The sequence below is a fragment of the Hordeum vulgare genome, chromosome 2H (genome assembly GCF_904849725.1).
Source record: "Hordeum vulgare subsp. vulgare chromosome 2H, MorexV3_pseudomolecules_assembly, whole genome shotgun sequence".
Classification (NCBI taxonomy): Eukaryota; Viridiplantae; Streptophyta; class Magnoliopsida; order Poales; family Poaceae; genus Hordeum; species Hordeum vulgare.
Window position 1 is genome coordinate 388,592,399 of NC_058519.1, and position 72,089 is coordinate 388,664,487.

Sequence of the window (72,089 nt, forward strand, 5' to 3'; positions counted from 1 at the left end):
TTATGTTAGCAGTTTCTGTATTATTTATGAAATATTGCACATAGGATGTCAAAACATTGTTTCCTCGACGGTTTCCTTGAGGAAAGGTTGTATGTGATACAACCAGAAGGTTTTGTCGATCCTAAGGATGCTAACAAGTATGCAAGCTCCAGCGATCCTTCTACAGACTGGTGCAAGCATCTCAGAGTTGGAATATATGCTTTGATGAGATGATCAAAGCTTTTGGGTTTATACAAGGTTTATGAAAAACTTGTATTTCCAAAGAAGTGAGTGGGGGCGCTATAGAATTTATGATAAGTATATGTGGTTGACATATTGTTGATCGAAAGTAATGTAGAATTTCTGGAAAGTATAAAGGGTTGTTTGAAAGGAGTTTTTCAAAGGAAAACCTGGTTAGAGCCACTTGAACATTGAGAATCAAGATCTATAGAGATAGATCAAAACGCTAAATAGAACTTTTAATGAAATGCATGCCTTGACAAGTTTTTGAAGGAGTTCAAAATAGATCAGCAAAGAAGTTCTTGTATGTGTTGTAAGGTGTGAATTTGAGTAAGACTCAAAGCCCGACCACGGCAGAAGAAAGAGAAAGGACGAAGGTCATCCCCTATGCCTTAGCCGTAGGCTCTAAAGTATGCCATGTTGTGTACCGCACCTGATGTGTGCCTTGCCATAAGTCCGTAAAGGGGTACAAAGAGTGATCCAGAATTGAATCACTGAATAACGGTCAAAGTTATCCTTAGTAACTAATGGACTAAGGAATTTTCTCGATTATGGAGGTGATTAAAGAGTTCTTCGTAAAGGGTTACGTCGATGCAAGCTTTGACACTAATCCGAGTAACTCTAAGGAGTAAACGGATTCGTATAGTGGAGCGGTCATTTGGAATAGTTCCAAAATGGCACATTGGTAGCAGCACCTACAGGATGACATAGAGATTTGTAAAGCACACTCAGATCTGAAAGGTTTAGACCCGTTGACTAAAAACCTCTCTCACAAGCAAGATATGATCAAACCCCATAACTGTATGGGTGTTAGGTTCATTACAATCACATAGTGATGTGAACTAGATTACTGACTCTAGTGCAAGTGGAAGACTATTGGAAATATGCCCTAGAGGCAATAATAAATTGGTTATTATTATATTTCCTTGTTCAAAATAATCATTTATTATCCATGCTAGAATTGTATTGATTGGAAACTCAAATACATGTGTGGATACATAGACAACACATTGTCCCTAGTGAGCCTCTAGTTGACCAGTTTGTTGATCAAATATGGTCAAGGTTTCCTGGCCATATGCAAGTGTTGTCACTTGATAACGGTATCACATCATTGGGAGAATGATGTGATGGACAAGACCCAAACTATAAACGTAGCGTATGATCGTGTCAGTTTATTGCTACTGTTTTTCTGCATGTCAATGTATCTGTTCCAATGACCATGAGATCATGCAACTCCCGGAGACTGGAGGAATGCCTTGTGTGTATCAAACATTTCAACGTAACCGGGTGACTATAAAGGTGCTCTACAGGTATCTCCAAAGGTGTCTGTTGGGTTGGCATGGATCAAGACTGGAATTTGTCACTCCGTGTGACGGAGAGGTATCTCGGGGCCCACTCGGTAATACAACATCACAACAAGCCTTGCAAGAAATGTGACTAAGGAGTTAGTCACGGTATCTTGTATTACGAAACAAGTAAAGAGACTTGCCGGTAACGAGATTGAACTAGGTATGGAGATACTGATGGTCGAATCTCGGGCAAGTAACATACTGAAGGACAAAGGGAATAGTATACGGGATTCTATGAATCCTTGACATAGAGGTTTAACCGATAGAGATCTTCGTAGAATATGTAGGAGCCAATATGGGCATCCAGGTCCCGCTGTTGGTTATTGACCCGGGAGTGTCTCAGGTCATGTCTGCATAGTTTTCGAACCCGCAGGGTCTGCACACTTAAGGTTCAGTGACGTTTCAGTATAGTTGAGTTATATGTGTTGGTGACCTAAGGTTGTTTGGAGTCCCGGATGAGATCCCGGACATCATGAGGGTTTCCGTAATGGTCCGGAAATGAAGATTGATATATAGGAAGTCCTGTTTTGGTCACCGGAAAAGTCTTGGGCTCATCAGTAGTGTACCGGGAGTGCCGGGAGGGGTGCCGGGGACCATCGGGAGGGGCGTCACGACCCAAGGGGCCTCATGGGCTGTGGGAAGAGATAAAACAGCCCCTAGTGGGCTGTAATAAGTTCCCACTAAGGCCCATAAGGTTTGAGAAGGAAAAAAACAAGGTGGAAAGAGTTTCCAAGTGGGAAGGTGGAATCCTACTCCAAATAGGATTGGAGTAGGACTCCTCCTCCTCTCCCTTGCGCAAGGGATCAAAGAGGCAGCCCTAGGGAGCAGCCCTCTCCCTCATCTCCTCCTATATATACTAAGGGTTTTGAGGGTTTTAGACACAACAGAAAACTGCCACGTGCTGCCCTCTCTCTCTAGATCTGTGTCACGCCCAAGATGCGACCCTATCCTCAATTTGGCACGAGGACCTCGTCAGGGATAGAAACGCATCTCGTCGTGTCGCAAGAATGGATATCATTACAAGTACATGTACTGAAAAGAAGAGATATATAAAGAGTTGGCTTACACTCGCCACAAGCTACATCAGAGTCACATAAGTACATTACATAATCATCAAGAGTAAGAGAAGGGTCCGACTACGGACGAAAACAAACGAGAAAATAAGAACGACGTCCATCCTTGCTATCCCAGGCTGCCGGCCTGGAACCCATCCTAGATCGATGAACAAGAAGAAGAAGAGGCAACTTCAAAAGAACAATCAACGCGCTCGCGTCAAGTAACCTTTACCTGTACCTGCAACTGGTGTTGTAGTAATCTGTGAGTCACAGGGGACTCAGCAATCTCATTTCCAAAGGTATCAAGACTAGCAAAGCTTATTAGGTGAGGCATGGTTAAGTGGTGAGGTTGCAGCAGCGACTAAGCATATATTTGGTGGCTAACTTACGAGTACCAGAATAAGAGGGGAAGATCTACGCATAGCGGACGTGAACTACAGATGATCAAATGAATGATCCTGAACACCTACCTACGTCAGACATAACCCCACCGTGTCCTCAATCGGAGAAGGAACTCACGAAAGAGACAGTCACGGTTACGCACACAGTTGGTAAGTTTTAATTAAGTTAACTTCAAGTTATCTAGATCCAGTGTTAAACAAAGCTTCCACGTTGCCACATAACAGCGGGCACGGCTTTCCGAAAGATTTAACCCTGCAGGGGTGCTCCAACTAGTCCATCACAAATTACCACAAGCCGCATAGAAATCCTCAATCACAAAGCTCCGATCTCGTCAGATTCCCTAGTGGAAAACCTCAACTCTGAGATTACCCAAAGCATCACCGGAATCCTGTTGCACAAGATATCTCGTCAAAGGTAAAACTAATCCAGCAAGGCCGCCCGACGTGTCGACGATCCCGATAGGAGTCGCGTACCTCGTTCTCAGGACACGACGGATAAGCGAAGCGTACGAGTGCCAAACCTCGAGTTTCCTCGCGGTGGCCCCGCACGGTGCTCTGTTTTGGGCCAACACTCATGAGGAGCACTGGCCCGGGGGTTGATTAAAATAGTCCGCGGGTGCCGGCGGGTCCCTATGCATTATTATTAGGTTATTAGGCAAATGTAGTACCAAAGTTGGGCCTTGCCAGACCAGCTTTAATCTAAAACGAATTATCAAGGGGGTCCCCATAACAACCCCGATCGTGTTAGGAGCGCTCATTTATGGAACATAACACCGGTAGCCCATAACTAAGGGGGCAAAGGTGGAACAAAACACCAGGCTAGAAAGGCCGAGCCTTCCACCTTTTACCAAGTGTATAGGTGCATTAAATTAAATAGCATTTAAATAAGGTGATATAACAAGGAACCCATGTTTTCATATGGAAGCAACTGCACCTGCAACTAGCAACGCTACACAGGGTTAAGCAAGCAGTAACAAGGCCAATCAGTGGTTTGCTAGGTCGAACAGGTTGATGGTAATCATGGCATTGTTGAGAGGCTGATATTTAACAGGTGGTAGGCAACGAGACATAAACGGTAGAAGCGATAAAAACTAGCATGGCAATGATAGTAATGGTATCTGGGGAAATGATCATCTTGCCTGAGATCCCGCTTGGAAGAAGAATGCCTCCGTGAAGCAGACGAACCGACGTAGTCGAACGGGTCCTCACAATCCGGCACGCTGCGGAACTCTATCGAGACGAAGCAAACCGGAAACACAAATCAACACACGAAATTCACCACACGATGCACAACACATATGATGCATGAGCTACTGAATACATGCAAGTCACGGCATGACAAATCACACAATCAAACACTACACATTAAGTGAAGATCAATATGCACGAGTTGCATATTGATGAAACTCCATGTTAATTATTTAGTTCACTTCCGGTTATCTACACGGCAATATTAATGTTTTCAAACATGCAAGAGGTGAAGCGGAAGTTAAACTACCTATCTAGGCATTTTAAGTGAGGTCGGAAATGACATATAGCACCTCCGAAACGACCTCACATGTTAATTTACAATTCTGTCCAGATCTGAATTAACACCTTTAATTAGTTTTTAAACAGCAAAACAAATAGGTTCACGTGATTCTACGCGTCAAGGCAAGCAATCTACACATAAAGAACATCTCCAATGGAGCTACGGTTCAAAAGATACAAGCACCGCAAGATATGATGGCATGAATGCAAAAATGTGTGCAACAGCGGCTACGAGCACTTCAAAACAAACAGCCAGCAAGATAAAATGAAACTACACGAGATTCTAAGCAAGTTTCATGTAGTACACGATCAAATCGGAGCTACGGTTCAAAAACTACGAGCAGAACAAGAAATGACTACAATCTGCCAAAATCAGCCACATAGCATATTCTACGCCCCACAACTACGAGCTACACAACTCCGATATGCTCAAGCAAGGCATGGCACGGAAGAGGGCAAGAAGCACTACTACGAACAGCTAACAACAACTAGCATGGCAGCAAGGAGCACTAGGAAAAGAAGACACAAAATGGCATCCCACACACTATTTCAGACTTTGTGAAAATAACACCTCATGAAAGTGTAGTTTTCAGCCTGAAGGCATATTCACAGCAGAAAAAACCTAAGCTACAGGTCTCCAAATGCCATGAAACTTCACAGCCTGCTAGAGAAACACAAGGGGTACAACTAACTCCATTGGACCAACCTCAAAAGAGCTACAGATCACAAGATGCAAGCAAGACAAGACAGCAACAAATTATAACAGATTCCAGACTTAGAAATATTTCAGCTCGTCTAAAACAACACTATTTCTAGCAACTTGAGAGCAAGCAAACAACACCTAAACATGCATTTCTATTGCAACCAAAAATACCAGGAGCTAGACAAAACATCCAAGAACAACTTCCTAGTTGACAACTCCGTCAAACGACGCCCGGAATAAATCCTACGAATTAAACAAAAGGGCATCACGGTAAAATATCGCGCTAACTAACTTACTCAAAAGCTAAAACTAATTGCACAGAAAAATCCATGGGATTTTTCTACCCCGGAAACATAAAAATATGTGGGGTTTGCAACACAAAATAATGCCGCACATTAATGCGAAATAAACACCTAGATACGGGAAAATAAATTACCGGCAAATCCCTTCACGTAAAAATACCAATGACCGCACTAAAAAGCATGGAAAAAAAGGTACCTAAAACATAGGCATTTCTATCATGGCATTCGATCAATCCGGACTTGCGCGAAAATTAAATACGGACTAAATTCTATTGGGACAGCACGCTAATCTAGGCAACCGGCACGACAAACGACGTCAAACAATTATGCATGTTTCAAATACGTATTCTACGCGCGAAACTACCACAAAACCATATATAATACGCCTCGATCCGATTAACGGTTTAGAAACTACACGCGTTTTAAAATACGGCTATTTACTGGAATTTAAATACAATTCCGAAAATACCTAATAATCTATTGGGCCGAACAGGGGGCGCAGCAAAACTAAGCTACGCCATGGGTGTGGGATAGGGCAGGGCTCACCTTTGGGCCGGATCTGGCCTGGCCGGCCGGAGAAGAGGAGGCCGAGGCACTCGGGCCGACTCTGGTGCGACTGGGCCTCGGGGGTGCGCTGCGGGAGGAGGCCGCTGGGGGATCGTCCACGTGGGCCGCGGGGAGCGAGGTGGGCCTCGGGCGAGGCCCAGTTGGGGCACTCGTCGTGTTCCTCGAGCCCTGCTGGCTCCCGAGCGCCACAGGGGACGCTGGCGGCAGCGAGATCCAACGGGGCCGACGACCTCCAGCGAGGCGAGGGAGGCGAGGGGCGGCGAGGATCCGACCTCGAGCTGCCCGGATCTGGCCGAGGAGCTCCGTCCCCGGCGACGAGGAACTAGGGCCGGCCGACTTCGGAGCTCGGGCTGCAGCAGGAGGTTCGCGGGGTCCTGATGGCGGCTTCGGGGGCGCGGCGAGGGCAAGGCTCCGGTGGCGGCGGGAGGCGGCCGGAGGAGGCGGCGGCGTCCCGGGCAGGCGGCGACCGGCGGTGCTGGCGGCGGGGCACGATGGCTCGGGACGGCGGCGCTCGGCTGCGGCAGGAGGTGCGGGGAGCACGGGAGGTAGCGGTTGGCGGCGGCGCGCCGGATGGGCCTGCCCGGGCCCGATCTGGGCTCGGCGGGCCCGCGGCGGCTGGTGGGTGGGAGGAGAGAGAGAGTGCGGCTAGGGTTTCGGGGGCGCGGATCCCAAGGGAGAGAGAGAGGGTTTGTCTGAATAATGCATGGGGTCGGTTAACCGGAATCGCGCTCCGGATCCAACCGCGGGGTCGGATTCGGACGATTACGAACGCGGGTATGGGTACGCGGCCGTGTAGGGGGGATATCCGAAGACGAGAGGGAGAACGGGCGGCGCGGCACAAATCTTAGAACACCGACAGACGTCCAACGAATAACCGAAGACGGTGCCGCTACGGTCGACCGTTCGGGTACGAGACGGACTCTGATCGCGACGAAATTCGACAGGCGGCCTGGCTATATTAAAATAGGACCGCACGTCAAATCTCAAACTGATCAGAGAAAGTTTTACGCACGCTTTAAAACAGGGTTTTGACAGTGCCGCGGACGCGTGCGTGTGCAGTCAGGCTCGGAACGAACAACGACGAACGCGAAGAGAAGCGGCAACTAATAATGGATGCAAGTTTTGAAAACTGGCGGCAACGGAGACGCCGATGCAATGCAGATGATGCACATGATGCGATGATGATGCGACAAATAAAAATAGACACACGACGAAAACGGAAAGAGAGGGGAATCTTCTGGAACGTCGGCATCGGGCTGTCACAGTCTGTTTCTCCTCTAGTTTGAGCGGTGCTTAGGCGAAGCCCTGCTGGAATAGCACCACCACCACCATCACCACCACACCGTCGTGCTGGAGATCTCATCTACCTCTCCGCCCCCTCTTGTTGGATCAAGAAGGCAAAGGTCGTCATCAAGTTGTACGTGTGCGGAACGCGGAGGTGCCGTCCGTTCGACACTTGATCGGGACGGATCCTGGGATGAATCTTGAGACGGTTCGTGGGACAGATCGTGGGACGGTTCGTGGGACGGATTGTGAAGACATATCACTACATCAACCGCGTTTATTAATGCTTCCGCTTAGCGATCAACAAGGGTATATGGAACCGATCTCCCTCTCGTAGATGATCATCACCGTGATAGGTCTTTGTGTGCGTAGGAATTTTTTTGCTTCCCATGCGACGTTCCCCAACACGCCACCGTTGAAGCAAACGGGCTGCCATCGCAGAGACGGTTCTTCAGCATTGCAGCACTGCTCACGCCCTCACATTACGCATGCAACACTCACACAAGCACTTGCGACATCATCGTCTCGACTTGCAATGCATCTACAATGGTATGCAACAACCACTCATTTTGAGACAGATGGTGTATATATTAAGAATATTTCAAGGGATAAACCAAAGAGGAAAAAGGTAAGAAAACAAAACAAAAAATATGAACAGAAAAATAGTGTAAAGGAGAGCTTTTCAGGCTTATGACGTTTGATCTGTTAGAATATATAATCGTATTGTATTTGTATAGATATGTGTAGTCCTTGTATAGGTGTCCTAATATTGTCCGGAAAAGACTCTGTCTTGTAACCTCTATGTAATGATCAATACAAGGCACCATAATGTGTGGTTTCCCTAATCTTACATGGTATTAAGAGCGAAACCCTAAACCTCCTTTGCCCTCTCTCTTCCGGCGCCGCCGAAGCCACCAATCTCCCGCCGCCGCATCGCCTCCGTTGCTCTCATGGCGTCTCCCGACGTCGACGAGACCGCCAGGGCGATGGCCGCGGATATGGAGCGCCAGGCCGCCAAAGCCAAGCTACCCCATGCACCTTCCGCTGCAGCGTCCGAGTCGGGTGCGGGGTCCTTGTCCCTCGCACCTGCCGCAGCCCTGACAGGTCGGCCACGGGGTCCGTCTCTCTCACCTCGCTGCATGCCCAGGCCGTCGGCCCGCACTCCTTCAAGGGGCATGTCCCCGTTGAGTTTGCCCTCGACACCAGCGTTCATTGGCAGTCGCGCACCTTCTTCCGTGCCCTCCTGGATGACCTCGACGCCGATGCTCCCTGCACCAACACTGGAGTTGTCTCTCCTTGATGCCACCGTTGTATATTGGCTCTATGGATCTGTCTCCTCAACATCCTCGACGCCGTCATAACGCCTGTTGACGACCCTCTTGCTGTCACGCTATGGACTAGCATCAACGACCTCTTCAACGACCACAAGATTAATCGCCAGCTCCACCCGACGGCCAATCTCGGTGATGTGAAGATGGGCGACATGAGCATGCCAGATTATCTTCAGAAGGTCAAGTCCCTCTCTGATGGACTTGCGACCTTGGCTCCCCTGTTGATGATGCCGAGATGGTGATCCACTACCTCAACGGCTTCTTCGAGCAATACGAGTCCGATCTCCCTCATGCCAGGGATCTCCTTCGCGCAGTGTTGCTCCTTGCTCGCGCTCTAAGATATGAAGTGCAAAAATTGTTGTGCTCGTACCACGGATATGGCCCTCTACACCAACGCTGGAACCAACGATGGCAACCCTGGCAAAGGCTATGGCAAAGGCAAGAAGAAGAAGAAGGGCGACGCTACTGAAGCTGCCAAGGAGGTCGCTCCCGAATCGTTGCGTGCGCCCACGACGGCCGCCCCTTCTCCCTGGCCCTCCCCCAGCACCCCTAGAATGGCGTCATCTAGATGTGGCCCTATGGCCAGGGGGGCCTGCTCGTCCGGGCGCCGCCCGCCTACGCTCCGCCTCCCAGCTACGTGTCGTGGCACACTCTATTGCCGCATGCATTCTACACACATGTCCCGTACGGTGTCACACCCGTCCCGTACGGCTATGGCTACGCCCATGCGCACACAAGCTACGAGCTCGGTGCCCCTGCTCCATCATCTCCGGCATCATCAACGGACTCATGGGACCAGGCTGCGCTGATGCACGAGTTCGAGACCATGGGACTGCAAGCACCCAGGGAGTGGGAGATGGACACCGTCACCTCCTCCCACTTTGCGTCCGATCTGGTATGCTCACCTCTGTATCCCCCTCCTCCTCTCGGCGTGCTGTCATTGTTGGTAAAGGTTCCACTCTTCGGATCACCGGTACCGTGCATGCACGTCTTCCTATTTCCACCTCTTCTCGCCCTCTTTACCTTCGTAATGTCTTAGTGGCTCCTAACATAGTTAAAAACCTTTTGTCTGTTCATCAATTCACCATTGATAATCGTGTCTCTGTCGAATTTGACCCTCTTGGTTTTTCTGTGAAGGATTTTCTAACTAGGATCGAGATTCTCAGATGCAATACCTTCAGAGCTCTCTACCCCATCCGCCCTTCATCCACCAGCCAGCCCTGCACCTTCCTCGTCGTTGATCCAACACTCTGGCACCGTCGACTTGGACAACCTGGGCGGCCTGTCATGGAGTCATTAGCTCGTTCCTCCATCATCCCTAGGGAAAATAATACAAGTAGTTTGTGTCATGCTTGTCAGTTAGGTCGTCGTATTCATCTTCCTTTTTTTGTCACCAATCGTGTAACCATTACTCCGTTTCAAATTATTCACTGTGATTTGTGGACATCTCTCATTGAGAGTATTTCTGGCTTTAAGTATTATCTCGTTTGTCTCAATGATTTTACTAAGTATGCATGGGCCTATCCTCTACGGTCTAAGTCAGAAGCTTTCTCACACTTGTCGTCCCTTCATGCTTTAGCACTCACCCAGTTTCTATTCAGTGTGATAATGGTCGCAAGTTTGATAATTCGCTTCTCCATTCGTTTGCCCAACACCATGGAATTGCACTCAGCTTTTCATGTCCATATACTTCGCAACAGAATGGTAAAGCTGAACGTATTATTCGTACTCTTAATGACATTACTCGCACACTTCTTATCCAGGCTAGCATGCCGCCTCGCTTCTGGGTCTAGGCTCTTCACACAGCCATTATGTTGCATAAGCGGCTTCCTTCTAGAGAAATCTAGGATCGTGTTCCCTTTCATGCTCTACTTGGCGTAGATCATGTGTTTGCTGGTCTTAGGGTTTTCGGATGTCTATGCTACCCCAACACCATCGCTGTTGCACCGCATAAGCTTGCACCTCGCTCCGTACCCTGTGTGTTCCTCGGGTATCCATCCCAGCATCATGGATTATCGCTGCCTTGATCGCTCCACCCAAAAGATCATCATCTCCCGCCATGTTGTGTTCGATGAGTCCAGCTTCGCCTTTGCATCCACTTTGTCTTCGTCATTCCTACTCCTTCCCTGCACACTTATGATTTCTTGCAGGATACTCAGGAGCCGATGTCGTTGACACCGTTCAACATGACAGGCTCGGTACCATCAGCCGTGGGTTCCACCGTGGCGCCATCGACACCGCCCCGGCCGTCGCCCGTGGCCTCGTCACGGTTGTTGTTGCCACCTGCCGCGACGCCACCGACGCCTCATGTAGCAGCTCCTGTTCCTACTGCGTGCCCTGACAAGGGCCCTGCTGCAGCTGCTCCTGGTTCTCGCCCTGACGGGGCCCTTATGTAGCAGCTTCTGCTGCGCTGATGACCCACAAGTATAGGGGATCTATCGTAGTCCTTTCGATAATAAGAGTGTCGAACCCAACGAGGAGCAGAAGGATCTGACAAGTGGTTTTCAGCAAGGTAATATCTGCAAGCACTGAAATTATCGGTAACAAGTAGTTGTGTGGTGAGATGATTCGTAGCAAGTAGCAAGTAACAAAAGTAACAACGGTGCAGCAAAGCGGCCCAATCCCTTTTGTAGCAAGGGACAAGCCTGGACAAAGTCTTATAGGAGGTAAAACGCTCCCGAGGACACATGGGAATTTCTGTCAAGCTAGTTTTCATCATGTTCATATGATTCACGTTCGTTACTTTGATAGTTTGATATGTGGGTGGACCGGCGCTTAGGTACTGCCCTTACTTGGACAAGCATCCCACTTATGATCAACCCCTCTCGCAAGCATCTGCAACTACAAAAGAAGAATTAAGACAAACTCTAACCATAGCATTAAACTAGTGGATCCAAATCAGCCCCTTACGAAGCAACGCATAAACTAGGGTTTAAGCTTCTGTCACTCTAGTAACCCATCATCTACTTACTACTTCCCAATGTCTTCCTCTAGGCCGAAATAATGGTGAAGTGTTATGTAGTCGACGTTCACATAACACAACTAGAGGAAAAACAACATACAACACATAAAAATATCGAACGAATACCAAATTCACATGACTACTTATAGCATGACTTATCCCATGTCCTCAGGAACAAAAGTAACTACTCACAAAGCATAATCATATTCATGACCAGAGAGGTAATGAGTAGCATCAAAGATCTGAACATAAACTCTTCCACCAAGTAATCCAACTAGCATCAACTACAAAGAGTAATTAACACTACTAGCAACCTTACAGGTACCAATCGAAGTCGCGAGACGGAGATTGGTTACAAGAGATGAACTAGGGTTTGGAGGTGAGATGGTGTTGATGAAGATGTTGATGGTGATGAGTCCCCTCTAATGAGAGGAGTGTTGGTGATGATGATGGCGACGATTTCCCCCTCCGGGAGGGAAGTTTCCCCGGCAGGATCGTCCTGCCGGAGCTCTAGATTGGTTCTGCTCAAGTTCCGCCTCGTGGCGGCGGCGAATCCTCTGAAAATCCTCCTCTTGATTTTTTCTAGAACAAAACCCTTCTTGTAGCAAAAGGGGGGAGCCAGAGGGCTAAGTGGGAGCCCACAAGCCCCCTAGGCGCGGCCAGGGGGAGGCCGCGCCTAGCAGGCTTGTGGCCTCCTGCTGGCGCCCCTCTGGTACTTCTTCGACCGAGTATTTTTTATAAATCCCAAAAAAATCCTCGTTGATTTTCACGGCTTTTGGAGTTGCGCAGAATAGGTATCTCAAACTTGCTCCTTTTCAGGCCAGAATTCCAGCTGCCGGCATTCTCCCTCTTCATGTAAACCTTGCAAAATAAGAGAGAAAAGGCATAAGTATTGTACCTTGAAGTGTAATAACAGCCCAAAAAGCGATAAATATCAACATGAAAGCATGATTCAAAATGGACGTATCATGTGCCTCCTGCTACGACTTCAACTTCGCCCACACCGCCGCAAGCAACTACTGGGGCCCTACCGGGGGCTTTGTCCAGCTACCGCTACACCGTCTGCAGCCACCCCAGCGGCTCCTGCCGCAGTCCCGCCGTCGACTCGTCAGCGGAACCTACCACCACCACCATCTCACACCAAGACAACTCGTGCTAAACGAGGAATTGTGAAGCCCAAGGCGATTTTTGATCTTCATGTTGAAGGCTTATCTCCAATACCGAAGACCTATCATGGTGCTCTCAAGGATCCGAACTAGCATTCCGGCATGGTTGAGGAGTACGGTGCTCTTCTCTCCGGCAACACTTGGGACCACGTTGATCCACCTCGCAATGCTAATATTGTTACTCGTAAGTGGATCTTCCATCACAAGATGAAGTCTGATGGTTCTTTGGAACGATACAAAGCTCGTTGGGTACTCCATGGCTTTACTTAGCATGAAGGTATTGATTTTAATGAAATTTCTGCCCTGTCGTCAAGCCAACCACCATTCGCACAATGCTCTCTCTTGCACTCTCTAGTGACTGGCAGATTCATCATCTTGACGTCAAGAATGCATTCCTCAATGGCACCCTGCTACTGCAACAAAAGACCTTCCAATGGCGCCAGAAATAGGCACATTGATGGGAGAATACTTAACTTGATACTCCTCAGCAACGGCACCAGGAATCCTTCTGCTGCGGCTACGCCTTAAGGGACTTCCTAGGCAAGTATGCAAAGGATTTCCCCCGTGGCCTTGGAGCCTTGCGTTGGTGTTCCCTCGAAGCGGAAAGGGTGATGTAGCGTAGTGGTGGTAAGTATTCCCCTCAGTTTGAGAACCAAGGTATCGATCCAGTGGAGGAGTATCACAAGAGCCTGCACAAACACAAAAATCTTGCTCCCAATGCTATGAAGGGGTTGTCAATCCCTTATAGATTGTTTGCCAAGTGAGAACCGAAAGCAACAAAGTAACAAAGCAAAGTAAAAGCGAAGGTGTAAACGATGGATGTGAATAGACCCGGGGGCCATAGTGTTTACTAGTAGCTTCTCTCATGAAAGCAAGTAGATGGTGGGTGAACAAATTACTGTCGAGCATTTGATAGAACCGCGCAAAGTCGTGACGATATCTATTCAATGATTATATCTATAGGCATCACGTCCAAAACAAGTAGACCGATACTTTCTGCATCTACTACTATTACTCCACACGTCCACCGCTATCCAGCATGCATCTAGTGTATTAAGTCCAAAAGAACAGAGTAACGCCTTAAGCAAGATGACATTATGTAGAGGGATAATCTCAAACCAATGATGAAAACCCCATCTTTTTACCCTTGATGGCAACTACTTAATGTGTGCCTTGCTGCCCCTACTGTCACTGGGAAAGGTCACCACATGGTAGAACCCAAAACCAAGCACTTCTCCCATTGAAAGAATCATAGATCTAGTTGGCCAAACAAAACCCAAGACTCGGAGAGACTTACAAGGATATCAAATCATGCATATAAGAAATCAGCAAAGACTCAAATATATATCATAGATAATCTGATCACAAATCCACAATTCATCGGATCTCGACAAACACACCGCCAAAGAAGATTACATCGGATAGATCTCCATGAAGATCATGGAGAACTTTGTATTGAAGATCCAAGAGAGAGAAGAAGCCATCTAGCTACTAACTACGGACCCGTAGGTCTGAAGTGAACTACTCATGAGTCATTGGAGGGGCGATGATGATGATGAAGAAGCCCTCCAACTCCAAAGTCCCCTCCGACAGGGCGCCGGGAAGGGTCTCTAGATGAGATCTCGTGCAAACGGAAACTTGCGGCGGCGGAAAAGTATTTTCGAGGCTCCCCAGATTTTTTGCTGAATTTTTGGGAATATATAGGCCAAGGATCTAGGTCAGGGGGCGGCCAGGGAGGCCACAAGCCCTGGCACCGCCGCCTCCCCCATGGTGGCGGAGTGGGAGCTTGTGGGCTCCCTGGAGCCCACCTGGCTTGGCCTCCTGATCTTCTTCCGTTCGGGAAAAATCATTTAAAACAGGAACTGACACTTCGCACTGAATTAATAAGTTAGTCCCAAAAAAGATATAAAAGGTACATAAAACATCCAAAGATGACAAGATAACAACGTGAAACCATCAAAAATTATAGATACGTTTGAGACGTATCACACCCTCACTGAGACAGTTTATGCCCTTCAGCCTTCTGGGTTTACTGATCCGAACTCCACCGATAAGGTCTGTCGTCTCAACAAATCTCTTTATGGTTTAAAGTAGGTGCCTCGAGCATCGTTTCAGCGGTTTGCCTCGTTCATTGCATCAGTTGGTTTTATGGGATCCAAGTTCGACAGTTCGTTGTTCGTCTATCGGCGTGGCGCTGACATGGCCTATCGCCTACTCTATGTGGATGACATCATCCTGCCTGCGTCTTCCTCGACATTGTTGCACAGTTTGACTGCCTCTCTTCGTACCAAGTTCAGTATGACGGACTTGGGTGATCTTCATTACTTTATGGGCATCTCTGTCACATGTAGAAAGGACAGTCTGTTCCTCTCACAGGAGAAGTATGCATTGGATCTTCTTGACAAAGATGGTATGTTGTAGTGCAAGCCCATCTCAACTCAAGTTGATACCGCCTCCAAAATTTCAGCCATGTCCAGCGATCCTGTTAAAGATTCCACCGAGTATCGTAGTATTGCAGGAGGTCTTCAATACCTTATGTTTACTCGGCTAGACATCTCCTATGCTGTGCAACAGATTTGTCTTCATATGCATGATCCTCGGGCTAATCATTTGCTCCTTGTGAAGCGTGTTCTTCGCCACATCCGCGACACCAGCAGCTATGGCCTCACCTTGTTCCGAAGCAACTCTAACAAGTTGACGGCCTATTCTGACGCTGATTGGGCAGGTTGCCCAGCCACTTGCCGTTCTACCTCTGGATATTGTGTCTTCCTCGGTGCTAACTTGGTGTCATGGTCTGCTAAGCGGCAACACACGGTCTCTTTCTCCAGTGCTGAGGCTGAATACAGGGCGATTGCAAATGTGGTGGCCGAAACATTTTTGTTACGACAACTTCTTCAGGAACTCCATCGACCGGTGGCTGGTGCCATTGTGGTTTTCTGTGACAATGCGAGCTCCATTTACATGACGCGGAATCCTGTTCACCATCAACACACCAAGCATGTGGAGATCGATCTACACTTCGTACGAGACCGTGTCACCACATGCGAGGTCCGGGTTCTCCACGTTCCAAGTTCTTCCCAGTTTGCGGACATTTTCACCAAAGGATTGCCATCACCACTCTTCTTGGATTTTCGGGACAGTCTTAACATTCGTTGACTCCCATTTACGACTGAGGGAGGGTGTTAGAATATGTAACCGTATTGTATTTGTATAGATATACAGTTGTATATGTGTAGTCCTTGTATAGGTGTCCTAATATTGTCCGGAAATGACTCTCCCTTGTAACCCCTGTATAATGATCAATACAAGGACCACAACGTATGGTTTCCCTAATCTTACATGGTCCAGAAGCTAATACATTCCTATACGTCTCTCTCTCTCGCTTAGAGCTAGATGTAGGACAGCCTCGCTCAAACCAGCAGAAGGTTGGGTCGGCCCAACGCATGTTAGGTCACAAGCCTCAAAAGCTCCCTTTTTTCACTATTTTCTATTCATATTTTTTGTTTTTATTTTCTTGCTTTTTTCCTCTTTTTTTTATCTGTTCATTTTTTCTTAATATGTACACCATCTGTCTTAAAATAAGTGCCATTGGTTAAGTAGAAACTTGCACTAACTTCTCATTAAGTCAGAGCACTTATTTTAGAACAGAGAGAATATATCTTGCAAAAAATGCTTTACACATTTTTTTTCTTAATCAGGCATTCAAAACAAAATTAAATGTCTAATAGAAATCTTTGGATGTATGGGAAAAGTGTATATGGAAAATGTACAATCTGTATGGAAAAAAAATTACATACATAAAGTAGCGTAATCTATCAAAATTCTAATCGTGTATTTTAAATTTTTAAATATGTATCCAAATATGTTTCTAATGTGTACAAATATGTACAATGTGCATGAAAAAAGTAGTCATCAAAAATTCAAGTTTCAAAAACTATAAAAGAATAGTTCCATATTTTAAATGTACTAGTAAAAGGGCCCGTGCGTTGCACCGGGTGTACAAAAATATGCTTAGACGGTTGGAAAAAACTACCACTAAAACAACATTGCAATCAGTCAAACAGCCATATAAAAATAAAGTTTTCAAATAATTTTGGTTTAATATAATTTTTCAGTTTCTAAATCCAATATCATTATCAAAAAACAAACTAATAAGTAAACATGGATATGCTCTTCCTTGATTTTCCACATGGCAAGTTGAAACACTTTTTGTTGTCAAAATTGAAGTACAGTATCAAAAGTATTGGGATAAGATTTCCAATCAAAGTTGACGAATGATTTTGGTTTAAATAGTCAACAAAACAATGCTATTAGATATTATTGTTGCATGTCTAAGGCTCAATCTTTTCACATTCCATGGTAATTGATGTTGAATAATTAGAATTTCTATGACAGTTGTGAGTACATCAAGGACTAAATGAAACATGTACAGGTCGACCATCATTTTCTTAGGTATTTCCCTTTGCTATTATTTCAAGCTACATAGGATTACATTCAACATAACTTAGTATGTATTTCTACCAAGTTAATCTCGAGAATATATGGTGGTGGTATTAAAACCATTATGTCAAGTCAAGAGAAGTACTTGGTGTTGCACTCAAAGCTGAGATCGCAGGCCCGTAGTAGCCTTGAGTAGGAATGCAGCAAGTGCCCTTGCCAGCCCAGAAGAGATGAATCTCAAGAAAGTTCTTCGTGACAGGAACAATGTACTGCTTCCTAACACCAATGTGAGATTTCCTGCGTGCAGGCAAAATTACGTCAAAGCTCTGTTCTTTACGCACACCCTATGCCAACAAAACCAAGAATCAAATAATATTGAGCAGGTTATAATCTAACGGTATTGGTTATCACTTATAAGGGGGGCAGGAGCCTACCTGAACATATATATCGAAAACCCTTCTCCCTGTTGCTCTTCCAAGTCTGACCATCTGGGAAGTCAAATTCTGCAAATTGTAGTGTAACTGCATAGTTTCCATTTTCAAGTCCAATACCAAAGTATCTTAAGGATGATGGTGACATCCTTGCATTTCGAAGCAGATATGTATCAGATGTATTCAGAAACTCGTGTGAACTGTAGATTATATAATTGCCATCCGGTGCATCCATGAACCTTCCAACATTGCTAACACCCCATGTTTGTGCACCTGTAACATAAAATGATGTAGCTCCAAGACTTGCATCATCAGATTCGTACACAGAATTATCTGAGCCTGATATGGACAGCCTACTACCAGAGTCCACAACAAATGAAGAAGTCGCGGGAAGATTAAATTATTTAATACTGGTATTAGTTTAGTAGAGCTGCAATAGCAGGTCTATAGTTCTTCAAAGTAGGCATATGCTTAAATTTTCAAAAGGTAGTAGTCTTACAATGTGGCGAACCAAGAAAACATGGTGTATTACGCTGTAGGCACCCCCATCCCTTAGGCAAGAGACTGAAAACATAACAGTGACATTTTGAACCCAAAATGAAAGCCGAGAGAACCTACTAAATATACTTAAGATGTTGAGGAGATATTGAAATATGGACGAACCTTTTGCCGGAACTATGAACCACGAAATTATTTGTCACCAGATTCAGATTCCTAAGTAGAAGGAACAATAGGCAAAAAATCAGAAGGCATTGATCGTACTTCATACCATATTCAGGACTTCTTTGCGATAGCTTAAATAAGAAAAGTTAATTTATACATAAATTTTGAGCTAGTCTATAAGATTAATATCTCACTTCACTCACAATAGGAGCCATAGGCATCTTAAACAATTTTATAAATACTTGTAAGATAAATGCACCAAAACAGTGTTTCAGTATATCAAATATGGTTCTCGCTTATTTCATCTGTACACTATAAGCCTAGCAAGTAAGCTCAGGGGCCTAACTTAGACCAAACACGCCCTTAGTTGGGCTATATTTGATTGAGCAAAAAAGGAAAGTTTCAGGACTTGGAACTTACAATTGTGAATCTTTAACCCAAGAAGGAACAGTTCCTGAGAGCTGGTTGTAAGAAAAATCTTTACAAAGTAAAAAAACATGAAAGCACCATCAGGGATTAAATAAACACCTTTGTTGAGTACTATGAGAAATTCACTTTCTTATTCTTTACCTAACATTATGTCCTACTCGGCCCCGCGACCTGCGAATCGCGAGAGATTGGTGTCTATCATACATCGACGTCTAAATCTGGCAGACTCGATCAACATTGCCCACACTCCACTTTCCTCAACGTGTTAGCCGGAAACAGAAGAAGAGCGGCACACCGACTGAACTGAACTACGGTACCACCGAAGAACAACTGAGTCTTCTCACCGGAGCCAATTGTTGTTTTACAGGCCACCACCAACTTGTTTGAATGATGTCGCTTCGTGTTCGAGAAAAAGAAAAGTGATGTTGCATCCTATCCGACTTCCGCGTGCTAGCACTTGGAACGAACCATGAACGAACGAGTTTCAAAGACATTTATATATGGCGCTGACAAAATCAGGCCCCCCACCCCAGCCCGTGCCGTTGTTCTTGGTAGGGTACGAGGCGATCCTGTAGATGTCACAGACGCCCTCGGGCCTCCTGGTGCCCCTCTTGATCCTGAAGTAGCCTTGCTCGCCACAACCCCCGCCCCACGAGTTCTTCATGATGATGTAGTCCTCGCCGTCCGACGAGCCGTATCCGACGGCCGTCAGCGCGTGGTCTAGCTGAGCGCCACACGTTCCTTCAAACACCCCCTGCAGCCAAGCGGATAACACAATTACCAGGGTGGTGAATGACACTTGATCATTCTGCATAGTTTGATATACTATGATAGTATCATGGAGTAGATAAGATGACACTTGTTCATTTCTTTTACCCCTTTGTAGAACTGGAAGTCCCTGCTCCCCGCGGCGATGCCCACGCTGATGGGCTGGTGCGCCAGCGCCTTGAGCAGGCTTAGCTCACTGTTCTCCGACACGTCCTCGTAGCCGCTTATGGTGACGACCTTGGAGTGGGGCTAACCACGCATGGCAAGAGATCAAACCAATCAAAGGCAGTTCATGTCCAATGTCCAGAGCAACAAGATGCTTTTGCAAACTGAATTTCATCAGCTTGCTGTGCCACCAACCTGCTTCTCCTTGCAGTTGCCCTCTCCATGAGTTAGGGGTAGTCACCGTCGGTGTGGATCCCCTGGTTCCCCACGATGTAGGCGTAGGCGAAGTCCATGAGGCCGCCTCCGCGGCCGTGGTCGAAGGTGCTGTCGCAGTCCATCAGCTCATGCTCCGACAGCGACTCTAGCCTGCCCGTCACGATCTGGTTTATCCCTTCCACCGCCGCCAACGTCGAGAAGGCCCAGCAACTTCTTGCAGCACAATTTCAGAACTCAAATAGATACATGGCGCGCAATGCGCTGACTGAAATCCTGAGATGGATCATGGATTGTTCACAGATTGCCTTGTCTCCTTACCACATTTCCCCTGGTTCTTGACTAGCGTCACCGCCCCCTTCTGGCGGGCGCCCAGCCGCCGGTGAGCCTGGCGAGCGGGCAGGAGAAGAGCTTCCATTGGCTGCGCTAGGGGGTGCCGACGTCGCAGAGCGCGAAGACGGCGCGGCCGCGGGCGGCCAGGATGGGGCTCCGTGGCTTGGAGGGGAGCGAGAGGGGGTGCTTCATCCATTTGCCAGATCGCTCAGACGGGGAGTAGGAGAGCGCGGCGAGCTCGGTGAGGACGAGCACGACGCCGCCGGGCCCCGCGAGGACGGTGCCATGGCGCGCCCAGGCGGATCCGTGCGGGGGCAGCAGGCGGTAGGTGCCTGCCAGCGGGTTGCAAACGGCGAGCGCCTTGGGCGGTTGGGCTGCGCTGGCTGCGGGCGACGACGTTGAGGGGGAGGAGGAAGGGAGGGGCGCGGGGGGTGGGCCGGTCTCGATCGAGAGGTAGAGGAGGGAGCCGAAGGAGGCGACGGGGGAGAAGGCTTGGTGGGGGAGGAAGGAGGTGAAGGGGAGGCGGAGCGAGCAGCGGCGGTCGGGGTCGAAGGCGTGGAGGCATCCCCCACCCTCCGGGCGCGGGTGGCGGAGCGCCGGCAGCAGCGCGAGGAACGACGCCGTGAGGGCCTCACAGAAGAGGCGCGACCCGGGGCGGCACGCCACGGCGTCCCGCAGCTGCAGCCGCAGCAGCACGCTGTGCAGCGCGTCGGACGGCAGGCGGTGGATCGGCACCGCCGCCTCGTCGTCGTCTTTTTATCCAGATCCACTTATATAGGGACTGCGGGTTGAATATCCAGAAGCGAAAGGACTTTTATGCAAAAATGCCGACGACGTAGGGCAGAAGCGCTGCGTGCTTTATTATTAGGGGAGTTATATAAAAATGTTCTTGATGTATATAAAAATGTGAAATATTTCTGGAAAGTGGGCATCAAATAAAATATTTTTAAAATAGTGATTATTTATTTTTAAATATTAACCATGTATATAAAAATTTCTTCTGATGTGTAAAAAAAAGTACAATGTGTATGAAAAAGAATTACGCATGAAAATATAAGTTTTAAAACGAAAATAACAATGTATTTTAAAAATGTTAAACATTGATGGAAAAATGTTCTTGACGCACACAGCAAATGTAGATAGGGATATAAAGAAAACCAAGAAAAACCAAAATGAACAGCAAATCAAAACAAAAAGGGAAAGCGATGAAAAGAAAGAAAGAAGAAAACAAGCCACTGCAAACTGAGAAAGAAACAACGAAAAAAAAACGAAAAGAAAAACCAGTAAAAGCAAGGAAGAAACATAAAAATAATAATCATAATGATGAAAACTGTAAAAAGAAATAAATAAATTAAAAGGTAAAGAAATAAACAAGCGAACATATAACAAAGAAAAAGGGAAAACAAAAAACCCGGTGAAAAACAAAGAAATGAGTTCGTATAATAAGAGAAGAAATGAAAAAAAAAATGGATGAAGCGAAAACGAATGAGAACAAGAGAATTCGACCATCCGAATCCGATCCGAACCATTTAAACAGGACAAAGACAGACTACATAGAAATAAACCGGTCGAAAGGAAAAAAAAACACAGAGAGGAAAAACACATGAAATTCTACGATGATTGAGCAGCCTGCTCATGCTGCGCTTCAGGCGAGGGGAGCTGGGAGGGAGCTCCTATACAGCGCGTTAAGCGCTGGTCTAGCAAACTGGCGCCTGCAGAGCTCCTTCTCGCGGGCTGGCCCATGTAAATGTGTTGGTCCTTAAACATTGAAAAAATGTTTCTAGAATTAAAAACAATATTTGCGAAAAAAGTTAACCGATTTTGAAAATATGTTTATGTATTTTCAAAACGTTCACAGAATTCGAAAACAATTATTGATTTTCAAAAAAGTTCATAAGTTTTTAAAAACAGTTGACTGATTTTGAAAAAAAGTTCACGAATTTTCAAATTATGTTCACCAACTTTTCAAAAAGTTCATCGTTTTCAAAAAATTAATTATTGATTTTCAAAAAAGTTCACCAATTTTCAAAAAAGTTCATCGATTTGGAAAAAAGTTTACGGGCTAAAATACTGATCCGATCTCTAAACGGGTCGGCCAATGCCAAGCACTGCAGGCGCCGGTTAGAAAATTTTGTTCTTTAACATGCGCTTGGCGCGCTAAATAGGGTTTCCCGAGCTGGGAGCTCCTACCTGCCGCAAATTGCGGCAGGGACTCCTTGCGACGCGCAGGGCAGGAGGGCCGACTGGGCAGCCCAGTCTTGTTTTCTGTTACTCCTTTCCTTTTCTATTTATTTTCTTTTTTGGTTCGTTTTTTTCCTTTTTCCTTTTCTTTTTGTATTTGAAGCAAAAACATTTTTCAAAATTGCAGATTTTGTTTTTAAATCGTGAACAAATTTAGAAGCGCGGACATTTTTTTAAAGCACGACCATTTTTTGAATATTGAGAACAAAATTTTGAAAAACCGCAAACAAATTTGGAAGTACGAACATTTTTTGAATTTTGAGGACAAACTTTGAAACTGAGAACATTTTGAAAAATCGTGAAGAAATTTGGAAGCGTGAACGATTTTTTAAAACACGAACATTTTTTGAATCTTAAGAATTTTTCTCAAAAAGGAGAACAATTTTGAAAAACCTTGAACAAATTTGGAAGCGCAATTGTTTTTCAAAAAATAAACATTTTCGGAATTTTGAGAACAAATTTTGAAACCAAGAACAATTTTGGAAAAGCCTGAACAAATTTGGAAGCATGAACAATTTTTTCAAGCCCGAATATTTTTTGAATCTTGAGAACAAAATTTATAAATGGAGAACAATTTTGAAAAACCCCGAGCAAATTTGGAAGCGCGAACAATTTTGAACAATTTTTAAAATGGAGAAATAATTTAAAAGCATGAATAAATTTGTAAAGCACGAACATTATTAAATCTTCAGATCAAAATTTAAAACCGACAAATTCTAACCAAATTTGGACGCACGAATATTGTTTTAAATATTTGAAGACATTTTCAAATCGTTGGCAATTTTCAAACATTTTCTGTATTCGAAGATTTGTTTTTTGTAAACCTAGAACATTTTTATGTAAATCATGAACATTTTTGGAAAATCTAAACAATTTTTGACGTTATAAATGTTTTTGAAGAACGGCAATTATTTAAAATTTAAAACATTTTTTAGAAGAAAAAACATTTTTCGAATTTAAAGAACAATTTTTGGAAATCCTGAATATTTTGTTTACATCGAAAGCATTTTTTGAAATCGCAGAACATTTTATTTAAAATCAATAAAATTTTAGGAATTTGAAGAAAAATTTATGAAAAACCCGTACATTTTTTAAAATCCATAAGAGTTTTTGAAAATACAGAACTTGTTTGCAAATCCAGAACACTTTTTCTAAAAGCAAAACGTTTTTCGTATTTAAACACTTTTTAAAACAGAAACAGAAGAAAAAGAAACAAAAAGGAATAAATGAAAAAACTAAAAAAATCCGGTTCAAGAAACCTTCTAGAAGTTTTCCAAAACCGGAAAAAACCGGCTGAAACATCTTCCCAAAACCGGTGTCATATTCTGGAACTGGGCCGGCCCGCTCTCCCCTGCGCGAAGCACCAACGATTCGTCGCAGCGAGGGGCGAATAGGGTTTTCCAGGGGAGCTGCCATTCTGCATGCATTCCCGATCAATCCTACCTAATGGTTGTATTGGTTTTGTTTTGTTTTTAGTTTTTACATTTTGTGATCTTGGATTTAAATTTTTTAAATTTTTTCACAATTTATTTATATAAGGTTCTCAATATATGGTTATTTTTTCCAATATGTTTTGACATTATTCAAATAGAATACACACTAAAAAGTTTTAGTACATGATGAACATTTGCTTTATAACATGGCACAAACATTTTTGTTTTATACGTTGAACAATTTTTGTATACGCGATGAACATTTTGAAATGCAAGCTGAACATATTTTCATGATAAAATGCCTTTATAATCAAATACATACTGAAAAATATTCTAAAACATACTTTTCCATTTCTAATAGATTTTTCAAATACCTATCTCCTAAAAACAATATTTGTTTTTGGTTAAAAAATGACTAAAAACCCGAAGAGAGGAAAAAACGGCACCCGAGGAAAGTAGCCCGACCAATTTGGCTTAGCATATGTGAAGGCACCCATAGTTGATGCACATGGGTGTTTACTAGGAGGTCTCCACGTTTCATTTAAAACCTTCATCCCTCCTAAAAGCATGACTTTGTCGACTGTTACATTTGACAAGCACATAAGAGTTTGCCGAGTTTAACACACGATAAACTCATTTTATCAGTTTTTATTTTATTTTATTAATTTTCTTGCCATTATTTTTCTTGGATCACACCTAAGAATATGAAGGCAAATGAGGCCTAAAGAACGCAAATAGAATTTTGAACCCAATTTCACAAACTATGACATGCATTTGGGGGGGGCAAAACAATAAAAAGGGTTCGCTATAATAAAAATTTACCACTGCACTCCTCCGGTGCTGAAAGCTACCATACATAGAGAGCCCTTTAGGATTTTTTTTGTGACGGAGGAAGGTGTTATTGGTGTTGTTTTGACTCAAGAGACTAAAGGAAAAGAACATGCTATTACTTATTTGAGCCGAAGCATATTGGACGCCGAGACGAGGTATACATTTATTGAAAAAATATGTCTATGCTTATAATATGCTTGCACGAAGTTGAGACGTCATCTAGTGCCTAGTACTTGCATAATAGCTTGTCAGACCGATGTCATCAAATACATGTTGCATAGGCCAATTCTTAGTGGTAGAATTGGCAAGTGAGCTTATGCTTTAATTGAATATGATTTGGCTTATGAATCTATGAAATCCATGAAAGGCCAAATTGTTGCTAATTTTATTGTTGAACATCGGATTGATGAAAACTATGATATTGATATAAACCTTGTCTCGTTAGTACCATGAAGATTATATTTTGATTGTTTGGTTTGTAGCAATGGACAAGGTGTTGGCATTGTTTATATATCTCCTCCGGATGTTGTTTTTGAAGCCTCATGCCGCTTAGAATATTTCGCACAAGTAATCAAGCTGAATATGAAGCATTGTTATTCGGCTTATAGATCTTGCTTTCCATAGGTACTACACATATTGAGGCTTTTGGTGCTTCGTTATTAGGAGTGCAACATATATCCAAACTAAATGTTTATCTTGATAAATGTCTAGATATAATTTCTACTTTGGATCATTTTAGCATTGCTCATATATCTAGACATGACAATTGTAGAGAAAAGGAGCTGGCAAAACAAGTACTTGACTACCATGTCGATCATGGCATGTTTCATATTTCTCAAAGGCGTATGTCTAGTCTTGCCAATGTAGGGAAGGCCGAACCGCAGTCCATCGGGCACTAACGAATAATTTAATGCGGGAGAAGATCAAGACTAAAGGAAACCCATCATTGATTTTTGTGTGATCCTAGCAAAAGGGTGCGTAGGACCATTCAACATATGGATTTCAAATACACGATGAGAGGTGAAGATCTTTATCGTCGAATGGTTTATGATGTTCTTTTAAAGTGCTTGGACAAGGATCAAGCGAGAATTGGTATGGGAGAGGTCCATGAAGGAATTTGTGGCACTCATCAGTCGGCTCCCAAGATAAAATGGTTATTGCGACACACTAGGTTTTATTGGCCGACGATGATTAATGATTGCTTCAGGTATTACAAAGGATGTGAATCTTGTCAAAAGTTTGGTGATGTTCAATTGGATGAAATTGCTATGTTACATCCTATTATCAAAGCATGACCCTTTAGAGGTTAGGGAATTTATCCTTCTTACTTCAAGGGGCATCGATTTGTGTTGGTGGCAACTTCTTATTTCACTAAGTGGTCCGAAGTAATACCTATAAAAATATGACGCAACAGAGATAATTCAATTCATAACTGAGCACATTATTCATAGATTTAACATTCCTCAAACATTAACTACAGATCAAGGTTCATCTTTCATGTCACATAAAGTTAGAGAATTTGTCAAATCATATAAGATAAAGTTGCTAAATTCATGTCCAAATTATGCCCAAGCCAATGGACAAGCTAATTCTAGCAATAAAATATTCATCAAGATAATCAATAAGAAGATTGAGGATAATCCAAGGAGATGCCATGAACTATTGTTTGAAGCTTTCTGGGCACATAGAATCTCAAGGCATTGTGCTACAAAGGTGACTCCATATGAGCTCGTATATGGTTAAGAAGCCGTTTTACCAGTGGAAGTAAATTTGAATGCTTTGAGAATAGCCTACAAAATGATTTATCGATGCTAGACTTTTATAACTTGATGATGGACAATATTGATGAAGTTGCCGATAAATGTTTGGGTGCTTCGAATGCCATCGCGAGAGATAAGTTGAAGGTGGCAAGAGCTTACAGTAAGAAGGTCAACTTGAAGAATTTCCAAGTTGGTGACCTCGTGTGGAAGGTTATTCTGCCAATTGGTTCAAAGGACAGGAAATTTGGGAAGTGGCTTCCAAGTTGGGAAGCTCATATTTGATGGAATTCATACAAGGGACAATATTGCCTCGAGATCTCAATGGTAAATATTTGAAGAAGTACCAACCAAGTGTGTGGCAAGAATCCTAGATAGGCAATGACCGATACATGATTATCACCCTAAGCATAGACATGTCCGATATATAACTATCACCCTAAGCAAAGTCACGACCGATATATAATTATCGCCCTAACCGCATACACATGGCCAATGGGGTGTTGACATAGTCCTTAGAACAAACATGACACATATTATTTTTTGGCATGCTAGCTTTGTCAAAAAAGAGGGACACATGTGTTGACACCAGATTTTTGCATGGACCAAAAGTCAATTAATATGACCTCAAATGAAAAAGGATTGAACATGAAATTTTTTTGTCTCATCCAAATTGTTGTTTCTGATTTAAAAATCGTCTTAATTTGAGGTAATATGGAACCTATACAATCAAAATAAGATAAGGGCCATAAGTTATAGAATTATTTTGGACCGACCGAGTTGATTTGACTGGGTGAGACCGAGCTGATGCTCGAACAATTATCATGAGGCACCCGATGCACTCGGTAAGACTGTGTGAAACCACTCGAAAATTTTGAGTGAGATAAAGAAGATTACAGTAAGTTGGCAATGTCTACTCTGTGAGACCGAACCAAACAACTTGGAGGCTCCGAATTGATTCGAAAAATCTCAAAATATTCCTGTCCGAGTTAGGTTAGGTTTTTGGATGTTTTGGACCGAACTATGAGTCCTTATTTTGTATGGTAAGTCTAGCCGCCTCATATATATGTTAGAGGTGACAACCGATTGAACAACACACAATCGGAAAACCCATCTATTACTTTTCCATTTACGTTTTGTCTCTCGCTTAGTTTTGATTCCTCGTTCTTCGTGTTGGAGAGCTGCGAATGCTGAGGCTCTAGGGGTCGTTGGACTGACCTAGGGTAGACCATAGCCGCCGCACTCCCTGTTATGGTTCCTCCCAACGTGTGGGGTTTTGGGTCCTCCTAATTTTGTGTTGGTCGTCTTGCGAATCGCGCTTTCAGTGAGACTCCTTCGATGTGAGTTGCAATGCATCGCCCCCGGCATCGAGGGTATACATGAAATGTGTAAAAGTATTTGAGAAGCTTTAAACCCTTTTCTCGGGACGCGGTTGCATTTATACAAAGTACGTCTTGGTTTACAAGAAGACCGATCGAGAGTTTGATCGAGAGATTATAGAGAAGGTTGGAAAGAGGTAGATAAATAGAAGAATAGATAGAACAAGAGACTAAGTTTAAACCACTACTCCTATCTCATTACAATGTTTTCTAACACCCCCGCTCAAAATAAACCTAAGAAACTCCATGCTTGAGATTCTTCTTGAACTCCTCGAACCTTGTCATAGTAAGTGGTTTTGTAAAGCCATCATCCAGTTGATCACCACTAGGAATTAAGCTTATGTCAAGTAACTTGCGTGTTACTCTTTCTTTGACAAAATGAAAATCAACTTCTATATGCTTTGTGTGTGCATGGAAAATAGGATTAGCTGAAAGATAGGTTGCACCAAGATTATCACATCATAATCTAGCATACCATGGAGTTTTAACTCCAAGCCCATAAAGTAATGTTTGAATCCACATCACTTCAAGTGTAGCATTTGCTAGAGATTTATACTCAACATCAGTGCTAGACCTTGAGACTGTAGCCTGTTTTCTCGCACTCCAAGATATAAGATTTGTTTTGAGGAATACAACAAATCCACCTGTGGGTCTTCTTCCATCAGCACACCCTGCCTAGTCTGCATTAGAGTAGGCAGATACAAGCATAGAAGGAGACTTGACAATTTTTAGTCCAAGCTCTCCTAAAACTCTGAGATACCCCACAATCCTTTTTAACTGTTGTCCAGTGAATAGTGGTGGGTGCATGTAGATACTAACACACTTTATTCATAGAGTAAGAAATATCAGGATGTGTAAGAGTCAAGTATTGTAATGCACCTACAACACTTCTATAATTGGTTGCATCTTCAGGACCAAGAACTTCTCCACTATTAATGGTGAGTTTTTCTGAGGTTGAGATTGGTGTACTTATAGGCTTGCAATTTTCCAATCCTACTCTTGTGAGAATGTCATTGACATATTTTTCCTGTGATAGAAGTATACCATCTCTCACCTATTTAACCTCTATACCAAGGAAGTAATGTAGATCTTCCAAATCATTAAGAGAAAATTCCATCTTCAAATCGTTGAGCAAACAAGTAGTGGCATCTGGACTTGAACTAGCAACAATTATTTCATCAACATATACAAGAACGAATATAGTGACATTGCCTTTATTGTAGAGGAACAATGGGGTATCAACTTTTGATGGTGTAAACCCAAGTTGTTGTAACTGTGTGCTCAACCTTGAGTATCAGGCTCTTGAGGTCTGTTTCAGTCCATGCAAAGCTTTGTCTAACTTGCAAATATAATTAGGGGTGCTTACATTCTCATAACCTGGTGGCTGCCGTATAAAAACCTCTTCTTCGAGAACACTATGAAGAAACGCGTTCTGAATATCTAGTTGCCTTAGATTACACCCTCTGGAAAGAGTAATAGACAGTACAAGTTGAATAGTAGATGGTTTAACAACTGGACTAAAGGTATCTTCATAATCACTACCAAACCTCTGTTTAAAATCTTTTGCAACTAATCTGGCCTTATACCTGTCTATGCTTCCATCAGATTTTCTTTTAATCTTATATATCCATTTGCAATCTATGACATTTTTGCCCTTTTCTGGTGGTACCAAATGCCATGTTTTATTTTTTATGAGTGCCTCATATTCATTATCCATGGCTTCTTTCCAATCTCTACTAGCAAGTGCATAATGAAAATGTGTTGGTTCACCCATATTAGTAAGAAAAACACGTAACCTTATCATGCTTATAGTGCCATCTGTGTACTCTTTTGCTTTGAGAATACCAAATTTAGATTAGTATGGAGACATGGAATTTCTTGCGCAGGAGCTGACACACGAACCTGAGACCCTGTTCGGATTCCGTCCGCTCCGTGAAATCCCAGGAGCTCCGGAGCTAGGAAACAAGTGCTCTGCGCTTTTCCACTGTAACTCTACCTCCTCCCGGAGTGGAGTTGTAGAGTAGAGGTAATCCGAACAGGGCCTGAGTTGCCACAGAAGATACTCGTGTGGGTGGTTCTACCACAGGATTTACAAGATTTGTTGCCGTAGAAGACCCCGTCGTATCATGTGCATCACCGAGCTCGTGATCCAACGCATTTGTGATCCGCCTCGTGATCGCCGAGCCACCAGGAGAACGTCGTGCGTTGTTGTCAGCGGACGATCCCTCGGTCGTGCGGGACGTGACGCCTGCACTTGGCCGGAAAAAGTTTAAAACAAACCTTGAACTTATAGACGAAAGCTAAATCGAACCCTAAACTTACAATCCCGAAAATCAGTACACTGAACTTTCTAATCCCGGTCTATTTAAACCCTATAGGTATTTAGCTGGTATTCGCTGAGGTGACAAGGGCTGGCTGGTCATTAGGATGAATTGGGCTGACCCATTAACGCAGTCTCTCGCTCGCTCGCTCTCCTCTGGTTATTTTTTTCCCTTTTTCTTTACTGTTTTCTTTGTTTTCTCGTCCGTATACACTTACGTGCAGCCGAGGAATTTTGTCACACTGCTGCCTACTTGCATCGAAGAGACTACTGCACATTTAATTGCACGTTGTTGTACTGTAGTGGCTTTCTGTCGTGAGAAATATATCCGTGTGGCGAGTCGAAGCATGCGTAGTGGCGAGGCCGGCCGGTCGAATCTTCCATCTATGGATTTTAACATGCCCAAAAAAATTACGAAATTTTTCATAATTTCAATATTTGTTTGCCCAAAAAATAAATTCGAAGTTTGTTGCTTCATTGTTTTTCAAAACACAAATAATTTATGAAATTGCAAAAACATTATTTAAAAATGTGACACAAACACGTTTATTGAAACTCGTGAAGATTCTTGACATTTTACATTTTCTTGAATGTAAGAAAGCTTTTTTTCGAATCCAACGAGTGTTATTATACATTGTATTTTTTCTGAGAACTATTATATATTGTATAAATATTTGTTTGGAGGGGCCCGCACATTTGTGGTATGGGCCCTTATACATTTTATATATTTCAGTCTTTATTAATCGTATGCGCGACTTAAAAATACCTATTGTGCGAATTCAAAATACTGAAAAACTATATTCATAGCATGTGAAAAACTGTTGGAGTTCTAAATGTTTTTCATAGCATGTGAAAAACTGTTGGAGTTCTGAATGTTTTTTGCCAAATGTGATTTTTCTGAAATTGTGATTTTTTTAATAAATAGGAATAGAATTAAAAATAATCCAAACATTTTTTTGAAACAAAAAAGACATAGAATTTGTGACAAAAATAGAAAACATAAATATTTATAACTTCTGAACAAATTTAAAAATGCGTGAACTTCTTTTAAGCTTCATAAATTCTTGTTATTAGTGGGCCGGTCCAAATTCTGTCCGTGAGAGTAGCAGCCTAGCAGTTATGCCGGTCGGGATTGTGGTATTGCCAGAATCCCGGTGTGCCAAACGGTCGTAGGGTTCAAAATAGACCGGGATTACAAGTTCGGAGGGTCAATTTCAGGGATTCAAAGTTTAGGGTTTGATTTAGCTTTCATCTATAATTTCAAGGTTTGTTTTGAAGTTTTTCCCACTTGGCCTCACACTGGCGGCTCGGTTGGCCCGTGGCTTAGCTTGTGATTGGTGCGGGTTTCCGCTGGCTGGGCTGGCGGGCCCCGGACTATTGGAGCCGTCGGCCACTGTCGCGTCTGACGCATGCATCACACTCGGATCCTCCTGGGTCTACCTTGGATCACGCGTCAAGGCTGTCGTTGTTGTCACCCGAATCAGCGTGGGATCCAGCACCCGTTTTGGCTGCACTCCTTTGCATAAAACAACATCCAGAAACTGCACACTTAGCATCAAAATTAAAATTTTCTTTGGAACTAGTCATATGATCAACACTATTTAACTCGCCCTTGTGATCTGCGCTAGGCATATAATCAGGAACAAGTGTAATTTCTGCACGAAGTAAAGCGCGAACATTTGGATGAACTTTGGCAAAGGGAAACACAGTTTCATCAAAAACAACATCTCGAAAAATATATATGCGTCAGATGGAAATTTTAAGACACTTGTACCCTTTGTGAAGATTACTATAGCCGAGAAACACACATTAAGTGGAACGAAACTCGAGTTTGTGAGGATTATATGAACGAAGGTTAGGGTAACACTAGTAGAAAAAGGGCCTTTTGTCCCGGTTCGTAAGGGCCTTCTGTCCCGGTTTCGGAACCGGGACAAAAAGTTCGTTACTAATGCCCTTGGCCTTTAGTCCCGGTTCTTATACGAACCGGGACAGATGGGCATCCACGTGGCCGGTGCGGCGAGCCCAGGCAGGAGGCCCTTTGGTCCCGGTTGGTGGCCCCAACCAGGACCAATAGGCATCCACGCGTCAGCATTTCAGGTGCTGGGTTTTTTGTTTTTTTTGAAAGGGGGGGGGGGTAGGGGGTTTTGGGGGGGTTAATTTAGGTGTTTCATATATTGTGTTAGCTAGCTAATGAATAGAGAGAAGTGTCTTCTCTTATCTCCGTGCTTGGTCGACACTACATACTATACGTATAGAGAGGACTAGACACGCTAGCTAGTAAGCAAATGAAGGAAACAGAAGATCGTCATGAACATATGCATACAGAGAGAAGTGCTATCGACCACCTCTCCTTCTCTGAGAGATTGGTCGAACAACAAGTTCTCGTATATCCATCCGACGCTACTGGCTACATATATACAATATAATCATCTCTTACAATATAATCTCCTAATTAAAATTCAACTGATTAGGGTTCACATGGTATTCTCCGTCTTTAGCGATCACGTGGTCAAGAAAGAATGCCGCCAATTCCTCTTGAATTCCTCACATACGATCTGCTGGTAGGAGTTCATTCCGCATCCGAAATATCTAATTTGAAGAAGGGGGTCAATACATATATATGAATAAATGAAACAGAACACAAATAATGGTAATAAAATAAAATTGTGATTATTATTATTTACGCACGTCATATTGCTTGTCACAGTAGCCCCGCTCACACGTCGTGTGGCGGATGGACTCGCAAATGTAGTATTGATACGTCTCCAACGTATCTACTTTTCCAAACTCTTTTGCCCTTGTTTTGGACTCTAATTTGCATGATTTGAATGGAACTAACCTGGACTGACGCTGTTTTCAGCAGAATTGCCTTGGTGTTATTTTTGTGCAGAAATCGAAGTTCTCCAAACGTCCTGAAAATTTACGGGGAGCAGTTTTGGAAAATATCAAAAATATCTGCGCCAATTTCCACCTGAGGGGGTGGGCCAGTGGGCCACAAGCCCCTGCTCCGCCACCACCCCCTGGTGGCGGTGGGCAGGCTTGTGGGGCCCACTAGCACCTGCCGCCCCCAATTCCAACTCTATAAGTTGCCTTTCGTCCCAGAAAAAATAAAGAGAGAAGTTTTCGTCGCGTTTTCGATACAAAGGCGCCGCCACCACCTGTTCTTCATGTGGAGGGCAGATCTGGAGTCCGTCTTGGGCTCCGGAGAGGGGAAATCGTCGCCATCGTCATCATCAACCTTCTTCCCTCTCCAATTCCATGAAGCTCTTCGTCGTTCGTAAATAATCTATTTGTAGGCTCGCTCGGCCGTGATGAGTAGGATGAGATCTATCATGTAGTCGAGTTAGTTTTGATGGGGATTGATCCCTAGTATCCACTATGTTCCGAGATTTGATGTTGCTACTACTTTGCCATGCTTAATGCTTGTCACTAGGGCCCGAGTGCCATGATTTCAGATCTGAAATTATTATGTTGTCACCAATATATGTGTGTGTTAGATCCGATCTTGCAAGTTGTAGTTACCTACTATGTGTTATGATCCGGCAACCCCGGAGTGACAATAACCGGAACCACTCCCGGTGATGACCATAGTTTGAGGAGTTCATGTGTTCACCAAGTGCTAATGCGTTGGTCCAGTTCTTTATTAAAAGGAGAACCTTAATATCCCGTAGTTTCCTTTTGAACCCCGCTGCCACGGGAGGGATGGACAATAGATGTCATGCAAGTTCTTTTCCCTAAGCACATATGACGACACACGGAATGCATGCCTACATCACATTGACGAACGGGAGCTGGCCACATATCTCTCCGTGTTATAGCTGTTGCATGATGAATATCATCCAAACAAATCACCGACCCATTGCCTACGAGTTTGTCCTACTGTTGCTACTGTTGTTACTTGTCTTGCTCTGCTGCTGCTGCTACTACTGTTGCTACTGCTGTTACTTGTCTTGCTCTGCTGCTGCTACCGTTGCTACTGCTTTTACTTGTCTTGATCTGCTGCTACTGTTGCTATTACTGTCGCTTGCTACTGTTGCTACTTGCTACTGCTGTCACTACCGCTGTTCCTTGCCACTGCTATTGCTCGTTACACTGCTACTACCTGCTACACTGTTGATTCGCCAGACCGTTGACGGGAATTGACAACTTCCGTCAACGCGGCAACGGAAGCGCCATTGATACAATCGTTAGGAATAGTCTGCCGTCAAAAGATCGTTTCTGACACCGTTGTTATCATATTACTTTGCTGTTACTACTGTGCTTGCAGATACTAATCTTTCAGGTGTGGTTGAATCTGACAAATTCAGCTGCTAATACTTGAGAGTATACTCTCACCTCCTGAGGCTTATGAACAAATTGGGTAGAATACTCTACCCTCGAAAACTGCTGCGAACCCACGCGCTGGTGGGCCATCAACAACATTCTTCTAGTTTCATTGCCGGGGAGTGCTAGCAGCATTCTTCTGGTGCCATTGCAGGAGAAGGTTTGTTGTCATAAGCATTCATCTAGTTAACGCCAGAGATTGCACGATCAAGTATCCACAGTAATCATTCCCTGGTTCCTGCCAAAAACCACTTTACAAGAAATAGAGGTCAATCAAACTGATAGTTAGCAAGCATGCTAAATGGTATTGATGAAACTAGCGCTTGAATCACTAGGAGATGCGTGGAACATGCTACTATAGTACTTACTTTCGGGTGTCTAAATTGCAGCTTCTTTGGCAGTTCCGGAGTTTTTGAGGTGAATTTTTTCCAAACCCTGCCAGACAAAGAAAACAATTACTTGATATCAGGAAATGAACAAAGTTACCGATATGGTGCGATAATGATCGATTTAACTTACTTCTGTAGAATTTCAGTCATGTCCGCATACTCGTTGGGATCTTTTTGTCTCGAGTCTAAGACAATTACTAGTCCCTGCTCAAGCTTAATCTCTAGGAGAATATAGTGAAAGCTGCGCACGCATGCATAACTCATCAATTACATTACTATAACCTTGACTAATAAGGGAAACCGAATATGCACAAGACAGTAACACTCACTGGAATTCGTAAGGGAAGAGTATTATAACTTTGTTTTGATTCAATACAAACGATTGTAGCAGGTTGGCCTCGGTATCTTTGGCCTGAAATTCAATCATAAATGCATCTACGAGATTTGTGTTAATGAACCCAATATCACCGATTTGTCTTTTCTTCAATTCGATGATCTTCAATCTGCATATAATATAGTGAGGATAATTAAAAATACATGCAATGAAAGAGCTGACCTATATATAGAGACTTAATGATAGAAGTAGTACTACTTACAGGTAGTAGCAAGTGATCATTAATTTATCGAGGGCCAGGAGATTGAAAAACGGGAAGAACTCCTCAAATGCAACATTCAACAGTTCAAGTCCAACGAGGTCATGGTCCTCTCTAACTCTCAGCGTCAAAATATTACCCCCCTTAGACTCTTTGCAGGTTTTCATGTACCAATCATGGAATCTTCGAATCATCGTTGTTAGAGATCTTTCATCTTTGACGAGAGGCTTCCCGTAAACGTATTTGTGTTTGTCCACCTCTAGTAAATCAAAATGTGCATCGTCGGGCAGGTAATCTGCAGGATTGGTACTGGGCAACAAGATTCCCGGATGATTAGCGACGATATCGCTAGACACCTTGAGCAGGGGGAACGATTGGTTCGCTTGTTCGCTGAACTGGGCAACTTTTTTCCCAGCTCGTCGTTCTGCTAACCTTTGACCACTGACAGTACTTCCCGACCACTCCGCTTTGATAAATGACTTTGTAATAATGCGCTCATAGTTTCCTTTCGTCGGAGACTTTGGTGGTTTCTTCAGGGCAGCCAGAGTATGCTTCGCTTTTACCGGATCTATCTTCTCCTCTGGAGGTGGATGATTCTTTGCTTTCACCCCTTCAAAGAAGTTTTTCACTTCGGCTTGCACGATCTTCGCGTTTTCCTCCTGGCTCCTCTCGTATGGTAACTTCTCTGGAGTCTTCAGAGAAGAACCATATTTTTATTGCCTGCCTCTGGCTGTACTGCTAGACGCCAGAGCAGATGGAGCGGATGCGGTTGTCTTTCCTTTCTTACGAGGTGGAGTAGAAGGACGACACGCCGGAGCAGGCGGAGCGGCGGCGGGTCTCTTCTGCCCTTGTTGATGAGGCGGAGAAGGAGGAGGTTGGCTGCTCGGGCGCGCCGGCGTAGGCGGAGAAGGAGGCGGAGTGCCACCACACGCCGGAGAAGGAGACTGAGTGCCCTGATCACTCGTCGGAGGAGGAGGTGGAGGAGGAGGCGGAGGAGGAGAAGGAGACTGAGTGCCCTGATCACTCGCCGGAGGAGGAGGCGCAGGAGGAGAAGGAGGAGGAGAAGGAGACTGAGTGCCCTAATCACTCGACAGAGGAGGAGGCGGAGGAGGAGGCGGAGTGCCCTGACTCGCCGGAGGAGGAGGAGGAGGCGGAGGCGTCCAGTTCGGAAGGTTGATGAGCTCCTTCCGCCATAGGCATGAAGTCTTCAGAGAAGAACCCACCCGAATCTCCCCTTCACCCGTAGGGTGGTCAAGCTCAAGGTCCTCAAATCCGTCCGTTATTTGATCCACCATCACCCTAGCATATCCTTCTGGAATCGACCAGCCGTGGTAGGTTGTGCTAGGTTTAGTAGGTAAAACAACTCCAACAACCGCCTTGATTTTCAATGTCATCCATCGCGCCATAAGGTGGCAATGTTGAGACTCCGTGATAGCATCCACGGGGTAGCTAGCAGGAGCCGTGAAGACAGGGTCCAGCTGCTGAGTCTGCTCAGTGGAAGCCACACTGCTTCTCCGCTGAGGTAGCGGGGTAGCTTCAAGGGAAGCTTCGGCAGGTCGTTTGCTGCGATCTGCTTCTCGTTCCTCTAGCCCTTGTACCCTTTCGTGCAGCGCGTGCAGTTGGCTATGCTCCACTTTCTTCCTCCTCTCCTGGCATTTGTAACCCCCTGCGTCCGGAAACCCAACCTTCACGGAATGGAGCTTGGCGTGCCTCGTGTCCGTCCAGGGTGCTCAGGATTCCCGAGGGCCATTGTGAGCTCGTCCTTCTCTCTGTCTGGAACGAACGTCCCTTGCTGTGTTGTCTCGATATACTCCTTAAGCCTCATGACGGGTATTCGCAGTTTCTCTTCCGTCCAAAGCACTTCCCTGATACAGGGTCCAAGGTTCCTCCAACCCCGAAGAACCAAGTCCGGGAACGGTCTGGCCAGTTCAATGTCTCTGGTTTGACCCCTTTAGCAATCAGGTCATTCTCAGCCTTGTCCCACAAAGGTCGGGCTTTGAGGTAGCCACCTGACCTCGTGCGATGGTGATGCTTCTTCTTCGCAGCATTTTCCTTGTTTGTCATTGACATCTTCTTACTCTTTTCCGATGTCTTGTGGGCCACAAATGCGGGCCAGTGATCTCTGATCTTCTCAAACCGGCCACTGAATTCTGGTGTAGTTTCTTTGTCGACAAACGTTTTCAGCTCATTCTTCCACCTCCTGAATAGTTCTGCCATCTTCTTAAGAGCATGAGACTTGATCAATTGCTCTATAACTGGCTTCTCCGGATCCTCCTCTGGCGGTAGGGTGAAATTTGCCTTAAGCGTTGTCCAAAGATCTTCTTTCTGCATATCGGAGACATAAGACACCTCAGGGTCTTTCTTCTTAGGCTTTAACCATTGCTGGATACTGATCGGGATCTTGTCCCTAACAAGAACCCCGCACTGATTAGCAAATGCTTCCTTTGTCTGGTACGGTTCAATCGGCTTGCCATCACGTGCGATTGCTATGATTTCAACCCTGTCTGACTTCATTTGTTATTTTTCATGCATTTACTAATTATTTTGAGCTATAAGACCATGAAATTGAAAAGCATTTGAAATGAACTCTGAAAAGGTTCCAAGTTGGCATGGTATCATCATTTCACGCACATAGCATGTGCGAGAAAGTTGAGAGGGTTACGGTAAAAACTGGATGCACTTCGTGTACAAAACAGACAATTTCTTTCGAAGTATGATGGTTTCATACGGAAACTCGTCTGTTACAAAGGGATTTCAGTTTTTGAACTTATTTGAACTCCATAGTTTTTCTGTGTTCAAAATGCACCATTCAAATTTCATGCATTTATTGATTATTTTGAGCTATAAGACCATGAAATCGAAAAGCATTTTAAATGAACTCTGAAAAGGTTCCAAGTTGTCATGGTATCATCATTTCACCCACATAGCATGTGCGAGAAAGTTGAGAGGGTTACGGCAAAAACTGGATGCACTTCGTGTATAAAACGGACAATCTCTTTCGAAGTATCAGGGTTTCATACGGAAACTCGTCTGTTACAAAGGGATTTCATTTTTGAACTTATTTGAACTCCATAGTTTTTCTGTGTTCAAAATGCACCATTCAAAGCCACATCATCAATTTACAACCCTTTCTGACTTCATTTGTTATTTTTCATGCATTTACTGATTATTTTGAGCTATGAGACCATGAAATTGAAAAGTATTTGAAATGAACTCTGAAAAGGTTCCAAGTTGGCAGTGGTGACAATTTTAACACAACACATGATATCCATTACATCTAGGGCACAACATTACATTTGCTCAAGTTCACAACAGTGCACAAATGATAGAATTACATCTATGGCACAACACACTAGCAGAAACATAACACACACACTGCCACTTAATTGGCTTGCTTAGACCAAATAGAAACTAAACTAGCCACAATGCTGATGCCAAGAACAAAGAGAAAACCCATTGTTTCCATGAGCTCATTCCTTTTCTTGAACTTCAATTGCATTTTCTTGTTTTCATTGTTCAGATCCATAACCTTCTTCTCCATCCTACTAGCTTTGATCCAACTACGTTCAAGGCCACCATGGAGCTCCTCAAAAGCTTGCCCCACTAGCTCAGTGGGAGGGGGGGTCAATCCAAACAACCCAATCACACTCATCAGGAAGCTGTTAAATCAGAGTTCACATAACTAGGTGAAATTCATAACTTTGCAATAAATCAATTAAAACAGAGTACCAAATGATGTTTTGAGGAATTGCATCTAGTGGATAACCCAAAAACCTTCTTCCCGTGCTTACTCCACCCCAAGAAACACGGCGAGCAGGAATTAGCCCATGCCCCAGGCAACAGTGATTCGAGCGCTCCTCAAGGCCGTAGAAACTAGGATTGGGAATGAAAACTCGGATTGGAACTGCACAATCCCGCAGCCATCCACCTACGAGCCAGAAAGGCGCATATTACGGTCCACCCCGCGAAACCCTAGATGAGAAATCCCCAAATCCAATGTCAACCGAAAATCCAAATCGACTAACCTCACTGTGTGCGGAGGAGCTTGCACACGACATTGCGGACGTACACATGGACGTGCCCCAGCGGTGAAAATGGGGACGGGGCGTGACGGACCGCTAAATCTAGACAAATCTTGGGAAAAATGGAGCTCCGAGGTCGAGCTTCGAGAGGAGAAAGCTTAACTAGTGTGGCTAGGGCATTTCATCGAACACCTCATGTGCATAGGAGGTGAGCTAGAGCACCCAAATGCCCTCCCCTCGCCGGCCAGAAAAACGGAGTGCTCTGCCGCGGCGATGGGTATATATAGCCAAATTATTTGTCCCAGTTCATGGCATAAACCGGGGCTAAATCCCCCCTTCTAAACCGGTTCAAGGCACGAACCGGTACCAATGGATGTGGGACAGGAGCGCGGTCCATTGGTCCCGGTTCGTGCCTAGAACTGGGACAAATGGGTCCAGACGAACCGGGACCAATGCCCACGAGGCCCCGGCCGCCCCCTGGGGTCATGAACCGGGACTAATGCCCCCCATGGGTCCCGGTTCATGAAGAACCGGGACTAATGCCCCCCATGGGTCCCGTGGCCAGGCTCGAACCAAAGCCCTGTTTTCTACTAGTGTAACAATCACACTCGAAAATTCTTAGAGAATTGTAATCGGGTTTATGATGAAACAATTTTTTCCAAGGGAGTGATATTGCGAATGACTTTGGTAGGAAGACGGTTTATAAGATAGGTTGCGGTAATAAAAGCTTCATCCCAATATTTTAGTGGCATTGATGCATGAGCTAGAAGAGATAGGCCTACTTCAACAATGTGGCGATTTTTACGCTTGGTGGAGCCATTTTTTTCATGAGCATGAGGGAAATAGACATGATGCACAATATCAATATTGCGAAAGAAAGAGTTAAATTTCTCAAACTCTCCTCCCGAGTCACTTTGGACTACGATAATTTTCCTGTCAAATTGACGCTCAACAAGTTTTTGAAATTATTGAAAGATAGAAAGAACTTCACATTTATACTTATGAAAATATATCCAAGTGAATTTTCTAAAGTCATCCACAAAACTGACATAATATTTTTTTTGTTAAAAGAATCTCTTGCATGACCCCATACATGAGTAAAAATAAGTTTAAACGGAGCATGTGACACACTATTTGACCTAGGATAGGGAAGTTGGTGACGTTTTTGCATTGACAAGCATCACACACAAACTCATTGCTAGAACTAGATGATAATGCAAGATTGCCTTTATTCACTACTTGTTTGACTATAACCAAAGAAGGATGTCCTAATCTTTGATGCCATCTTGCCAAGGAGGGCTTGACGTTGGAGTAAACTTGACGATGGCGCTTGCGACTAAAAGCTCCGGAGGTGATGGAATACAAGCCCCCAATGCATTTACCATGGTGAATGAGCTCCCTCATTGCCCGATCCTTCATGATTTTTTTACTTAGGATGAGTTTCAAAGAAGATATTATTATCGACAGTCAAACGAGACATAGATGCAAGATTCTTGTTGGCTTGTGGAATATTAAGCACATCTTTTAGAACTAGATCACGTTTAAGATTAGGGGAATTAACAGATGCTTGACAATATCACAAATATCCATACCTCCATCGTTTGCGGTGTGAATTTGATCATTGCCGAAGTAATGTTTCCTCATGGGAAGCTTCTCAAGTTTGTCGGTGACATGATCGGTGGCTCCCGAGTCAACGTAGCATATGGTACCATCACCTCCTTGCTCTTGGATTGCAGCTGCAACAAGACGAACGTCGGGAACATAGTCCTCATCTTAATGGTGCCAACAATCCATGACCTCATGGCCTGCCTTTTTGTAGAGGTGGCACTGAACACGATGATTGGAGGAAGAGTGTCCAGAGGCGGTGTGATTGCTGTTGTAGCCACCCCCTCCAGACCATGCAGAGGCGTTGTTTTTTTGTAAGTGCGCCCTAGACATTGCCACGGCCGCGCCAATGCCGTTGTTGTCGCGGCTCCTGCCCTGGTGATCGTGCCCATGAGTAGACCCGCGGCCACGCGAGGCAGCACTAGCCGATGACTGTCGCACGTTCATCCCATGAATAAGATTAAGGCGTGCGTCGAAGCTTAACAACTGTGTATATAGTTCTTGGACAGTCACACGCTCCACCCGCGCAGCAAGGGCCGACATGACCGAGTTGTAGTTGAGATCGAGGTCGTCCAGAACCTGCGAGACGATCTCGCCGCTTGTTAGCGGCACTCCAGTGCATGCGATCTCATCTGAGAGCGCCTTGATATTGGCTAGGTATTGTACCATAGTCAAGTATCCTTTTTAGGTTGGTGATCTTAATCCTTGTGTTTATGGATTGAGCTTGGGTTTGGGTAGCAAACATGGCACGGATGGTTGCCCATACCTCTACTGGTGTATGAAGGGTGAGCACTGGCGCAAGTATCTCGCGACACAAAGAACCCATCAGAAAACCTTGGACTTGTTGCTATTGTGCATACCATAGGACGTGGGAGAAATTCACAATCTGCTCCTCCTTGCCATCTTTGATGATGGTGAGTGTATCCGGCGGCACTTGGCTCTCCTGATCGACGTGGTGGCCCATCTGCGCGCCCTTGATTTGGGGCAGCACAATGGCCTTCAACATGAGGTAGTTTTGCCTCGCGAGCTTCTCCTGAGGTGGGGGTCCGATGGACATGTGTAGGACCGAAAGTATATCTAGAGGGGGGGGGGGTGATTAGACTACTTGACAAGATACAAACTTAGCCGTTTCCCAATTTTAAGCATGGGCCAGTTTTAGCAATTAAGACTAGTCAAGTACACCCTACACATGCACATCTAAGAGTATAACAGCGGAAAGTAAAACATCCAAGTGTAAAGTAGAGGGTAAGGTAGGGAGATCAAACGCAAAGGTTGACACCGCATTTTTTGGCATGGTTCCGACAGGTGGCACTATCGTACGTCCATGTTAGTGGAGACTTCAACCCACGGAGGGTAACGACTACAAGAGTCCATGGAGTGCTCCACCCACAAGGGGTCCACAAAGAAGCGGCCTTGTCTATTCCACCACGACTTCCGTCCACACATGACTAGCCTCACTCATGGTAGATCTTCACGAAGTAGGCTATCTCCCCGCCCTTACAAACATCTTGGTTCAACTCCACAACACGAAGTAGGAGGCTCCAAAGCGACGCCTAACCAATCTAGGAGGCACCACCCTCCAAAAGGTAATAGATGTAGTAGAACGACGAACTCCTTGCTCTTGTGCTTCAAAAGATAGTCTCCTAAACACTCAATCACTCTCTCCCAGATTTGGCAGGGGTAGGAGAGATTGATCTTGTGGAAGGAAACATGGGGAGGCTAGAAATCAAGGTTCGAATGGTTGGAATGGAATCTCTTGATCTCAACACATGAGTAGGTGGCTCTCTCTCAGAAAAATGGATCTAGCAAGTGTAAGTGTGTTTTGAGTGCTTCCTCTACGAGTGAGAGGTAGGTGGAGGGTTATATATAGGCATCCTCCAAAATCCAACCGTTACAACATTATTGCCCAACTCGGTGACACCGAAATGAATCTCGGTGGTACCGAGCTGCACTAAATGTGGCAACTTTTTAATTCTCGGTGAGACTGATATATGAATCCCGGTGGTACCGATACGATGACCTAGACTGGTTTCCAAAACTCGGTGAGACCGACTTCAAACTTGGAAATTCCGAAAGTTGAAATCATCTCAACAGAAGGTTGGCCACCCAATCTCGGTGGCACTGATAGGAAAGTTGGTTGTTCCAAGATGGTGGGTTTGGCATAGGATTTGTCCAAGTGCAAAATTGGTATGGCCAAGTAGGAAATGTTGGTGCCATCAATTTTTATTTTGTGGCTTAGGGCATATATATTATGTGGGAGAATGGATGAGTATTTTTGGTGGCTATCTCTAAGCACTTGAGCAACCAATTCATCGTAGTACCTCATCCCCTATTAATAGTATTGGCTTTCCTATGGACTCAAAGTGATTTCTCACAAATATAAAATGTAGAGTCTTCTTGCTTGAGGCTTGAGCCTATCATATTCCTTCCTTGCATCAAAGGGGCATGTCCACACAATCCTATAACCAAAGCATCTTTGAACTTTTCTGAAATATACTTGAAAAGGCTCATTAGTACAATGATGCATATGTTGTGATTAATTACCAAAACCACATTACGGAGCAATTGTGCTTCCAATCTCCCCCTTTTTGGTAATTGATGACAACATATAGATCAAAGCTTTGACAAAATATATAATCAATGATTAGCATCGACACTTTGAGAGGTATGTGAAAAGCAAGAGCTCCCCCTAAATTTGTGCATTATTTTAAATTTGCGTTTGAATGCAAATGCACAATCGATTAGGATCATGGCCTATTCTTCCATGTCACATACACCTTGGTGGTGCGCATAAATGATATGAATGAATAGCAATGCACACAACACCAACAATCAAGTGAGTGATCATCATGTAGTTAGCTCAAAGGTAATAACGTGGTAGCATTAACCAACCAAAGCGTATGATCCAACACATATCTAAACGGATAAAGTCATCCAAAAGACCAAAAGTTTTGAAAAACCAAATGAGAGCAAATAAAGTGCAAAAGCTCTCCCTCTCAAAGCCCTATTGATCTATACACTTCTCCCCCTTTGGCAACAAGTTACCAAAAAGTTCAAAGGTCTATAACTAAGCCTCTCTATGGCACGATCTCCTTCGGTAGTAGAAGTTGGAGTAGGCAAGATAGCATCGACGAAGGCTTTGGTAGATGTCGCTGGAGCTGGAGGTGTAGACACTAGAGTTGCTCGGGCAGGAGCTGAAGCTTGAGTTGATGAAGATGGTCTTGCTTTTGCTACTGGCACAGTTGCTGACCTAGTGTGGGTCGTGAACCGAGTGGTAGTACGAAGAGGCGAACCATCATCATCATCGTCATCATCATCATCACTAGAGAGTGGAATCTTCACTGAGTTAACTTCATGCTGAAGCTGCTCAATAGTGGTGGTCAACTCCGTCAACTTCACATCCATGTCATGGTTTTATGTCTCCACGATCCTCTCTAGGCTCTTATGGTTCAGCAAGATCTCTGAAACTTTCTTCTCCATCCCTTGGATGGTGTTGACCAAGAAGGACATCTTCTCATCTCTGGTTTTGAGCTGTGGGGGTTGAGCTGGAGCATTCCTAGCAGCCTCTGCAGCTGTTGCCTCTGCTGCCTCTTTAGTAGTAGTTGAGCTGGGATGGGTGTCATCCATCACAACTATATTATCCTCAAACTCTGGCTGAAGTGGCAAAGGAGGACGTTCAAGCTGATATGCTTGCTTGCCAATCTTGGCATTGATGAGCATCTGAATGTATGGAGCAAATCCAGGTGATCTCTTATGGTCTGCAGTAGTTCTCCTGACAGTCTAAACAATCAAATCCATCACCTTGAAGTGAGTGTGGGTGTCTAGATGATGCATCATGTTGATGGTATAGCCTCTAATCATTTTGTCATCACCTGATTTGGGCATGAGGGTATGTCTCAAGATAGTGTTGGTAGTGGTTATTCCTGCTTGCAAGAAATAGACAGAGCTAAGATTGTGAGACGACACATAGTCATGGGGCACTGGCTTGTACATGTTAGCCATGGAGTTGTGATTCATCTTAGGATCTGAATACACATCCAAGTCTTCTTCTCGTGATTTTGGAACACCAATGATATTAGCCCATACTTCAATTGTGGCTTCATATCTATGACCATCAGTGATCCAGACAATTGTGCCATCTGCATAGAAATGAGTTGTTGAGTAGAATTGCATAATCATATCATCATTCCATGCAATCATCTCTCCGCCAACAAACTCTTGAATGTCAACAAGGTTGAAGTTGTAAGTGCATCTAGTGCCCCTTAGTGATTTTGGTGTATTGTAGACTTATAGGTTAAGAGACTGATATGTTTGTGAGTGTACACATGCTCTATAAGTCACTGAGGAGTTTGAGTTATTCGAAGAATATCGACCCCTAAAAATGTATGTCTTCGGCTGAAGACTTTGCCTTTCCCTATCAAGACTTTGAAAGTGAGGAAATTGGTGTGTCTGTGAAGTAATCAATGTGAAGACTTTCAGTTTCATAGTTTCATTTTCTGTAATTAGTGTCATAGGACCACCGTACTGTTAAAGGGGGTCGAGGTAAAACTAAGGAAAAGTTTCCAAGTGATGCTTATCTCAACGCCTACACATTCAAACCCTTTGGATGAAGCCTTTGGAAATCTTCAACACCTTAGTCAAATTCTTTAGTGACAGAGACGAAGACTTTCTGGTCTCTGAGGAATTTGCTCTAACCGATGAGTTAGGTGAAGGCCAATGCGAATCACCTACGTGTGAGGAACATGAGTGATATGAGGACTTTGATAGTTGAAAGGTTCTGACCATTGTTGTGCTGCGCGCTAGCTATCCCCAACCTTATTGACCTAACAGTCATATCATTGGGGCATTAATGTCAATTCATGTCGGGATTCTCCCCGGCTATAAATATCCCCCCATAACCACTAGTTTCTTGGCTGCTTCGCGGGAGAAACTGACCCTTGTCATTTGAGAGCAACCCAATCCTCCAAGACTTTGAGAGAAAATCATCGGTGAGGAAAAATCCCAAACTCCCACACCAAAACCCAAAACCCCCAAAGTGATTGAGCATCACTGAAGAGATTGTTGCTTTGTGGAACCAACGCTTGTTACCTTTGAGGACTGTGCATCCTCCAGACGGTTAGGCGTCATGGTCTAGAGCATCGGGCAGTGAATTGTGGATCGCCGAGTGACCAAGTTTGTGAGGGTTTGGAAGTCTGCCCAGAAGACTTACCACGAGTGTTCGATGAGGATTGTGTGTCCTTAGCTCAAGGAGATTACGGGAAGGACTGTGTCCTGGGATTGTATTTCCTTTGGTTTAAATACCAAGACGCTCCAAACCAGACGTATGACTGTCACATCAGTTGGACCCGGGTCATCAAATCACTGTCTTCATCGAGCAACGGGTTCTAATTCCTCAACCCTTTCATTCACTTAATTGTATGTTGACGACTTTGATCTTTACCGTTTGAAGAATTTTACTGAAGACTTTATCGAATTTATCACGTCAAATTTTTCAGTTAATTTATTCTTCACCTGCTTATCCTAATCATGTTACCTGTGCAACCTGAACGTTTCATTTTACTCTGACGACTAAGCTATAGCTGTTTCTGCACATCTGTTTGAGTACTTATTCCGCTGCACCTAGTTCGTGACTGAGGACTTTCCTCACTAGGAATTTTCTCAGTGATGAATTTGTAAAAACCACCTATTCACCCCCTTCTAGTCGATATAACACACTTTCAATTGGTATCAAAGCAAGGTACTCTCTTGTTTTGTGTGATTTTGGTTTAACCACCTGGAGTTTTAGTTATGTCGACCACATGTATGATCAAGGTTACTGCGGGTTGTCCTACCTTTGAAGGAAAGGACTTCCCCTACTCGAAGATGCATGCACCTTGTAGCAATTGATAATGATCTCTGGTATGTTGTGGAAAATGGTGTTCCCTCTGTGACTGCAACTATCACTGCCGCTGATGTGAAGAGATTCAAGAAACTCGACTCTCAAGCAAAGAATGTCATCTGTGGCCATCTGAGCAAAGATCAGTATGGTAGAGTGAGTGTTGTGGGCTCTGCAAAGCTAATCCGGGAAAGGCTGTCCAAAGTCAATGAGGGAGTATCCACACAACGTGACTCTCGTGTTGATGTTCTTCGCAATCTCTTCAACCTCTTTAAGAGACTTGATAATGAAAGTTGCCAAGAAACCTTCGATCGCTTCACTGACATCTCCAATGAGCTTGAAGCTCTTGGAGTCGGAGACATCACTGACCATTAAGTGGTGAAGAAATTGCTACGATCTCTTGATTCTTCATTCAATACACTAGTACTGATGATTCAAGAATGAAGAGACTACAAGCTACTTGATCCTGATGATATACTTGAGAGACTCAATACACATGAGTTCCAACAAGCTGAGAAGAGAGACCTTTATGGACCAAGCTATACAAGACCTCGTGCACTGAAGGCAAAGGCTGTTTCCTCATCTGAAGAAGAAGACTCTAATTGCAGTCTTGGTGATCCTGAAGAACTTGGTTAGGAACTTGCTATGCTCGTGAGGAAATTCCAGAAGTTCTCAAGGCGAGGCTAGTTCGGAAAGTCTTCAAGGAGATATATGAGGAAATCCAAATCTTCATATGAGGACTACAAGAAAAGAACCTGCCATAAATGCAAGAAATCTGGTCACTATATTGCTGACCGTCCTCGTTGGGTGAAGGAATCAAAGAAGAAGAAGAAGTACAAGAATGATAGTTCTGATGATTCAAAGAAAAATATAAGATCTTCAAAGTCCACATCTTCAAAGTCCTCATCGCAAGAAGACCATCTTTAGAAAGGCTCGGGCACTTACTGGCAAAGAAATGGATTATGAGGAAGAATTTAAAGAATGTGATGAAGAGGAAGGTTCAGAAGTGGAGTCAGAATCTGGTGTGGCAAGCCTAGCCCTTCTACCACATTCGTGAGCAAGTCCATCTTTGACCTCGAGGAAAATGACAATGTCAACAACACTGATTACTGTGACGACGACTTTGCTCCCACCTATTGCTTCATGGAAAAGGGTTCAAAGGTACCAAGCCACACTTCCTTCTGTGACTCTAGTGACTGTGAACCTGATGACTATCGAAAACCCAGTTACTATAAACTTGCTAATATTGCCACTAAGCAACAAACCACTATTCAAAAGCTTCAGAAACTGCTAGACAAAAGCGATGACCTCTTGAGTGAGGAAATGAATCGGACTCAAACCCTCTTGGCTGATCATGAGAAGCTTTCTTATGAATTTCGCCAAAGAAAGCAAGATCTTGAGAAACTAAGAATGTCTCATGATGATCTTAGAATTGAAAATGATTCTTTGCTTGCTCAACAGATCAGTACCGCTCAGGAAGAATTCATTCCACCATGTTTGAAATGCATCAAATGTGAATCTACTAATTCTTCACCTGAAACTTCAAATGCTTCTATTGCTACAAATTCTTCAACTGTATCTGTGGTAACAAATTCCTCACCTGAGGAAACCATAAATGTCACTAGTGAAAATGCAAGATTGAAGGAATTGTATATGAAAGGCATATACAAAAGTCTCAAAGGGCATCAAACCCTTTGTGATGTGCTCAAAAAGCAGATTTTGAACAGAAACCCTAGGAAAGAGGGTATTGCCTTTGAGAGGAAGTTGAACGTTGATGGGTCATACTAGAAACCTGAGAAGTATCCCAAAACCTCATGGGTTGCTGCAAAAGGACCTCCTCTTGGTCCATCTAATCTAACATGCTTTGCATGTGAAATGTCATATTCCTCTGATGAGTCACTTGGCTCAAACTATTCAAAAATGAGGCTCGTGAAGTATTTCTAGATATGTTGGAACTAACTGTAGGAATGGACAACCCTTGAGGCAAATCTGGGTTCCCAAAAGCAGCTTAGAAAGTCTTCACGTGAATGTCCTCATGATACCACGAGTGAAGGACAGGAACCCTAGATCAAATTCCTCAAGTGGACCAAAGTCTTCACAAGGAAAAAATACCTCATATGGTCAAAACTATGCTCGTACTCGCACTAATGCTTATGATATGCACGGAACCTACAAGGGACATGAATATGTGCATTATTCCTCAAATCACTATGTTCATAAGTCCTCAAATAATTTTTGTGCCTATTCATTTGAGTAATCTAACCCCCTCGTGTGAAACGAAGTGTATTAGCTTCAATGCATCAATTCTTATATGGTGCTTGCAGGATGATAAAATCTTTACCACCCCTTCAGATGTGGGTGGTGAGGAAATTGAACTAATCACTTGTGCATGTCATGTCTCCAGATGAAAGTCATCATCTGAAGAATTTGCTGGAGACCTGAGGAAATTGCTTGATAGGACGCAAGCTAACCCCGATGAAATTACTTATCATTTCACTGGTCTTTATTATGTCTAAAATATACTTTATGTGATGAAATTCAAGTCTGATAAATTTGATATCATATTCTTCACTCAGAAGCATATGAGATGGTAAGCAACACTAATTCATCTGCAGGATGGCAAACCCAAAACCACACAGTGGGTTCTTAACAGTGGGTGTACAAATCACATGACTGGTGACAAAAGCCTATTGATGAATATCCCACTGACTCCATCATCACTGAAGCATATCACCTACACAGAAAAAGGTAAAAGTAAGGTATTGAGACTTGGTAAGGTGGCTATTTCTAAGGACCGACACATGGACAAAGTCATGTTTGTCGAATACCTTGGGTTTAACCTCATGGCACTCCAATGCTTTGTGATCTTGATATGATTTCCATCTTTGGAAAATATCGATGCGTAGTCATCATCGAATCTGACAAATCCAAAGTCTTCGAAGGCTTCAGGAGAGGAGACTTGTACATTGTTGATTTCTCTACAGGTCGTCAGCCAGCCACGTGTCTTCTTGCAAAATCCTCAGAGGGTTGGCTATGGCATCGACGACTTGGTCATGCATACATGAGGAATTTGCACACACCAGCGAAGAAGAAGCATGTCATTGGCATCGAAAATGTCAAATTCCTCAAGGATCATCTCTGCGGGGCGTGTGAGTCGAAGATGATTAGATCCAAGCACCACTTGAAGACTATCATGACTACTACTCATCCTTTTGAATTGCTTCACATGGATCTCTTTGGACATACTCATTATGCTACTCTAACCAATGCAACATCTCTATATGGCTTTGTCATCGTTGACCACTATTCTCGTTATACTTGGGTGCATATCATTCTTTACAAAATTGAAGTGCATGAAGTCTTCAAACGATTTTCCTCAAGGGCCTCGACAAACTTCGGCGTCAAGATCAAACACATCAGGAGTGACAATGGGATAGAATTCAAGAATACCGGCCTTGATGACTATCTTGATGAACTTGGTATTACTCATGAATTGTGTGCTCTTTACACTCCTCAACAGAATGGCATCGTCGAGCGCAAGAACATGACTCTAGTTGAGATGACATGGACTATGCTTGAAGAATATCAGAATCCTCGTCGCTTTTGGCCTGAGGCAATCAATACTACCTGCCACATCATCAACATGGTATATCTTCACAAATTCCCCAAGAAAACTTCATACGAACTCCTCACTGACAAGAAACCCAATGTAAGTTATTTCAAAGTCTTCGGTGCAAGATGCTAGATTAGAGATCCTCACCACAGTTCAAAATTTGCACCGAAAGCACATGATGGTTTTATGCTCGGTCACGGAAAGGACTCGTACACCTACAGAGTCTTCAACAACTACCACAACAAGGTTGTTCAAACTGTAGATGTGCGGTTCGATGAAACTAATGGCTCGCAAAGAGAGAACTTGCCTCCTGTGTCAGATAAATTGACTCCTATGGAAGCTATTAACCTCAAGAATACTGAAGATATCATTCCTACTAAGGAACAACCTCCTGTTAAAGAAGTTGTCCCAAAAATGATGAAATTCAAGATGGTGCACCTGAGGAAATTGCTCGAGATCAAATTCCTCAACCCAACCAAAGTCTTCAACCCACGCATCCGAGGATTGCAAATGAAGTGGAAAATGACAAAATCCTCGATGACATCAATGCGCGAGGTCCCCTCACTTGCTCAAAAGCTTCACACTTGATTAACTTTTGTGGGAATTCTTCCTTTGTTCTATCATAGAACCCTCAAAGGTTGATGAAGCATTCATGGAACCTGAGTGGATTCAAGCTATGCAAGATGTCCTTCATCAATTCAAGCTTAACAACGTGTGGGAACTCGTCAAACGGCCTGATCCTCGCAAGCACAATGTCATCGGTACCAAGTGGATCTACCGAAACAAGAAGATGAGGATGGTCAAGTACTGAGGAACAAGGCATGACTTGTAGCCTAAGGCTACACACATGTTGAAGGAATTGACTTTGATGAAACTTTTGCACCCGGTGCTAGACTTGAAGCTATTCGTATATTGCTTGCTTATGCTAATCAACGCAATATTACACTATATCAAATGGATGTGAAAAGTGCATTCCTGAATGGTAAGATTGAGGAAGAAGTACATGTTGCTCAGCCCCCAGGTTTTGAAGACCCGAAGCATCCTAAAAAAGTCTTCACACTCAACAAAGCACTCTATGGCCTCAAGCAAGCCCCTCGGGCATGGTATGATACATTGAAGGAACTCCTAGTGAAGAAAGGCTTCAAACCCGGTTCACTCGACCCCACTCTTTTCACAAAATCCTATGATAATGAACTGTTTGTATGCCAGATATATGTGGACGATATCATTTTTGGTTGTACTAAAAAATGCTATAGTGATGAATTCGCCTACATGATGGGTGAAGAATATCAAATGTCCATGATGGGGGAGCTGAAATTCTTCCTACAACTTCAAATTCGTCAACAACGCAAAGACATCTTCATTTCTCAAGAGAAATACCTCAAGGATGTCGTGAAGAAATTCGGCATGGATGAATGCAATGGCATGAAAATTCCCATGCCTACCAACGACCACCTCTGCACTGACGAAAATGGTAAAAATTTCAATCAGCAGGTATGTCGCTCTATGATTGGCTCTTTATTGTACCTATGTGAATCTCGGCCAAACATTATGCTTAGTGCTTGCATGTGTGCCCATTTCCAACTAAAACCAAAGGAATCACACCATAAGGCTAAGAAACATATTCTTTGATATCTTGATCACACACCAACGCTTAGATTATGGTACCCCAAGGGCTCAAATCTTCACCTCGTTGGATATCCTGATTCTAATTATGCTGGTGACCGTGTGGATCACAAGTCAACATCAGGCATCTGCCATTTCCTTGGAAGATCCTTAGTCTGTTGGTCCTCAAAGAAGTAGAACTGCGTGTCACTTTCCACTGCTGAAGCTGGGTACATTATTGCTGGTTCTTGCTATTCTCAACTGTTGTGGATGAAGCAAACCCTCAAGGACTACATCAACATGAAGAATGTACCACTCTACTGTGACAATGAGAGTGCAATCAAGATTTTACACAACCTAGTATAACACTCGAAGACCAAGCACATCCAGATTTGTCATCATTTTCTTCATGATCATGTACTCAAGGGAAACATCGTCATCGACCACGTGAAGACCGAAGGCCACCTAGCGGATATCTTCACTAAGCCCTTCGATGCAAATAGATTTTGCAAGTTGCGGTGTGAGCTAAATATCTTAGAATCTTTGAATGTTCTCTGAAAAATATACACATCCTAACACTTATGCAAAACTGACGACTTATATGTGCAACACATGAAGTAAATTTTTCGTCAACCAATGAAGAATAACATTCTAAGTGTGAAGAAATTAATGAAGAGTTTGATTCTGAGGACCCTACAACAATTGTACGCGGTGCCTGAAATCATCATTCTTATACAGTGGGTCATGCTACCACCCAATTTGAAATTCTTCAAGTTGAAATTCTTCAAAGTTGAGATTTATGTAAATTCTTCAAATATTCAAAGTCTTCAGATTTTCACAATCCTCAAGATTCAAATTCCTCAAAAAAAATCAATTTCTTCACACCTCTTAACTATGTTCTTCATTGACTATATACTAAGTTATGAGCTTTCAAAGTCCTCAACAACATTCACTTATAGCTAAGTCTTCATGCAGTGTTTTTCTTCTAAGTGAATGTGACCGGACCCTATTCCCCTCTATGATATGCTCAACCGAGTTTGTTCTCATATTTTTCATACGCGTTCTATTTGAAACTCGTTCAAAGTCTTCAGTGAGTCCTTGTCAGCTGAAGAATTTGCGAACAAAGTCCTCAAAAATTTAGTTCAATTTTTTTTCAGCTGTTACCTCTCAAACCGCACCCACTACCCAAGATTGGATAAGCACGATCTCCACTAACTCAATCGCTTAATACGTGTGTGCCACCTATCGAGCGGAGAGGAAGGGCCAGGGGCATTCTAGTCCTAAACTTTTGGATGGGACTGTTTCTCACCTGGGCTATAAATATCCCACTATTACCCCTAAGGTAATTTCTTCCTCTCACTCCCATTTCTTACCGATTGAAGCCAGATCTAGCTTTGCTGTTGGAAATCATCGGCGCTAGTGAGGAAAAGCTTCACTGCCTCGACATCGTACTCATGCCGGCCGCGGATCTTCTTCCTCTTCCACCGCCATAGCTGTCTTCAGCCACCAAGTTAGGGCGCTGAAGATCTGAACCGACGAGCTTCACTTTTCAACATCTACAGTTCGTCTTGTTCTTCGTGTTCTTTATCCAGGGTAATTAAAATCTAATTTTACAACCCCTGTTGATCCTTATGTTTCCATTATATCATTGAAAAGTATTATTCCTCGGCAAATTCATCACATGAACACTTCCATGACTTAGAACGCTTGAAAATTTTCACTAAGTCACTCAATTCCTCAAGAGATTCCTCAATTGCGTAAATTTCCAGATCCGCACAAATTTGGAACCTAAGTCATGGACACTTAGCGAAATTCCTGAAAAATAGTATTGGTCAATTTCCTCAACTTGAGTCATTTTTGAAAATCTTCTGAGAACGTATATGACCTCTCCAAATTCTTCACACCTATACTCTGTTCACAGGTACAAAATGTCAGCTCATGAATCTCTAGGTTCTCATCAACTTAACTCATTTGCAGCATTTCTTGAAGAAAATTTGCATACCTCATCAGAGTCCTCAAAAATTCATATTCCTCAAGTGAAGAAAATGGCTGATGAAAAGAAACAGAAGGGTGGAAAGAAGGCAAAACTCAACACTGCTTTTGAGATTCCTGATGACATTTATGATGAATATTGCACACCCGATGAAGATGTTTATGGAAAGGAAACAAAGGAAAAGCGCAAAATATGCTTGCAGAAAATTGACAGGAGATGGGCCAAAAAATGAAGGGAGTACAAGTATGTGACTCGCAAATACATGAAGAAATTCTCCCTGAAGCCTCCGTGCAAAAGGGCTCCTCTAGGCACTGAACAGGTTGCTGATCCGACAAGTCTTGCAACCATTCACCACTTTCCCTAAGAATATGCCAAGCACAAGGAGAAATTGCAGAAAGTTGCACACCAGGCCGTGAAGAGGTGCAATGAGGATTCTGCCGCTACTTCTGCATCCTCCTCTGCACCTGAGGCCTCTGGCACTGAGATTGCTCCAAAACAAAAGCATTCTAAAGAAGTCTGTTGTCAAGACAAAGTCCTCAACTGCTCAACCTTCAATGCAAAACCCTTAGATATCAACTACGGTGGTAGCAAAGTCCTCAACTGCTGCCACACAGTCTTCACCGCCACTGAAGCTAACGACCACTCAGAATCCCTCAAGGCCATCTGCTCTAGGCTCTGCACATACCTCTTCTAGTGCGACTGTGAAGAAGAAAGTGACTGTTGGGCGAGGATAAAGGCCCCGCTCTAGCAAAGTCCTCAATGTTACATCAACACCAGAGGATGAAGATGAAGCTGATGATGAAACACTTGAAGCAATCATCGGAAACAAACAACAAAGGGTCGCACAGGCCAAAGGTACCACCATTCCCCTCATGATGGATCCAAAGGTGATACTAGACTTCATAGACTGTCACATCCCAGTTTTGGTTTTCCTGACTAACTAACTTATTTCAAAATTTAGGACCAAATAAATTTTTTGTGAATACTTGTGATGCTTGAAGTGACTATTGTTTGCCTGTTTGCTTGAATGCATGTGATTGCTCCCCATTCATTCTTGCCATCCTCCTAATCACCTCCTCACTCCATGATCTCGTGCCTAATGAACATACCATGTGTTTAGGACAAATGTCTATTTTTACCAAATATTATTTTCACCAAAAAGCTTTTCTTTGAATTAAACCTTCAAACCCCTGAAATGAGGTTTGTACTACAAGTCCTCAAATTAGGGAGTTATTTTGCACCAATTGTTTTATTCAAAACCTATTATCAAAATGACTTCCAAAAACCATATTATTATTATTTTAAAAGTTATTTTATTATTTTATTTAAAAGCCTTTCTGTGAGGCCAGAAATGGTCTCCTATGAAGGAAAGTTATTTTTATTGCTTTCAAAATATTTAAGAAAATTTAGGGAAACTGAGTGGATATATTTATTCCATATTTATGAGTTTCAACACATGGCCATGTTCAAAATATTAGGCAAAACCCTCCAAAACCATTCCTGCCTATTTCAAGCTTTTGGAATATTTCTATAGGAAATATTCTCAATAAAATTCCACTAAAATTCTAGCATGTCATATATGATATTATTGATGATCTTGCCAAGTTTCATTTCAATCCAAGTTGATTTCGCTCCCCTAATCACTCTAAAACCCTATCTGTCCAGAATCAAATTTGAGCAACTCTACATTGTGAAGTTTCTCCAATTGTGCTCAAATTTGGTGGACATGTTCCAGTACTCCAATGAGGCATCCACACCAAGTGGTACACCAAGGAGAATAGAGGAACTTGTCCTAAAACCCTCAAAACCCTCTGTGTTGATTTCTGACTTTGACAAACTTTACATTGTAAAGTTTGTCCAATTGACCTCAAACTTTTTGTGCATGCCTTAATGCTCAAATAATGCCCCTACACCAAATATTGGATTTGTGGGAATTTATTTGAATAGGGTTCTAAACAGAAACCCATTTCTGCCCATTTCTAGGGTTTTCCAAGTCTACATTGGAAAACTTATCCAGCAAATCCCAAATTTGGTGTGCAAGCCTATTTTCATCTATTATTTGATCCTGTTAAGTTTCATAGCCATTGGAATCCATCTGGTAGCCTAACCACAGATCAAACACCTTGTGTGCACTCACTAATTTGGCTTCTATTGCCCCTTCTACTTTTACCCTTGAGCTCAACTTTCTACCACAGCATCACATAGTTACATTTCACCTCCAGTAACTTTCCCATGGCCACTGGTCAATTATTTGGGAAGGACCCTTTGTAACTTCTCTCATTTTCACCCATGGGATCACTGTTTTTACCCTCTTGTTTCACTTATGCTTAACCCAAGACCCCCAATTCTTTCCAGAGCCTCCCTTGTGTGCCAAGGCTTCATTTAGAACCAAGTTATGGCATGCTCATATGGAGAAAATGAGCAGCACCTCCTCAAGTTCATTTCTAGATGAAATGTGGCTTTGTACAGCAAGTACTAGCTACACTTGTTTTCTTGAGCTGCAACTTTGCAGTCTGGTAGTCCTTCTATAAACAAGAGTGCTAGACATGTTTTTATTCCATTATCTCTCAAGTTAGTGCCCTATCTACCCACCTTAAGTTTGTTGTTGCAAACTTAACAGCAGTCAAACGCACCTTTAACGAGCCTCAAATGCTTCCAAACTCCAGAGTCACTCTCCTGCGTGTGTGCCTTAAGTGATGGACAGGTTTTGCTGGCCATTTGGACCCTGTAGACACAGGTGCCCGTGGTGACCACCACTCCAGCATGCAGAATCGGTGCTCTGCACCCTCTTCTCCTTCTGCAGCTCGGACCCCTCCTTGGCAGCGTGCCCCAGCGCGCCGTAACGCTCCCCTTGACCAGTCCAACGGCTCCCCGACACTGGCTAGCCTCCAAGACTCCTCAGGCATGCGTGGCGGCCATGCACCGAGAGCTCCAGAGAGCTCTCGAGCTTTCCTTCTCTCCCTCCTCTCTTATCTTCTCCCCCGAGCGCCCAGAGCCTCAGATCCTCTCCCCCGAGTCCCTTCTCCCTCCTATCCACCCTCGGAGCCTCCCCTTTGAGCTCCCTAGCTTTCTCCTCTCCTCCCACGACCGCCATGGAAAGCTTCGGCCGAGCTTGAGCTCTAGCTCCCTCGGCTTCCCCCTTCCCATCTAGCTACGTCTAGTAGCAACCCCCGAGCCGACCCCGCTCCTTTCCCCCTTTTTCCTCTCCTCCTCCCGAGCTCTCTCCCTCCTCCATGGTCGGCTATGGCCGAAGCTCTTCCGCCCGGGAGCAGCTCCGGATCGAGCAACCAGGGATTCCCCTCTCCCCTGGGCTTTCTAGTGAGCCCTTCCCGTCGCCGCGCGCCCCCCCTCAACGCCCCATCTCCTCCCTAGGCGCCGCACGCCCAAGGCCCGTGAAGGCCGACTGCCTCCCTCATGGCTACCCCGGTTGGTGCCGCTGCAGCCCCTTCCCGCCGGCGTGTAGGGCCTGGTCGGGTGCGACGCGGCCGCCCGAGCTCGTCGGTGTTCCGGGCCTCACCGGAGGTGGCCAGAGGAGCGAGAGCCGGCGCGCTCTCGAGCTCCTGCCTCTCCTCTACGTGAGCGGGAGGTGGGAGATGGAGCTGACGGGTAGGGGCCCCTCGTTAGCCTCTCTCCAATCGGGCCCGCCCGTTTTAAGTGAAGGCGCCCACCTGCTTCGCGCTTTCCCTGGCCGAAGGCGTACTAGGCCAGTGCGCCTCCTGCGTGGCCACCTTATGCCCCAGGCCTAGCCGCAGGGCCGGCCCATTCACCTATCTGCCGCCCAGGCACTTATTAGCTCAAGGATAAGTGCCCCTTTCTCCTTTTTCTTTTAGTCATATCTTCTAAATTCCATATTAAATTCATACTAACTCCAAATCACTTGATTCAAATTTTTGCAGGTTTCTAAAATCCTATTCTATCCAGATCTGGGCATTGCCACTTTTTCCAAAATACTTTCTGTGACAATAATATCTGAATGCCCATTTAGACATTTTAAACACCACCTTTCAAATTACTATAGGTTCCAAATGAACTCCAAATGGAGTGATTCTAGTTGCCAGAGCCTTCTAAAATCATTCTCCATTTTCAGAACCATGGTCAACATTTTTGTGTGACTTCTTTCTGTTGCAATAAATAAATAGCTCTCTTTGCTATTTATTCCTCATTGTAAAATCTCTAGGATATTCATTTCAACTCCAAATCCAGTGAAACCACTTCCTAAATATTTATAAAATCATTCTCTGTTAAATGGGTGCCTCCACTCATTTTTATCAGAAAGATTTCTGTTGGCTTATTCAATGGCCACCTATTGCTCTTTCCATCCATTCAAAAATCATCGATGACCCAAATATCCTATATCAAGCCTCAGTTGACGGTACACGGAGTATTCGGGGATGGAGCGGAAGACCTCAAAGACCCCAAGGACTTACATGAGCAAGGCAAGCATGCCCTTTTGCCATGACTTAAGTAAATAAAATGATGCATGCTAGAATAGCAAGTATTTTCCGTTGCATGTGATCACGATGCCGGTTCATCACCGATGTGATGGTACCGAAGGCTTCTTTGAAGCACTTGCATTTATAGTAGTGATATTCACATGGCTCCTCAGAGCACAAACATGATGAGCTTGATCCTACCATCTACGAGGATTATGCTACTGTCATGTTGGCTAGTAGAGTAGAATCACTGCATTGAGCTTGACCCCGTGAGGGTCATGATTTTATCATGACATTATCATGTTGACAAGTAATAATAGAGCATTTTATCATGAACATGATGTTGAGTTAAATAAAGAGTTTATGAAAACCCCGTCGGGTGCCACTAATGCCCGAGGGTGATGATGAGTTGGTGATCACTTTTGGTGAAGTGATGCACTGGTGATTTTGGTGTGAGTATGGTTTCGGAAATGGATTAGATTTATGATGTGTCGACCGTCCCAACCTTACCCAGTACGACCACGATACCCCTTTATGGGACGGGGCTTTGTTGATTACTCTGGTCGGTGCTAGCAAAGAGCCACATTACTAGTGGCGGGAGTGATCGGTGTCACTCTCGTGATGGGGTCGTGCCAGGTAGGACGACTATGCCATTATTATGAGTTCCAGGCACACCGTTGGTCCCTGCATGGTTGATACAGTCCAGAGTCGGTGCTCGTAAGACGTACAACATGTGGGCTGGGTACCAATCGAGTGGACCTCTTTGTCTAGTATCGTCAGGGGAAAGATGATGATCGGGTACTTACCTCGGGTATATGTGATATACCACGAGTCGTGGATGACACGGAAGTATTCCATTTCTCGTGGGTCCAGCGTACTACCTTTGCAGAGTGTAAACTATTCAATAGCCGTGTCCACGGTCAAGGACAGTTGGGTGGTGCTGCTTAAACTACGTCCTGAGTTTCCGCATAAACCAAGTGTGTGTGTGTGTGTGTGTGTGGTGTTAAAAAGGTGTTGTTATAATCATGATAATCACAATAATATGATCAAGTTTGGTGACTTGACATATAGGGTAAACCCGGATGGTTTAGCCCTCATTAATACCTTGAGATTATGACAAGTCCGATGACTTGGCATTTAGGGTGAACCCGATGTGTTCAACCCTTTACGGATATGTCAATATCTGTAACCTGGTATTCACAAGTAATTCTTTAACCTGATGCATATACATGATCATTCCACCCAAATGAGTTACACTAAAGAAGCATGATACTGTTATCCTTCACTTTCATTGTTCGTATCATGGACTATTTGCGAGTACATTCAAAGTACTCACTGGCTTACCACTGGTTATTTCATTGACCAGGTGTGAAAGACAGGATACGGTGAAGATTAACTCGGTGACGTTCTTGCGAGCTAGGACGCTTCCCAGTCAGAATGCCTGTAGGTTAAGGCTGATGGCATGGGTTCACGCTTTCAACCAATAATTCCGCTATTGGTCTAGTTTGGTGCTTTGGCCTTCAAGGCCCTGTGTATGTAAGACTCGACCGTAGAGGTCATTTATTGTATCAAACGGTATGTATGGATGTAAGACTCTACTATTCAGTATATGTGTTAAGTGAGCATTGATCCTTGGGATCACTGGGCACGGCGATCTCGACTTACCAGTCGGGGTCCCCACATAGACATTTGGTATGATAATCCTCAAACACCATTTGATGACTTGAAGCTTCCACCTGCACCAAGCCACATGTGGACAACCTTCATCAATGAAGAAAAATGGAAGGTGCAGAAAGCCAAGCAAGACAAAAAGGCTCAGTCTCAGAAAGAGACCTTTCTGAAGAACAACATTCTCACTATGACCCCTCATCAACTCCTTAAAGCTCAAATTGAGATCAAAAACCTTAGTGAAGAACACATTAGCTTAAATGTTGACTCGACGAGCACAAAGGTCAGATTCATCAATGTCACCAACAAAGTCATCACTGAACACAACAAGAAGGTTGCAGACAAGAGACGCAACCTAAAAATCCTTAGGCAAAGTACATAGTTCAGTTGCCTGACGACTCTGGTGATGAACTTCCTCCAAGTGGCAAACCTGCCAGGGCAACTGAACAAATTGATGCGCCTGAAGAAACTACTCCAGCCAGGACGACTGCATCAGCCATGCCTAAAGAAAATGCCCCCTGCTATAAAATCTTCACAAGTGAAGAAAGTGAAGCTTCCTTCTACAATAGAAGTGAAGAAAACTAAGGCCGCTGAAAAGGAAGCAGCAAAGAAGAGAAAAGCCTCAACGAGCTTAGAGTCCTCAGAAGCAAAATGCTTGAGGACTTTGAAAACTTCCTCAAGTGCTCCAATTGATGCCACCCCTATCAACGTTGCACCCTCCTATGCGATGGTGCCATTTGGTACTGAGCACATCATCCAAGAAGGGGATGAAGAAATGGAAGACAATCGCTCTGCTGCTTCCACACCAATTGATGAGGAAATTGAAGCTGATCCAAATCCTTAAATTCCTCAAGCCTCAACTCCTCCACCTTAGCAGAACACGGAGGTGGATGATGAAGAAAAGGATGAAGACATGGACATTGGCAGCACAACACCAGTGATACATGATGAATTCTGGGAAAAGACCCATCCCAACTCACCATTGGCCACTCCAATTCCTCAAGTGCATGTGACCCCTGCAGCAACTGAAATTCAGACAGGGTCTAAAGAAAAGATCACTCTGGTGAAGTCTGTCCCGGAAACTGAATTAGCTACATCAGCTGAAGACACTGCTAATCAAACTTTAACTAAGGAAACTACTACTCTAAAAGTTGATGAATCTGCACAACATATCTATCAAACAGAGAAGAGTGCCGCTGAAGAACATGTTCCTCATACTGAAGACAATGCCTCTCAACCTCATGTTGATAATCCTCAGTCGGCAGTTGTCGTGGCTGAAATTCCTCAAACTGAAAATCTTCGAAGGCTTGTTTGCTGCTTCAAGTCAAATCTTCAAATGAAGAGTATTCAGCCCTTCAAAGGAACAAAAAGGCCAAAGTTTGACATGGCCCAATTATTTGATGAACATCACTATTTCAGAAGCACCAATCCTTAGGAATCTCCTCAGGTCACGCGTAGCAGATTCTGGACCCTCAGTCAGATGAACTACTATGGCGTAGTGCTCTTCAACAAGGACATGGTTTTTCCTCAAAATAAAATTCCTCGGGGAGATATGAAGGAAATTCCTTGCTACGATCCAGTTCTTTGAGTTCTTCAAGAAGCTGGACTACTGCAATTCTACGCTGACATGTGTAACTGGAATGAATAAATTATTCTTCAATTCTATTCTACACTGCACATCTCACGAGATGTCTCAGATGTCACCACTTGGGTTCTGGCATGGATGACTCAAGATACTCACTTCAAAGCCCCTTCAACATAATTACTTCGAGCTCTTCCAGTTCCAATACCCTCAGAAGGAGCCAAATGCATCCGTGATGAACCTAAACTGACAAGTGGTTTTGAGCAAGAAAATATCTGCAAGCACTGAAATTATCGGTAACAAGTGATTGTGTGGTGAGATGATTCGTAGCAAGCAACAAGTAACAAAAGTAGCAACGGTGCATCAAAGTGGCCCAATCCCTTCTGTAGCAAGGGACAAGCCTGGACAAAGTCTTATAGGAGGAAAAACGCTCCCGAGGACACACGGGAATTTCTGTCATGCTAGTTTCATCATGTTCATATGATTCACGTTCGTTACTTTGATAGTTTGATATGTGGGTGGACCAGCGCTTGGGTACTGCCCTTACTTGGACAAGCATCCCACTTATGATTAACCCCTCTCGCAAGCATCCGCAACTATGAAAGAAGAATTAAGACAAAGTCTAACCATAGCATTAAACTAGTGGATCCAAATCAGCCCCTTACGAGGTAACGCATAAACTAGTGTATAAGCTTCTGTCACTCTAGCAACCCATCATCTACTTACTACTTCCCAATGCCTTCCTCTAGGCCCAAATAATGGTGAAGTGTTATGTAGTCGACGTTCACATAACACCACTAGAGGAAAAACAACATACAACATATCAAATTACCGAACGAATACCAAATTCACATGACTACTATTAGCATGAGTTATCCCATGTCCTCAGGAACAAACGTAACTACTCACAAAGCATAATCATATTCATGACCAGAGAGGTAATGAGTAGCATCAAGGATCTGAACATAAACTCTTCCACCAAGTAATCCAACTAGCATCAACTACAAAGAGTAATCAACACTACTAGCAACCTTACAAGTACCAATCGGAGTCGCGAGACGGAGATTGGTTACAAGAGATGAACTAGGGTTTGGAGATGAGATGGTGTTGATGAATATGTTGATGGTGACGAGTCCCCTCCGATGAGAGGAGTGTTGGTGATGACGATGGCGACGATTTCCCCCTCCGGGAGGGAAGTTTCCCCGGCAGGATCGTCCTATCGGAGCTCTAGATTGGTTCTGCTCAAGTTCCGCCTCATGCGGCGGCGAAACCATGAAAAAGCTCCTCCCTAATTTTTTTCCTGGACGAAACCCTTCGTATAGCAAAATAGGGGGGCAAGTGGGCCTGCAGGGTGCCCACAAGCCCTCATGGCGCGGCCGGGGGGGGGGGGGGGGTGGCCGCACCGTGCAGGCTTGTGGCCACCTGCACGCCCCCCTCTGGCACTTCTTCGGCCCAGTATTTTTGATAAATCGGGAAAAAATCCTCGTTGATTTTTACGGCATTTGGAGTTGCGCAGAATATGTATCTCAACTTTGCTCCACTTTTAGGACAAAATTCCAGTTGTCGGCATTCTCCCTCTTCATGTAAACCTTGCAAAATAAGAGAGAAAAGGCATAAGAATAGTACCGTGAAGTGAAATAAGAGCCAAAGAAGCGATAAATATCAACATGAAAACATGATGCAAAATGGACGTATCAGCTCCCCCAAGCTTAGACCTCGCTTGTCCTCAAGCGAAAGCCAAGCTCAATAAATATGTCCACATGTTTAGGGAGAGAGGTGTCGACAAAATAAGATACAAACATGCATGCATCATGATCATGATTCGAACAGCAATACCAACATATAATCTCTCATGCTAAAGTGATAATTCCTTCACAAAGTAAAGAATGGATCAAGAACCTTACCGAGAAGTAACAACCGATAGCCTTTAGTCATTGAAGCAATTGCAATTTATCACAACATGAGAAAGAGTCAAATAAGAGCTTGTAAAGCAAATCCACATACTCAATCATTGTTTCGTTCTCTACAATTGCTACAACTCACGTGGTACTCATGAGATCAAAGTTTCAGCTGGACACAGAGAAAGATAGGGGCTTACAGTTTTGCCTCACAACTGCTTACCTCAAGGGTAATGTCAACAATAATAATTCATGAATACTTACCTCCAAGTTGACATATGAATATAGATCTTTCCCAAGCATGTGATGTAGCCAAGACAAAGGCAAAACAAGGAATTGGTGAAGATCACCGTGACTCTTTAAAGGGCAAAAAGTAAAGGTACAAGATAGGCCCTTCGTAGAGGGAAGCAGAGGTTGTCATGCCCTTTTGAGGTTTGGATGTGTGTCCTCTTAGTGCGGAGGAACGTCACTTTATATTGCCTCCTGTGATAAAGAACTTTATTATGCAGTCTGTCGCTTTTATGTCTTCCTCATCACTGGTTCGTATAAAGCTTATTTTCCACACACTAATAGATCATACATATTAGAGAGAAATTTTTATTGCTTGCACCGATGACAACTTACTTGAGGGATCTTATTAAATCCATAGGTAGGTATGGTGGACTCACATGGCAAAACTGGGTTGATGGTTTATGGATGCACAAGTAGTATCTCTACTTAGTGCGGGAGGTTTTGGCTAATGTGAGGTGGAAGCAATCGTCACATGCTAAGGGATCTCTAATCATATAACATTGTTCAGAACCAAGCAAACACAATTCATTATGTTGTCTTCCTTGTCCAACATCTACTTCTAGGCATGTAATAGTTTAGTGAGTGTTCACAATCATAGATGGTGTCAGGGATGATATATTTATATGTGAACCTCTCCTTCTTTATCACTTCCTATTAATTGCAACCATGACCAAGGTCTACGTTTGCCTACCCTCAACAAGTTTTAGTCCTCATTCTTTTTATATGTGAAGCCATCACTTCCCATAAGATCATTACATGATCTTTCATGCTTTTGTTCTATTCTCACTCTTTTGATCATGGCAAGGGGCAAAGCCCTTCAACTAGGACACTCTTTATTATATGGCTCACGAGCTCGAATACATTGGGGGTGACACAAAGCAAAACTCAAGACTAAAACACTAAGACTTTTAATCTACTAGAGAAAGAGAAAACTGAAAAGGAAAACTAAAACAAAGGTAAGGGCAAAAGATGTGATGGTGATACGATACCGGGGCAACTCCCCCAAGCTTGGCACAAGCCAAGGGGATTGCCCATGCCAATGCTCAGTTGTCTTCCTTTGGTGGTGATGGTGGAGTTGTTGCAACATGAGTTTGATCCTCCGTCTTGCAAGGCATAGGTGCTCCATTATGGAAAGATGAACAAGTCTCCGGAATCCTCAAATCTGCACCCAACCGTATTGATTTAAATCCATACTCATACTCACAGTTTTGGTTCTTCAGGTCATAGATCTGGGCTTGGAGTTGATCAATCCTGTCATAGATCCTGGAGAGATGCTTCCCAATGTCATTGGCATCAATCCTGTGCTTGTTGGTAAACTCCGTGATCATCATGTGGTTGGCGTTGAGTCCACGCTCCACCATCCCTTGGCACTTGAAGACTTGTTGCTCCATTTCTTCGAGCCTCGTCTCCATGCTTCCGGTCTTCTTAGGCCCCTCAACATCACGGATGTGCAACATCCCCTCACGCATCTCGATAGATCGAGGGTGTTGCAGCACTCCCGTGAGGTAGGGATTGATGACCTTCTCGAAGATCTTGTCCTTCATAGCTTTTGGGGAAGTCATAGCGATCTCGATCTACAACAGAAACAGGCTCGAAACGAAAAACAGAGGAAATGTGTGTGATGCAGGGGTCGGACCAAATGGGAGTATATATAATGATTTGTTTCAGACCAGAAGGAGTACCCCGCACGAAAATGGAGTCCGGGAGGCGCACAAGGTGGCCACAAGCGCTCACGGCGCGGCCAGGGGGTGGGCCCGCGCCGTGCAGGCTTGTCGCCTCCTCGCGCACTTTCCGGACTACTTCCAATTTTTGTATTTTTTCAAATATTCTAAAATTGAGAAAATTTCCTACTAGAAAAGTTTTGGACTCTGTTTCTTATCGAATCACATACCTCTTCATTTTCGGAGTCTGAAACAGGCTGATAAATATCCCTTAGGTATTCTTCCGGAGTTATGGTATTGATAATAGTGCTTTCAACATTTATGGGAGTACCTGAGATATAATGCTTGATTCTCTGCCCATTTACCACTCTCGGACAATTACTTTCCGTGTTGTTGATCTTGATAGCACCGGAACGATATACTTCCTCAACAACACAGGGACCTTCCCAGAGAAGCTTGCCTGCAAAGAATCTTAAACGAGAGTTAGATAGCATGACATAATCACCTACATTGAACTCACGCTTTTGTATCCTCTTATCATGCCACCTCTTAACCTTCTCTTTGAACAACTTGGCATTCTCATATGCCTGAGTTCTCCATTCATCAAGCGAGCTAATGTCAAATAACCTCTTCTCACCGGCAAGTTTGAAATCAAAGTTGAGCTCTTTGATTGCCCAATAAGCTTTATGCTCTAGCTCAAGAGGTAAATGACATGCTTTACCATACACCATTTTGTACGGAGACATGCCCATGGGATTCTTATAGGCAGTTCTATAAGCCCATAGTGCATCATCGAGCTTCTTAGACCAATTCTTTCTAGACCTGTTAACTGTCTTTTGCAGAATCAGTTTAATCTCTCTATTGCTTAGCTCTACTTGACCACTGGACTGAGGGTGGTAGGGAGACGCAATTCTATGGTTGACACGTACTTAGCAAGCGTTTTACGGAAAACACCATGAATGAAGTGTGAACCACCGTCGGTCATTAAATATCTAGGTGAAAGTGCAGTCATGCCCTTAATCGAGTTTTGGTGTTAATGACAACACATACATAGGAAACTAATCTTATTTGTTGAGTGTATCTCAGGATGGCTTTTAAAGTACTCTTAGTAGATCGAGAATTATGTGCCAAGGTGGCTTGAGAAGATCGGGACTTATATATCAAGAAGGCTCGGGATTGAGAAACAAGATGATGTAGCCTATCCTTTAATTTACTATTCTTGAGTATAGGGATCCCGCACTATTAAGAGGGGATCACGGGTTTTGTGATGAAATTGCTCAAACTACATCTCCATTTCTCCTTTGTGATCTTTCCAAAACAGAACCAAAGCCTCGGACATCCGGCCCCCTCCGGACGTCCGAGGGCCGGACGCCCGACCACTTCGGAAAACCGGAGCCTTATAGAACAGTCAAAAGCTCGGACATCCGGCCTCCTCCGGACGTCCGAGGGCCGGATGTCCGACCCCTTTCGGATATCCGGAGCCTTGCACCAGAGTCAAAAACCTCGGAGTTCCGGTTTCCTCCGGTCGTCCGAGGGCCGGACGTCCGACCTCTTTCGGAAATCCGGTGCCCTTGAACAGAGCCGTACTCTCAGACATCCGACCCTATCTTCGGACGTCCGGTCCCTGTTCGACTATACAGTGGCCAACTGATATGAACACCTCCTCGGTCGTCCGACACGTGTCGGACTTCTGACCTCTATGGTCGTCCGGACGTCCGGAAACCGTCGGACGTCCGATCACTGTCAGACTTAAGTGACCCCAACGGTTATTTTAGTCTCCCCACTATATATACCTCCTCCCACTTCATGAGAGGGGTCCAACACAACAAGAACACTTACAAGAACACCTTCTTCCTCACTCACTCTTGCCTACACCCAATCTTAGATCCCAAGAGCATTTGTGAGCCCCTTTGAGTGTTGTTCCAATCAAAAGATAGATCGTCTCCTTCTCCTCCTCTCCACCAAAGGATTTGTGATTTGAGAAAGTTTTGAGCAATCCCCGTGATCTTGTTACTCTTGGAGGTTGGAGACTCCTAGGCGGTAGGAGTCTTCGGAGAGGAATCAAACCTTTGTGATTACCCCCCGAAAAGTTTGTGAGGGTTTGGAAGCCACCTCAAGGCTTACCACTAGTGGTTGAGAAACGCCTTCGTGGTGTTGTCTCAAAGGGAGAATAGGGTGAGCCTTCGTGGCGTTGGTGTGCCTTCGTGGTAACATCCGCCCCTCTAACGGTGACGTAGCTTCCCTCCAAGGAAGTGAACATCGGGATACATCCTCGTCTCTCTTGGAGTTGTGTTATCCCTAACCCTAACTCTCTACTTGTGTAAATCCTTATTACGTACTTGCATTTGATTATAGTTTACCAGTTGCCTTACTTTACTCTAAATAGCTTACTCTTTGTCTTTTCAATTATTAGGCTCACTCTCATATTCCGCACCATTGCCTAAAATTGCTAAGTAACTATTAAAATTTGGAACTGTACCTATTCACCCCCCCTCTAGGTCCATCTCGATCCTTTTCACTAGGGACTCCAAATCTAGGGAAGATAACTTCTTTCAGCATCTTGATAGAGGTGTTGTGATCAACACTACTAGTGGGGATAGCTTCTACCCACTTAGTGACGTAATCAACAACAACTAAGATGTGAGTATACCCATTGGATTTTGGACAAGGTCCCATATAATCAAAGCCCCAGACATCAAATGGTTCAATGACAAGTGAATAGTTCATAGGCATTTCCTGACATTTGCTAATATTACCTATTCTTTGACATTTGTCACAAGACAAGACAAACTTACGGGCATCCTTGAAGAGAGTGGGCCAATAGAAACCTGATTGCAATACCTTGTGTGCAGTTCTATCTCCCGCATGGTGTCCTCCGTAGGCCTCAGAGTGACACTTCTGTAGGATCTGTCCCTGTTCATGTTTAGGTACACAACGTCTAATAACACCATCTACTCCTTCCTTATAAAGGCGAGGATCATCCCAAAAGTAATGTCTCAAGTCAAAGAAGAATTTCTTCTTTTGCTGGTACGTGAAACTAGGTGGTATATATTTGGCAATGATATAGTTTGCATAATCAACATACCACGGTGCACTATGTGAAGCATTGATGACATTCAATTGCTCATTGGGAAAGCTATCATCAATAGGTTGTGGGTCATCAAGAATGTTCTCCAACCTAGACAAGTTATCTGCTACTGGGTTGTCAGCACCCTTCCTGTCGACAACGTGCAAATCAAATTCTTGTAGCAAGAGAACCCATCTGATAAGTCTAGGTTTAGCGTCTTTCTTCTCCATGAGGTACTTAATTTGAATCCCTTTGATATAGAAACCAGCATGACCAAGGAAACTTCTTATCCCTTTGATATCTGTGGGGTATGGCATTTTCTCGATTGCATCAACCTTAGCCTTATCGACTTCAATACCTCTTTCAGAAATTTTATGTCCTAAGACGATGCCTTCATTAACCATAAAGTGGCACTTCTCCCAATTCAAGAAAATATTGGTGTCTTTACATCTCTGCAAGACTCGATCAAGGTTGCTGAAGCAATCATCAAAGGAAGACCCGTAAACGGAGAAGTCATCCATGAAAACCTCAACAATCTTTTCACAAAAGTCACAGAATATAGCCATCATACATCTTTGAAAGGTGGCAGGTGCATTACATAAGCCAAAAGCCATACATCTATAAGCAAAGGTACCGAAAGGGCAGGTGAAGGTGGTTTTCTCCTGATCAAATTGTGCAATTGGTATTCGGGAGAAACCAGAATAACCGTCTAGAAAGCAGAAGTGTGTGTGTTTGGACAGCCTTTATAGCATTTGGTCGATAAAAGTCAAAGGGTAATGATCTTTCCTAGTGGCTTTATTCAGTTTCCTGAAATCAATCACCATCCTATAGCCAGTAATAATCCTCTGTGGGATCAATTCATCCTTATCATTAGGGACAACGGTAATGCCTCCCTTCTTAGGAACGCAATGCACCGGACTCACCCAATCGTTATGAGCAACATGATAGATAATACCCGCTTCCAGGAGCTTTAGTATTTCTTTTCTTAATACTTCTTTCATCTTAGGATTCAATCTCCTTTGATGATCAACCACTGGTTTAAAATCAGGATCAGTTTTAATCTTGTTCTGGCATAGAGTAGGACTAATGCCCTTCAGATCATCAAGAGTATATCCAATAGCAGCACGGTGCTTTCTCAGAGTTTTTAGTAACTTCTTATCTTCATGATCTGAGAGGCTAGCACTAATAATAACAGGATATATCTCCTTTTCATCAAGATAAGCATACTTAAGAGTATCAGGTAACTGTTTAAGCTCGAACACAGGATCACCCTTTGGTGGGGGTGGATCCCCAAGCATTTCAATAGACAGATTATTCTTAAGGATAGGATGTTGTTCGAAGATGATTCTATCTATCTCATCCCTTTCATCCATATGCATATCATTTTCATGCTCAAGCAAGTATTGCTCTAAGGGATCAGTAGGAGGCACGGCAATAGAAGCTAAGGCAATAGTTTCATCCTTACTAGGCGACTCTTTTTCATGAGGTTGTCTACCAAATTTGGAGAAATTGAACTCATGTGACACACCTTCAAAGCCAACAGTGACAGTTTGCTTCTCACAGTCAATATGAGCATTGACGGTATTGACGAAGGGTCTGCCAAATATGATGGGACAAAATCTATCTTGTGCAGTAGCAAGAATGTGGAAATCAGCAGGATACTTCGTTTTACCACACAAGACTTCAACATCCCTAACAATTCCCACAGGGCACATAATATCTCTATTGGCAAGCTGAATGGTGACATCAATAGGCTCTATCTCAACAGATGCAATCTCATCTTTGATTTCATCGTATAAGGATTGAGGTATTGCACTAACACTAGCACCCACGTCACATAAACCATGATAACAATGATCTCCTATCTTAACAGAAACCACAGCCATGCCAACAACATGCCTATGTTTGTCTCTAGCGTGAGGTTTACCAATTCTAGCAGCATCTTCACAGAAGTAAATATTATGTCCCTCAACTTCTTCAGATAAAAGATCTTTGATAATAACAATGCTAGGTTCAACTCTAATTTGCTCAAGGGGTGTAGGTGTTCTAATATAGCCTCTACATATCACATTTGAAGCTTTAGAATGATCCTTTATCCTAACAGGGAAAGGTGGTTTCTCAATGTAAGCATTGGGAACCACAGGATCATTATAGGCAATGAATTTCTCTTCAACTGGAGTGGGTTTAACTACATTGACTTCTAAAGGAGGATGATATTTAAACCACTTCTCTTTGGGGAGGTCAATATGAGCAGCAAAGGATTCACACAATGAAGCTACTATCTCAGAGTCAAGTCCATACTTAGCGCTGAAGTCAAAAAGGTATTTGTCTCAACAAAGGATTTAACGGAATCAAACGTGAAATTCATACCTGACTCCTTACCTTCTTCAAGCTCTCAATCTTCAGAGTTGCGTTTAATTCTCTCCAATAAATTCCATTTGAAGTCAATATCTCTCTTCATAAAAGAACCGGTACAAGAAGTGTCATGCATGGTGCGATCATCATGAGAAAGCCGAGCATAGAAGTTCTGAATGATAATTTCTCTCGAGAGCTCATGATTTGGGCATGAATATAACATTGATTTAAGCCTCCCCCAAGCTTGAGCGATGATTTCTCTGTCACGAGGCCAAAAATTATAAATATAATTCCGATCACGATGTACTAAATGCATAGGATAAAACTTTTGATGAAATTCCAATTTCAACCGATTGTAGTCCCATGATCCAGTATCATCACATAGCCTGTACCATGTCAACGCCTTATCCTTCAAAGATAAAGGAAATACCTTCTTCTTGACCTCATCCTCGGGTACACCTGCAAGCTTAAATAAACCACAAACTTCATCTACATAGATCAGATGCAAGTCTGGATGTGATGTTCCATCTCCTGAAAAGGATTAGCCAACAGTTTCTCAAGCATACCCGAAGGAAATTGAAAGCAAATATTTTCAGTAGGTGCAGCAGGTTGAGGAGAAACTCTTTGTGCTTCCGTTCGAGGTGAAGATACCCCGAACAAGCCCCTCAAAGGATTAGTATCCATAGTGACAAGTGACAATAAATTTCAGCACACTATGTGAATGTTTCCTTACCAAGTTCTACTTACCAAAGGCGCTTCCTCCCCGGCAACGGCGCCAAAAAAGAGTCTTGATGACCCACAAGTATAGGGGATCAATCATAGTCCTTTCGATAAGTAAGAGTGT

General features: G+C 43.8%; 2 pseudogenes; both read right to left on the bottom strand.

Annotated features, from left to right (window-relative positions):
- Positions 1 to 17,431: 17,431 nt before the first annotated feature.
- On the bottom strand, positions 17,432 to 20,339 carry LOC123427506 (annotated as a pseudogene).
- Positions 20,340 to 20,341: 2 nt separating this feature from the next.
- On the bottom strand, positions 20,342 to 42,261 carry LOC123427508 (annotated as a pseudogene).
- Positions 42,262 to 72,089: the final 29,828 nt, after the last annotated feature.